Source organism: Salvelinus alpinus, chromosome 4 (assembly GCF_045679555.1).
Source record: "Salvelinus alpinus chromosome 4, SLU_Salpinus.1, whole genome shotgun sequence".
NCBI lineage: Eukaryota > Metazoa > Chordata > Actinopteri > Salmoniformes > Salmonidae > Salvelinus > Salvelinus alpinus.
Genome location: NC_092089.1, coordinates 62,627,255 through 62,699,343, shown reverse-complemented (window position 1 = coordinate 62,699,343; position 72,089 = coordinate 62,627,255). Strand labels below are relative to the sequence as shown.

The following is a 72,089-nucleotide window of genomic DNA, read 5'->3' as shown; positions in this document are numbered from 1 at the left end:
TTCTAGCACACTCGCAGGCATGTTCTGTTTGAGGAGGGGTGGTGGGGGCAGAATGGGGTCAAGGGAGGGAGTGTTGTGGCTTCACAGTGCCCTAACCCACAATGGAGCCACCTCATGGCCCCCACAGGCCTCCACTTCAAGAGTCCTTTGTTAAAAAATGTATTTGTTCTCTTATTCTTTCTGGGGAGCTGTGTGATAGAGTACAAAAAGCCTGACAAAAAGGGAGTAATTTCTTTCTCCCTTAGTCCCTTCTCCCTCTAATTTTCTCTCTCTTTCACTCTTTCTCTCTCTCCTTTGTTCTTTCTCTCTCTCCTTCGCTCTTTCTCGCTCTCATTTGCTCTTTCTCTCTCTCTCCTTCTACCTGTCTCTGCTTCGCTCTTTCTTTTCTTGTCTCTTCCCTTTCCCTCTCACTCCCCTTCTCTCTCCATCTCTATCTCTGTCTCTTTCCCTCTCCGTCTCCCCTTCTCTCTCTCTCTCCTCTCTCCTGTGCGCTGCTGATTTATCTGGCGATGCTAATGATCCGTCCCCTCTATTCTGATGCAAGGTCTGTTCCCTTTCATCCACATACAAATGTGATCTTATTGCCTCTTCACCCTCGGGCCTTTTAAGATGCTTTTTTGAAATATGCAGTTTGATAAGCATATCATTGGCTAAGTCCCCGCAGTGATTAGAGCAGGCTTTAATGTGAGCAGGGAGTGAGGCTGGAGGTTCTGAACTCCTGGCTCCTGGCTCCTCGGCCCTTGGCATATGTTGGGGCCGCTGGGAGCTCACTGTAGTGGTGAAGAGGGCCCACACACACACACACGGCTGCTCCAGAACAGCTCTCTCTCATCCTTTCACATCAGCAGGGAGATATTAAACAGTGGAAGGACACTGGGGGGATGAGCCTCTCAGTCTCTCAGACTCTCTGACTGTGTGAATGAAGACCTTACTGGTATGGTATCCTACATCTCTTTTCCAGGAGGAGGACAGAGACTGTGGGAGTAGGATTTGCTTGAAAGTATTTTTGTTGTGCTTCTTGTGGACATACAAAGTGACCTCATTCTGAGTAGGATGTCCAGGATGCCTTTTCATGTCACTGACCACTAGGGAGCACAGGATACATTTACTGTAGCAGGTGCTTTTAATAATTTCTCATGCACCATTTCATGCACCCAAATCCTGTTGATTCTTAAGGATGTTCACGCAGTATATCTATTTTCTTATTACAGCTAATTGGTTCCCAGACCCTGTTATTTGGGTTTGTTATTACAAACCGAGTGAAATGTGTTTTGCTGGTCATGAAGATGAGGTCATTAAAGATGGTCAGATGTGGCCGTTCATCAATGGCATTGTTTATTATGACAGGTCGGGGCCTTGTGATTTAGGCGTGAAATCTGTTCCACCAAGCTGAGAAAACGTCTGTCTGCCAGCTCTGACGTCACCACTCAATTATCTCCCGACGCTGTCAGACCAGACCTGACCAGACCACTCTCACACCAAGCTAACCCAACAGATGCGGTTTTTAACGTGTACCCACACACACACATACGCACGCAGGATATCACCTGTTACTCTCCCCAGCTGGGCTCGGTTGGGAGTGTGTGTGTTCCTGTGTGTGTGTGTGTGTGTGTGTGTGTGTGTGTGTGTGTGTGTGTGTGCGCGTGCACGTGCGTTTGTGTGTGTGGCTCTACTTTGGCCTCAACACTCGCCATTATTCTGAACACGTTTACTCTTTCAGTAGCGTTAATTGCCCTTCCAAGGACACACACGCTTTTTCATCAAGTACAGTCCAATCGAAAACGACAACAGAAATAACAACTCGCTCAAGTATCACCAAATTAAATGCCACTTCTACTCCACTTCAAGTAGCACACTGCTTTAACAAAGGCACCTAGGTGGCAAGGAAACACAAACAGATCCCCCATGAGACTCCACTGTTGTTTCCCTCTCTTTCCCAGCCTGGCTATCGGATACGCCTATAAGCCTGGCTATGTACACCGCCTTTAAGACTAAAGTCAATAAATACAGTCAAGCCCTTCAGAGAGGCTTCGGCTCCTGTCATGATAAAACTGATGCTATGCTACACTCCACTTCCCACTGCCTAGTACACAGCAGGGTGCTAACTACTGTATTGTATGTTTAAAGTGGTGTACAGGAAATAGAGATGCAATGTTTAGATCTGTCACAATGCCCTATTCTTCACAACAGAAAGCTATACTGCTGAAATACATGATACACAGTTCTATATATGGGATATGATGGATGTTGATCAGTGGGCTTCTCTGAGGAGGAAGGGGAGGACCATTCTACTACGTGAATTTCATAAAAACAAATATAGTTAAACATTAAAAAAGGTATCCTTTTAATATAAAATGATACAAAAAAATATTTACGTCAACAAAATAACTGATTAAAACACACTCATTTGCAATGAAGGTCTACAGTAGTCTCAACAGCACCATCTAGGGTAGCACCATGGTGTAGCCGGAGGACAACTATTTTCTGTCCTCTTCTGGGTACGTTGACTTCAATACAAACCCTAGGAGGCTCATGGTTCTCACCCCCTTCCATAGATTTACACAGTAATTACGACAACCTCCGGAGGAGGTTCTCCAACCTATCAGAGGTCTTGCAGGATGAACTGACATATTGTCTAAAGGATTAGAGAATGAATCTAGTACTGAAAGCATAAGCTACAGCTAGCTAGCAATGTAATTAATAAATTGTGACGAGCCTCACCATCAGTGACTGCCTGGCGGTGACAGTGTGTTCAGGGAGCTAACGACAGATCAGGAGCATACATAACTTTGCTGCAACTCTTCCAAGTCAATGTAAGCTTTTGATTTTATTAACTTATTGCTCCCAGGGCCCGCAGGTGTTACTGCTAAACTGCTTGCTGTACAATGTACTGCGTGATTGTACACATGGATTGGATTGTGGGTTTACGAACACGTTAGTTTTTGTTCTTTTACTATAATATTCATATAGTGACAAATATATAGGCTGTATAGCAGTTAGCGTTTATGGTATGAAGGTTTTGCTAGGAGAGCCCTGGTTTGGACTAATGATTACATCTCAGATCAGCTAGATGGCGGTATTGAATGTGTCCCTGTCTGCAGGGGCGTCATGCACCCCAAAAATCTGAGGGGGCACAAATTAAGTGAGGATGGCTGCGGGTGGTTAACCCCCTGTCCATAAGTTGGATAATTTTGCTATAGCAAAAACATATTTTTCCTGCAATCTAGACCCATAATCATTATGCTTATTTCTATGTAAAAAAATAAGCATACCTCTTGAGCTGAGTGCATCCTCCTGACTGGTAGTTCTTTTTGTTATTATGAAGAAACTAAATATGCTTCTCTGCATCTCTGCTCAAATCTGCATAAAATATTGAAAGGAGTGTTAGCCTTAATCAATACATTTAGTTATTGCTTGCTTTCCAAAATTCTTCCAACCTTGCCAGCAGGCATGCAAGTTATCATAGTTAGACAAGCTAGCTACTCTAACTTGATTGATAGCCTGAAATTGCTACTTGGTAGCTAATTATGAGGTTGGGATATCGGGAACCTATCTGGGCTAGCTAAAGCCAAATTCAATATATTTTTGAATTGTTATTATTATTATTACTAAACAGGACAAATCTGAGGGGGCAAATCTGTGCGCCCTTTGGGCATGATGCCTCTGACTGTCTGTCACCTTGATTCATTCAATTTGTCTCTCGGTCTGTGCACATACTGTACGCTATAAACTTTTATTCGTAGGCTAGCTTGTAGCAACCTCATGATGGGTACTTTGCACGGCAAATTCAAGTATCATGTAGTAGCCTAAACCTGTTGATGTTACATTGAGCTGGGTGAATGGAATATGAATGACAGTCCTCCAATATGCTGTAATATAAATAAAGCCATGCTCATGATTTTTTGTTATTGTCCTCTGTCATCTTGAACGGCACGAACCGCCACTGAGAAGAAAATCCTTCAAGAAGACTGTTGCATTTAGTCACGACGGCTAGCGAGGAGACCAACGGGTACGAGGTTGGTGAGCAAAACTGATCAGTATCTACGTTCATTCTACTTCATCATCATGCTAAGCCTCCCTTGGTTGGATGTATTCCCAGACCTCAAAGTGAGTCACTGTGCCGTTGACGGATCAGCGGTTTCACTGGAAGGTCAAAGGATAATGAGAGTCATAGTGGTTTCACAAGAACCAAGACAATAGTACAGTATACAGTACGTTACCAGTGTTACCACACTAATTCAAAGTCATGGGGTTTGGTGGTTGTGGTCAGATGGTGATTTGTCAGCTTAGCAGAAACTATTGTCCAAAGGGACCGCAGGATTGCTGTTGGTAGGCTTTAACTTATTTCTGTAAAGCTAAATATTTTCATGGAATATTTGTTGATGTTGAGGGTAGAACAATGCTTTATTCACAGAAAGACTCTGGTTGTCAGTCCTATTGCTTAATTATAGTTTTTGTTACCATGATGTGTTTAAAACATACAATATTTTTGCTGAAAGACAGAAGGAGTGCTGAGGGGGAATCTCTTCTGTCCAGATGTCGAATTAGGTGACATCGTCAACTGTCAATCAAAACAGAGAGCAGTTCTCACAGCCGTGGGAAGTAGGGGTGCTGAGGCTGTGGCACCCCCTGAACAATCTTAAAAAAACAAAGAAAATTAAAAGTTACATTTTTTTTTTTTTTTATTTTTTTTTTATTTTTTTTTAATTTTTTAAAAATTTTATCCCCTTTTCTCCCCAATTTTTCGTGGTATCCAATCGCTAGTAATTACTATCTTGTCTCATCGCTACAACTCCCGTACGGGCTCGGGAGAGACGAAGGTCGAAAGTCATGCGTCCTCCGAAGCACAACCCAACCAGCCGCACTGCTTCTTAACACAGCGCGCCTCCAACCCGGAAGCCAGCCGCACCAATGTGTCGGAGGAAACACCGTGCACCCGCCCCCCTCAGTTAGCGCGCACTGCGCCCGGCCCGCCACAGGAGTCGCTGGAGCGCGATGAGACAAGGATATCCCTACCGGCCAAACCCTCCCTAACCCGGACGACGCTAAGCCAATTGTGCGTCGCCCCACGGACCTCCCGGTCGCGGCCGGCTGCGACAGAGCCTGGGCGCGAACCCAGACTCTGGTGGCGCAGCATAGCACTGCGATGCAGTGCCCTAGACCACTGCGCCACCCGGGAGGCCAAGTTACAATTGTTTAATAAAGTTCTGCACTGGGCCTTACTAGTCATGTATTAGTGGAGTGATATAGCTGTCAGTAGCACAAGCAACAACAGCAACAACAACAACACATCTGTGCATACAAAAAACTGCTAGATGTACAGAATATTATCCATGTCCTCGTTCAGCCACAACTATAAGAAACATCGATATAACAGTTTTTCAGATCACGTTTTTTAGTTTTTTATTTCCCCACAAAAGTTGTGCACTGGGCCTTTACTAGTTATGTGTTAGTGGACTGATACAGCCATCTGTAGCGCGAAAAAATTGCAGCACCCCCACCCCCAAAGATCTTCCCGCAGCTATGGCAATTGTCCTACTCCTACCCGGCACACTACAGCCACCTGCTACGAGCTGTAGTGAGAGAACATGCGGTTCACACACACACACACACACACACACACACACACACACACACACACACACACACACACACACACACACACACACACACACACACACACACACACACACACACACACACACACACACACACACACACACACACACACACACACACACACACACACACACACACTCAATCTATTTACTCCCTTCTTTTCCCATATCTGTCCCTTTCTCCCTGCGTAGCGCCGACAGACCTCATCACAATTTAATCTTTTACCATAAAGTCCCCTTCACAGCCAAGGGCCATTCAGAATCCATTGACTCAGTCATTAGGTAATGCCTTCATGCATGTGAAATGAATTCATGATAAATAACATAACGTGCCACATGAAGAAAGCTTCAGTCACGCAACCAAAACAGTGGCAAATGTAATACACTGGGATAACTAATAGCGCTTGTCACAGGGAGAGGGAAGCACTTTGTCCTGCTAGCTACACTGACTGACTTGTAAGCCTTCTGTAGTTGTGTGTGTGTGCGCACACACACCTCTCCGTGCTTGCATTCCCTCGTGCCCTGTGTTAGGTGTTACAGGTATTACAAAAGAAACACACCTACAAGAGGTGATGTAAGAGCACTCTCCATCCTGCCAGCATTACGCTCCTTTTATAATGGCATAGTCACCCCCTCTGGAAAAACACTGTAGCGGTAAAACTAGGCAAACAGGTGTAGGGAGTTGTTAGACGGTGTGTGTATGTGTGTTTGTGTGTGTGTGTGTGTGTCTGTGCCTTTAACAGTGTGTGTGTGTGTGTGTGCATGTGTGTGAACAGTGTGTGTGTGTGTGTGTGTGTGTGTGTGTGTGTGTGTGTGTGTGTGTGTGCGTGCGTGCGTGCGTGCGTGCGTGCGTGCGTGCGTGCGTGCGTGCGTGCGTGCGTGCGTGTGTGTGTGTGTGTGCGTGCGCATCTGACAGTGTGTGTGTCTGTTTCTTTGACAGAACCCTGGAGGTGTTGTCAGTCTCGGGGGTGGCAGCATGGGCACTGCCTGGGGAGTGGGAGAAATTGGGAGTAGGGATACGACAAATGTGTGATCATCTGGCCCAATCTTTTTTTCCCACCCACTCACTACAGCTGTCCTCTCCGGTCCCATGGAACCATTCTAAGTCTATTTATAGTTCCTCTGTGATGAGGTGGAACTGATCGCCACTTACACTCTGAGTGATGTCACCGGGGTGGCGAGCCAGGGGACAAGGAGAACGAGGCGGGCTGGGGTACCTGCTGTGAGCTTCTGCTGCTCGTACGTATGCATGCAGGAAGCCACAGACGGACGGACTCTCACACACGCACGTACGGACGCATTTCCGTTTCTAAATGTCAAACCGTTGACGGTTTGCTACATTTTACGTGAAGTCAAGGCCTAAATCCTAAACCACTACATCCTCAATCGCAGCCCCTCGTCACGAACCTGTGAACGTACTTGCCCCTACCATTCATCCCCTCCCTCCTTCCTGTGCAACAATCTATCTATCCATCAATCTATCTCTATCATAACACACAGTATATGATCAGATCATGCATGCGTTCAATGTTCAATAGCTTCAACCGTTAGACTATAGCTAAATCAGGCAGATTGCTCAAGATTTGCCTTAGAAATTCGACATCTGTCCTTGTCTAGAGAATGTCAGGAAATCCATTCAAATCTGGCCACTGGGGGCAACAGTGAGCGCTATTACCAGCACGTAGGCTTTTGCTAGGGCGTTGTGGACGGGCGTAATCCAAGGACTCCGGATCTGAAAGTCGTGCATTCAATCCCAGTGGTAGACAATCATTTTTGTTTTGTTGTTTGTTTAAACCCTATCCAAAACCTTAACCCTCAACAATCGATTTGGAGCAACTTTGACATTTGGAGAATGTGGATGAACGTCAGAATCTGAAGTCATATTGGTAAACCTGGGATATCTTGTTGAGCTAAATACCCAAATGCCTAAATGCCCCACATCACTAAAATTACCCATTCAACTACCCCCTCTTCCTCCTCTCACCGACCATTTCCAGACTCTAATGTACGTGAAGCAGTCAGTAATGATGTTCGATTACAATGAGAGCACCTCGCTGCTAAACGTCTGTTTTCTTTCACGGGCTGGAAATATCCACACAGAGTTAAGTGTAATTCACATAGGGACGCATACACGCATGCACACACACACGCACACACACACACACACACACACACACACACACACACACACACACACACACACACACACACACACACACACACACACACACACACACACACACACACACACACACACACACTATTTCTACAAATAGGGCCCCTCCATTGTGAGTAATGACCCCAGCTTTGTGCAGTTATTCTATCCTGGCCAGCAGGCTAAAAGCTGCAGTGAGAATGGAGATGAGAATGATGCTATTACCTTTAGCTCTATTCTCCCTCTCTTCCACGTTAGCTTTAAAAGCTGAGGGAGATAGCAGAGCAAGAGCTGTCTAGTTTAAGTGTGTAAGTGATGAAAGTAGCCTCCTACACTCCTTTCTCGTGGAATGTCTAGCCTTTCGCTGTTTGTACTTTTTCTTGTGGCTACTTATCTTCATCTCCTTTTTCTCTCCAAAACAACAACAGCCATCCCTTGTATTCCCCCCTCTCTCTCTCTCTCTCTCCCCCCACCCCCATAACATTATTTCTCACACAAACACATCACCCCACTTCATCTTCATCGGAAAAGTACATAATACTCTTTGTTCTGGCCAGAACAGTCCTTCCTCCATACACTTCCAGGCTGGAAATCCTGTCCTGCAGTCACTCCATCCTGGTCCAGCAGAGCACAGCACCTCCCCTGGGTCTAACCTGGCAGCCAGGGGAATGCCTGCTATGCTGTCCTATGCCAGCTATGCCAGCAATGCTAGTTAAACCCCATTTCCATTGAGACTGGGTACTTCCTTGTTGCCCTACTAAATTATGTTACTTTATGCAGAGGCATGACACCAAGCTGCGTGTGTGAGGGTGGGGATATATATGTGTGTGTGTGTGTGTGTGTGTGTGTGTCTGAGGCTTATCTTCACCCAGACCCATCCTCTCACCCCTTCCATTGCAGAAAGAGAGAGCGGGAGAGCAAGGGAGCAGGTGCACGGCATTAGTAAATGTCCCTAATACACCTAGTCACTGTCTATCTACATTTGAAGTCGGAAGTTTACATACACTTTAGCCATATACATTTAAACTCTGTTTTTCACAATTCCTGACACTTAATCCGAGTAAAAATTCCCTGTCTTAGGTCAGTTAGGATCACCACTTTATTTTAAGAATGTGAAATGTCAGAATAAGAGTAGAGAGTTAATTATTCCTCCTTCCACAAGATTCCCACAATAAGTTGGGTGAATTTTGGCCCATTCCTCCTGACAGAGATGGTGTAACTGAGTCAGGTTTGTAGGCCTCCTTGCTCGCACACGCTTTTTCAGTTTTGCCCACAAATTTTCTATGGGATTGAGGTCAGGGCTTTGTGATGTTCACTCCAATACCTTGAATTTGTTGTCCTTAAGCCATTTTGCCACAACTTTGGAAGTATGCTTGGGATCATTGTTCATTCGGAAGACCCATTTGCGACCAAGCTTTAACTTCCTGACTGATGTCTTGAGATGTTGCTTCAATATATCCACATCATTTTCCTACCTCATGATGCCATCTATTTTGTGAAGTGCACCAGTCCCTCCTGCAGCAAAGCACCCCCACAACATGATGCTGCCACCCCCGTGCTTCACGGTTGGGATGGTGTTCTTCGGCTTGCAAGCATCCCCCTTTTTCCTCCAAACATAACGATGGTCATTATGGCCAAACATTTCTATTTTTGCTTCATCAGACCAGAGGACATTTCTCTAAAAAATGTGATCTTTGTCCCCATGTGCAGTTGCAAACCGTAGTCTGGCTTTTGTATGGCGGTTTTGTGGCAGTGGCTTCTTCCTTGTTGAGTGGCTTTTCAGGTTATGTCGATATAGGACTCGTTTTACTGTGGATATAGATACTTTTGTACCTGTTTCCTCCAGCATCTTCACAAGGTCCTTTGTTGTTGTTCTGGGATTGATTTGCACTTTTCGCACCAAAGTCCATTCATTTCTAGGAGACAGAACGCGTCTCCTTCCTGAGCGGCTGCGTGGTCCATGGTGTTTATACTTGCGTACTATTGTTTGTACAGATGAACATGGTACCTACAGGCGTTTGGAAAATGCTCCCAAGGATGAACCAGAATTGTGGAGGTCTACAATTTTTTTTCTGAGGTCTTGGCTGATTTCTTTTGATTTTCCCATGATGTCAAGCAAAGAGGCACTGAGTTTGAAGGTAGGCCTTGAAATACATCCACAGGTGCACCTCCAATTGATTCAAATGATGTCAATTAGCCTATCAGAAGTTTCTAAAGCCATGACATCATTTTCTGGAATTTTCCAAGCTGTTTAAAGGCACAGTCAACTTAGTGTATGTAAACTTCTGACCCACTGGAATTGTCATACAATGAATTATAAGTGAAATAATCTGTCTGTAAAAATTTTTGGAAAAATTACTTGTGTCATTCACAAAGTAGATGTCCTAACTGACTGTTTGTTAACAAGAAATTTGTGGAGTGGTTGAAAAACGAGTTTTAATGACTCCAACCTAAGTGTATGTAAACTTCCAACTTCAACTGTATCTACAGTGTGTAATGTTACTGTGTGTCTGTTGGTAGGTACGCCTGTCGGTCTGAAAGGGGGATCTGTCTGTCTGTCAAATTTGACACACATACCGTAATATGAGCCTGCTGTGTTGTAGCCTGTTGAACAATGCATCTCTATGCATCATTGTGTTGGAAAAATGTGTGAAATACAAGAAGATAGTAGACACAAATACACAAAACATGTTCAAAGCTGCTTTCTGGCCCAGTCAGATTAGTTTGTAGCAAGAGGAGGGCCGCTACAGTAAAGTACAGGAGCAGGCTGCAGTCAACAGGCTACAGTAGGTTTACAGTAGAGAGAAAGGGAGTGGAGCTGAGAGCTAGAGCTGATTCCTGGCCCAGCCAGCCAGCAGCTGGCTGCTGCCCGCTCCTGCAGTCTCCCAGGAGCCTTGTGGTCATGTGATCTCTGCTCTGGGAGCCAACCAGCAGAGGAAATGTCACTCTCCCAGAGCCAAGAAACCCATACAAGGAGCTTCCTGCCTGACACAGCTCTTCCTGCTGGCTATGTATGGACTTTCCTGCCCTTCCTCTAAGAGGACTGTGTGCTCTCTCTCTCTCTCTCTCTCTCTCTCTCTCTCTCTCTCTCTCTCTCTCTCTCTCTCTCTCTCTCTCTCTCTCTCTCTCTCTCTCTCTCTCTCTCTCTCTCTCTCAGCTCACTCATTTTCTTTCTGTTGGCCGGCCGCCCCAGCTGGCTCTGTGTGATCCTTTTTCTCTATGTGTGTTTTTTTGGCTCTGACAGTGTGTGAGGGCAATTCATTTTATGAATGCTGTCGTGTCCATGAATGACATCATATTAGTGTTCTACGATGTATCAAACAATATTGCAACCGATTAGTAATTCATTACTATGGTATGAATTGGAACAACAACACTGAACTCAAGAGTATGGTTGCTAGAGCATGTGTATTTTCTATTAATATATTACTGTATTTTATATTACAGCTATCTCTGTACGCCGTGCTCCCTTTCAAAACTACATGCTTCAACTCCTATTGATGTCTATCCACGTGAAAACAGGCTGACCCACTGTGTTGCTAGTCTCACAAGGGGTTACTGTGTTGATAGAGTAATTTTCTCCATCCTGCTGTTTCCACAGTCCAAGTCCCTTCAGTCAGAGCAGCTTCCTGTCTCTCTACACTGGGCCTATCACAGCCTATCACAAGTCAAACACCTCCTTATTGTTTTCACACTATCAAGACCTGGGCTGCGCCCCAATACTCTTAAATAGTTTATTCTCCTCATCTCAATGCAATTTTCTTATGGCATAGATCCTAGGATATACAGTAATTGTGTATATTGGCTAAGCTACTGTAACTCAATCTATTTTACAGCACAGTGGGCTACCCTAGAAATATAATTATTAGAACGTGCCTGCTCATTCAAGTCAATGAATGGACTCTATTTCTGTGGGGCTACCTCAGTGTGATATCCTACTGTAACTGTATTACTGTATGTATAGTAGATGGGCTGGTGGGGGTGAGAGCTGGGAACTGAGCTCAGGCCTCAGCAGGGAAGTAATGGGCTGAGCCTGTGAGAGGGGGAATCCCCATCGCTCTTCTCCTGCCTCACTCACAGAGGATCAGGGGACAGCGGGGGAGTGGCCCCAGCCTACAGACTGACTCCCACAAAGAGACTGAACTGAAACACGAGGAGAAGAGGAGGGGAGGGCGGGAGGAGAGAAAGGGGAGGAGATAGGGGGCAGAGGGGAGGAGAAGGAGACACGGGGCAGATAGTGTGAGGAAAGGAGGTAGGTTGAGGAGAGGAAAAGGGGTAAGGAAAGGGAGGAGGAGAAGTGGTTTGGAAGAGTAGAAGCCCCCCTGATCCACAGTATATAAACATTCTGTCCGTGTGTTTGTGAAACTCCTTCTTAATAAAGGACAGGCGAAAGCTTTAGTTTAAATAGAAGTGTAATTCTATAGACCTTTACCTTCTTTCTTCTGGAATGATTGAGACCTTGGTCAAAACTGTTTATATTACATGTTGAGACCTTGGCCAAAACTGTTTATATTACATGTTGAGACCTTGGCCAATACTGTTTATATTACATGTTGAGACCTTGGCCAATACTGTTTATATTACATGTTGAGACCTTGGTCAAAACTGTTTATATTACATGTTGAGACCTTGGCCAATACTGTTTATATTACATGTTGAGACCTTGGCCAATACTGTTTATATTACATGTTGAGACCTTGATCAAAACTGTTTATATTACATGTTGAGACCTTGGCCAATACTCTTTCTTTTACATGTGTTGAACATGCATTTTATGATGTTTTTGAGATAGCCTTAAGTACACAGTAACCATACCTGGTCTCACCTTTGTGTACAGTCAAGATTCTCAGTATGACTTATGACCATCAAGGAAATTCAGAATACAACCAAGGCTAAGAACACTTTATGTGGTTTTGTGGGGGTGGGGGGGGGGGGGGGGGTGGGGGGGGGGTGGGGGGGGTTGTCCCTCCTGCCTTGCAGGGGCAGCAGGGATGTGTCGTACGCCGGTGATGTGGTTGTTGCCTGCAGACACAAACACTCATTCAAACTCGCATACACACACAATTATAACTGAGCGACAATACAAGATATAACTGCTGTCCTCTGTAAATCTATTGACAAACCTATTTCATAAACTTATTTTATTACTGGATATCCTATTGGCCATGAAAACCTAATTTATGAGCCCCAATATTGTTTCATTAGCTGAATGTGGAGATTACCTTTATTTTATCGCTTTGGTGCAATTTCCACAGGTATGTGGTACATTTTCAAAATGCTTAGTACAAAACTCAAAACAGATCATCAAAAAGGAAGTTGTTTCAAAACTCTAAGCACATTTTCAATTGACTAAGTACAACACACACAAGGATTAAGTCACTTTCCCACCAAATGTAATTAGTGTTTCATCAAGAAATACATGTTTCACATTGCAGTACATTTTCATGAAGTAATTGCTTTTCAACGCAATGCTCACATTACTTTGAAATGTTTTCTCATGTGTTAGAACACATTTTACTATCACTTAATCCGACTGCTCTTAATTGACAATTACTTAGCCGTTTGGTCAACCTATAGATTTTAAACTGGTTTGGCTACTAAAGATTTTGAGAATTATCTTTAGTAGCCAGGGGGGGTCACATTGCTTTACAAAAATGTAATTGACCAATACAGTACTGTAATATATGTAATTTACGTAACAAACACTTTTATACTAAGTGACAACAGTGAGTCCATACATTTTCACATGTGACCCCTGGTGTTGCAAGGGCCATGCTCTTACTAACTGAGCCACACAGGTCAACTACAAGCCAGATGGAAGGTGTATGATTGCCATCCCCATGAACGTGCCGTACTCGTTCAGGTCATGGATGAGTCATGCAATGACATCGATCCAGACCAATGTCAGGCTCGGATTCGCTATGCCCAAAGGTTTTTTCCTAGGTGCATGGACAGTGAGGACATTTACTGCGATGTAAATGAAAATATTTGGCCAAATGCTGAAGACAGGCTTGATCCAAATTAGTGCCTGCTAAACGTTTCTTTAATTCATTTACTATAGTTGATTTAATTTGATTACAGTACACCTAAGTATTCATACCCCTTCCCCTTTTTCACATTTTGTTACGTTACAGCCTTTCTCCAAAATATATTGAATATATGTTTTTCTAATCATTCTACACACAATACACACAATGACAAAGCAAAAACAGGTTTTATGATTTTTAAAAAAATGTATAAAACAGAAAGAAAAAACAATAATGTTTTTACAAAAGTATTCAGACCCTTTGCTATGAGACTCGAAACTGAGCTCGGGTGGCTCCTGTTTCCATTGATCATCAATCAAATTTCAATCAAATGTATTTATAAAGCCCTTCTTACATCAGCTGATGTCACAAAGTGCTGTACAGAAACCCAGCCTAAAACCCCAAACAGCAAACAATGCAGGTGTGGAAGCACGGGGCTAGGAAAAACTCCCTAGAAATGCCAGAACCTAGGAAGAAACCTAGAGAAGAACCGTTCTATGAGGGGTGGCCAGTCCTCTTCTGGTTGTGCCGGGTGGAGATTATAACAGAACATGGCCAAGATTTTCAAATACTCAAAGATGACCAGCAGGGTCAAATAATAATAATCACAGTGGTTGTCGAGGGTGCAACAGGTCAGCACCTCAGGAGTAAATGTCATTTGGCTTTCATAGCCGATCATTCAGAGTATCTCTACCACTCCTGCTGTCTCTAGAGAGTTGGAAACAGCAGGTCTGTAACATCCTTGGGATGTTTCTACAACTTGATTGGAGTCAACCTGTGGTAAATTCACATGATTTTGAAAGGCACACACCTGTCTATATAAGGTCCCACAGTTGACAGTGCATGTCAGAGCCAAAACCAAGCCATGAGGTCGAAGGAACTGTCTGTAGAGCTCCGAGACAGGATTGTGTCGAGGCACAGATCTGTGGAAAGGTACCGAAACATTTCTGCAGCATTGAAGGTCCCGAAGAACACAGTGGCATCCATCATTTTTAAATGGAAGACGTTTGAATCCACCAAGACTCTTCCTAGAGCTGGCAGCCCGGCCAAACTGAGCAATTGGGGGAGAAGTTTTGCAGGGACTGGGAGACCAGTCAGGATCGAGGGAGTGATGAACAGAGCAAAGTACATAAAGATCCTTGATGAAAACCTGCTCTGGAGTGCTCAGGACCTCGGACTTGGGCAAAGCTTCACTCTCCAACAGGACAACAACCCTAAGCACAGAGCCAAGACAACGCAGGTGAAGATTCAGGACAGGTCTCTGAATGTCCTTGAGTGGACCAGCCAGAGCCCGAACTTGAACACGATAGAACATCTCTGGAGAGACCTGAAAATAGCTGTGCAGCGACACTCCCCATCCAACCTGACAGAGCTTGTGAGGATTTGCAGAGAAGAATGGGAAACCCCCCCAAAAACAGGTGTGCCAAGCTTGTGGCATCATACCAAAGAAGATTTGAGACTGTAATTGCTGCCAACGGTGGTTCAACAAAGTACTGAGTTAAGGGTCTGGATACTTAGGTAAATGTTTATTTGTAATACATTTGCCAAAATGTATAAAAAACATTTTTTTCTTTGTCATTATGGTGTATTGTGTGTAGATTGATAAGGGGAAAAAACAATTAATTTAATCAATTTCAGAATAAGGCTGTAACGTAACAAAATGTGGAAAAAGCCAAGGTGTTTGAATACTTTCCAAATGCCCTGTATTTTCAAGTAGATTTAAGTAAAAACTGTAACTCAGGAACACTCACTGTCTTATTGGTAAACATCTCTAGATTTGGCCTTGTGTTTTAGGTTATTGTCCTGCTGAAAGTTGAATTCATCTCCCAGTGTCTGGTGGAAAGCAGGTTTTCCTCTAGGATTTTGCCTGTGCTTAGCTCCATTCCTTGAATTTTTCATCCTGAAAAACTCTCCAGTCCTTAACGATAACAAGCATACCCACAACATGATGCAACCACCACTATGCTTGAACAAATATGTAGAGTGGTACTCTGATATGTGTTGTATTGGATTTGCCCCAAACATAACACTTTGTATTCAGTACAAAAAGTGATTTTCTTAGCCACATTTTTTCCAGAATTACTTTAGAACCTTGCAAACAGGATGCATGTTTTGGAATATTTGTATTCTTTGCAGGCTTCCTTTATTTCACTCTGACAATTAGGTTAGTATTGTGGAGTAACTACAATGTTGTTGATCCATCCTCAGTTTTCTCCAATCACAGCCATTAAACTCTTTAACTGTTTAAAAGTCACCATCGACCTCATGGTGAAATCCCTGAGCGGTTTCCTTCCTTGAGTTAGGAAGACGACTGTATCTTTCAAGCGACTGGGTGCATAGATACACCATCCAAAGTTCAACAGGAAACTACCTTTCAATTTCTGTCACGCCATCTGTAACACTTCAGCGGTACCAATTGAATAAAGTCTTCAATCGATGTTCTCATGATATTTCACAGTAAACTTCCATTTTGAATCAACGATTGTGTCGTGAAAGATGTCTCCAAACAAAATGAATGCACAATAAAAGGTTTTGATATAAGACTTGATGCATTACAAGTGTTACCCGTTTGGAGTTTGGTACTAAGAGTTTTGTGAAAACAGCACCAAAGTGACTGAACATGTACAACATCAATGCCGTCACATGTTCAGAAGATGTATTGGTTAGAACCTGTAAGTAAGTAAGTCTACCTACACCTGTTGAATTCGGCGCACGTGACAAACAAACTTTGATTTGATTTGATTTTTGCCTGATGCATGTTTGTCATATACTTCAATCGATTACAGAATCTCAGGAGAACTTGTAGGAAGCCATCACCTAGGCACACACACACACTGTACATTGATACATTAGCATTCACTGATGCACTCACATACACACACACCCCGAAACACGAGTTCTCTCATATGGCTGCCTGTCTTGCAGCAATTACATGATGTGCGGTAATTGCCGGTCTCTGAAGCGGGCTCTTCAGACACACTTCAAAGAGAGAGGAGCGCATCCACGGACGCAATTAACAAGATCAACGAAGCCCAGATGAGCTGGCGGGCCCCAGCGCTCCTCTCCCCATTGTTCTCATTTTCACTCTCATTAGCGAGCACAGGGATGAGGGGGACACCTGCAGAAACACTGGAGCTGGATGGAGGGATGGTGTAGGGACGGATGGAGGGAGAGTATGCGTGTGACATAGTATGGATGCAGCTATTATAACACCACCGCAGCAGAAGGACATACGTGTTAATGATGCTCACCTAACCTGCACAAGGACACAGCCAGCTATCCAAGGATGTCAAGGCATGTAGAGAAGTGATGTAATGTGTGTGTTTGTGCGTGCGTGTGCTTGTGTGTGTGCGACACCGCTCCTTCCTCCTGATTGTGTGGACCAGTGTGCGATGCACCTGGGAGAGGATATCACCACGGCAACTGGAGCGAGGCTTTCAGTGCGCTGGGGAAAGCTGTGCTCCACAAACACACACACACACACACACACACACGCCTGCATGCATGCACGCGGACACGCACACGCACGCACGCACAACACTTAAAGCACACCGAACTTAGTGATACAATATGATACCCGCTACACATGGATATCCTGATAACTTGATGACACACACATGCGCATCTCATTCACATAGGCACAGACACATGCACTCACAGGGACGGACGCCCACGGACGGGTAGCTCAGCCAAGCCATGCATAAAAAAAAATCTGCTGACACCTAGAGGAGAGAGAGAGAGAGAGAGAGAAAGAGAGAGAGAGAGAGAGAGAGAGTGGGGGGGAGAGACAGAGAGACAGAGACAGAGACAGAGACGGACAGACAGACAGATACTGTACACAGACATACATACACACAGACATACAAGGACAGAGATGCGCAGAGACAGAGAGAGACGGGTTCCATCCTGTTCTAAAATTCAACAATAATATCATTCCTAAGCTGAAAAACCAGTGGATAGATAGACTTTTCATTTCTCCTTTTCCCTCGTGAAAACCCTCATTGCCTCTTTCTATGTTAAATGGAGTTGATCCTTATGGTTGAAGACAGGTTAGATCCATGATGATGTATCACCATTCAACCAGCTCCACTAAGTTTCCCTACGTTTCTAAAGCCCAGACAATGAACCCGCTATCGGTGCTCTGCAGGGACACATTAGATCTGCATATTGCATCTCTGCACCATCAATTCAATTTCGGCTCCCAATAAAACAAATGAAGATGTATACAATATAGGGTGTAATGCATTCACCACCACCGCCTTCACCAAAGGGGAAAACATTTAACTTATGTTGTCGTATTTTAAAAAAACTTGGATTTCCTGCAGTCTAGACGCCATTATTTTAGGTTTTATACAGATGTAGTAGGGCTAGTAAAAACGTATTGCTTAGTGATTTTAAGAGTGCCTTTCATTTGTCTCTACTGAAAGTTTAATGCTATGTGGCTCTGTGGTGTGTAGGGGTGTGCTGACTTGTGTGGCACTCAGCCAGAGTACAAATTACGGAGGGGGGGGGCTCAGCTCCCCTGAATGAGACATGAGCTCCAATGAAGGCAACAAAATTTAAACTTTTGAGGGGTCTAAATAATGACAGTTTGAGCATGATGCGCGGCGACAGCAAACCGGAGAAAGCATCCGAGCGAGCGAAACACTGCCCCTCTCTCTCAGTATGTGTAGCCAATGTATTTGATGCTGTCTGGCCAAAGGAGTATGACAGGCTGCTGTTTCGCTCGCTCAAAAACGTTCTCCGGTGAGATAGATTCAGTAGCCATTTGAAAAATTTAAGAAAAATTCTGAAACATTCTTATTTTTTATTTTTTTATTGTAAAATTTTTGGGGAAGCATTGCTTCATTTGGCATCCATGAATACATGCCACTGTGGAGGCCTAATGACAATCGGCGAATTTAAATACACTTATGGTGTCTGTAACACATGTCTTTTTCCATTCATCAAAAATGGATGCTAGAATTAACTTGCAGTTGATGAACTTGTGCAGGTAGCCTACTTTTTGAAGTGATTCGTTTGACAATCAGATGAAAACATCATGACTGGTTGGGTTCATGCCACATTAAAATGTAATACATGTTTACCGTTAAATGACATTAGGCCTATTAAGTCTATATAGAGGCTGTCCCAATGTGATGATAATTCACACTCTGTGTTCAGCATACTTTGAGAACATCACACTGTCAACCACGGTAGGACATTAATCAATCAAGATTCAGAAAAGCCTGTAGACTAGTTTTAGCATGTTGAGGTGCATTCAAAGCCATTCCTGGTAGTGGATATGGAGCTGAAGCCCGAAGATAAGCAACCTGAGAGAGAGACAAGTCAGTCATCGAGCGAGAAGGAGAGTGAGAGGGCAGAAGAAGAAAGGAGATGATTTTGATAGTGAGTACACCAGCGACTCTTTTCTTCCTGAGAGCGAGGTTAACATAGGTGAATAGTCCTTCAACGGGGACCCATAAGCAGCCGGAGGCAATGAGGACAACGAGAGTTCACCCGCCCTGGCCCCCGCCCCCGCCCCCGCCCCCATCCCTTCTGAGATGGCCAGCACGACTGCTCAACCTGTCAAGCAATGTCTAACAGGTAATGCAAAAAGAAAATATGTGAAACCTAGTCATACATACTATAGTATGTCAGCCTCCTTAAAATCAATTCGCAATCCTTTGTATATTATGAAATGTAAATGTGATGTAATGTACTGATGTTAATAACCTCTTTTGATCCCAAAAACCAGCGAATTATAAACAAAAACTCCCCCAAAAATCTAAAGCCTATTAAATATGTAATAAATATATTTTTCGACACACAAAAAAAGCAACAAAAGGAGACATGATGCAAAACAACTGTCTGAATCTCATGAAAGAGAAAACAATTAGAGAGCTATGGTTTTAAAGCCGATCTGGTACAGAAAGATGTGGAGCTGATAAGTTAGATACTGTAATAGGCTAGGGTGGAAATATTGGGTATGTTCTCTAACCCGCAGGACAACATTTTGATCATTTCAGTCAGTCATTTCTCCCCCTCACAAATCTCTCCAATTATTTAAATGTCAAGCTCAAGCGGCGAATGTCCCAAAAAATGCGACTGCATTCCAATGCATGTCTTTGTGATGTATTTATATAACAATCCAGTCTTAAATAAGGGCATAAATGAACCAGTATTCTGAGAATATGTCTCTCTTTATGTTGTGTTCAAAACAGCAAAACAGAAGAGGAGCCAGTGTCTGGCCCTGATCCTGTTCTCTCTCTGTGCCATACCCAGGCCCGACCACAGAGGACTGACTCCCAGCCAAACCCACAGGGGCCAGGGGGGCCTGGGGCATAACAGCAGGTCTTGTGAAATAACACTATCTTAAAAGAGACTTTTGTGATCTATCAAATAAGGCTGGGTCACTAGTACTGTTATAGTACTCTGGGTTTTCACAAGTCACAGTTGAAACACGGTATTAAAAGTGGGTTTGGATGAGTTTCTTCTCCTGTCTAATACATTCTGCCGGTTGAGATTTTGGTTGTCGGGTTTTGGATCAGAACTTTGTGATACAGTGTAATGGTGTATAGAGTTTCTATATACAGTACCAGTCAAAAGTTTGGACACACCTACTCATTCAAGGGTTTTTCTTTATTTTTACTATTTCATTTTTTTTACTAAAGCTGTCGTCAAGGCAAAGGGTGGCTACTTTGAAGAATCTAAAATATATTTGGATTTGTTTAACACTTTTTTGGTTACTACATGATTCCATATGTGTTATTCCACAGTTTTTTTCATAGTTATTCTACAATGTAGAAAATAGTAAAAATTAAGAAAAACCCTTGAATGAATGTGTGTCCAAACTTTTGACTGGCACTGTACATGCAAATAATCTGCTTTTAGCAGTTCTGGTTGATGTTTAAAAAGGAAGTATTTATGATGGTTGTGACACATAAAACATTGCCTGTAGATATGGCACATATATAACACAGTACACTCTTAGAAAAAAGGGTTCCAAAGGGGTTCTCTGGCTGTCACCATAGGAGAACCGTTTTTGATTCCAGGAAGAACCCTTTTTGGTTCCAGTTAGAACTCTATTGGGTTCCATGTAGAACCCTCTGTTGAACGTTTTTTTACATGGAACCCAAAAGGGTTCTACCTAGAACCAAAAAGGGTTCTTCAAAGGGTTCTCCCAAGAGGACAAAGGAAGAACAGTTTTATATTCTAGGTAGCGCCGTTTTTCTAAGAGTGTACAGTGGATCTGGACGGACTCGTCTTCAACACAGCTGAGAGAGAGGGAAAGAACACTGTGAAGGAACAGCGTGAATATGTAGGTTTTCATCACATATCCAATACTGTTATGCATCTCTATTACCATGGCCAGAGGATATAATGATTTAATCATGTCAACATGAGTGCTATTAGATGAAAATACACAGGGAACAGAACAGTGGCTGAAAATGTTCCGTCTCACCACTCCAATCAGCCTGATTGAGTGTGGCTATTGCTGGGAATGCGGAGATGTTTGGGTCACTGAACAAGGCTCTGAAAGGCTCATGAAACAAGGCTGGAAACCCATCAAATCCAGTCAGCATCAATCATACACACACAGAACATACAGGACATACAGTTCACACAAACTGCAATATATTCACATACAGCAATATTGCACAACAACACAAATATACAGAAACACAATCTCACTTGTTAAGTCTCGGTCATCATAAAACTAACAGCCAATGTTTTTAGGCTCAAAGAGAGTCAACCCAGACAAAAACATAGTTTGAGACCTAAAATTATGTGATATGTTGTAAGACGTCTCAGTCTTTACTGGTTCAGACTAGGTTTGCAAAGCTAATTGACCAAAGTTACCGGAATCTTCAGTCATTTTGGAAATGAACAGAAAATCTATGGCAATTTTTGGTAACTTTGGTAATATATGTTTGAATAACTTTAAACATTTTATTCATATATAGCATTCATTTTTTTTTACATCTGTGTCCGTATTGTCCGTGAGTTTCTAGTAGATAGACCATATGGTTCAAGAGAAAATAGCCTAATTAAGGAAAAAAGCATCTATTCAGCAATGGAATTATTTTCAATTTCCTCTGCAACTCATCCAACGATTGACTTTTTTCACAACTGCCTTCAGTTTGACGCCGAAACATTGACAACAAATTACAAATTGACCTAGTAAAATAAATAAAAGTGTGTAAAAACAATGATCATGCTGAAACCCTCATATTAAACACCAATGGTATTCACTAAGTTGATGGTTTATATTCAGGATCATGTTTTACGGCTTTGTCATTCTGTGTTTTATGTTACAATCATGTTATTTAATTATTTCATATATTTGACATGTGATAAGGCTGGAGAGAGGGCCAGAGATAATTACAGAAACGTGATAATCTGAAGTACCCCAAATGGCCAATATATGTCTTGTGATGGATTACATAAAATCCCTGAAAGATACCAACATTTTGGTAGTTTACTGATAACCTTCTACAGTTTCCAGTAATACACCCTCCCTTTGAAACCCTAGTCCAGACAGATGTAGAAAAACAGTCCAACCCACAGGACAGATGTGTGTGAATGTGTGTGCGTTTGTCCATTTGTGTTTGTGTGTGCCTATGTGTGTTTTTGTATGTGTGTGTTAGGGAGTGTACTGGAGCAGAGTTGAGTGGTAACGGGGCCAGCAGACAGACAGACAGCGCGCCCAGGCTTTAACAGGGCCTAGGTAATTATGGTCAACCACACTCTCCACCATCCCTAGTATTTATAGTCCTACGACACAGACTGGGGCCATTGGGTGCATTTCCCCCTCAAATTCCAACACATAGGGAATATTTTTTTTATGTAAACAAATGATATTTTAAATACTGTGTTAGTGTGTTGTACGTGTGTGTGCAAGCTTGTGTACACACTGCTGCGCGTGTGTGTGTGTGTGTGTGTCTTTGTCTGACTATCAAAGCAGTGGACTCAATGTACCAGTCCAGTGACATTCCACTACAACAACATCAGCAGCAGCGGTCTTCATCAGCAGCAGCAGTCTTCGTCACAGCTGCTGTTCTTTTGAGGACACCCATTGATCGTCCCAGAGTGTCACTCACGCTAACTAGGGTCGACAGAACTCATCAAAGAAACATGGCGGTCACAGCAGGTCTAAATCAATGGGCAGGCAGGCAGTCCACAAGCCACAAACCCTTGTAGGTCCATTGCTCCAGACCTGCAACCTGCAGCCTGCAGCCCTGGAGCCCTGGAGCCTATAGGGCTGTGTCACATCACCTCAACCCGCAGTCACTATAAGGACCCACTGGAGTGGAAGGGGAAAAGACAGAGGAGTTCATTTGAAGTGAAAAGAGGGACAGGGATGAAAGATGGAAGTGGACCGGTTTCTGAAGCCTTTTAAAGAGCGTTTCAGTGTCAGGATGTGGCCCATGTCTCTCTGTCTCGCTCCTGTGTGGTAGGGAAGAGGCAGGCAGTTAGGCAACATGTGCGGCACAAACGACGGAAGTATAAAATGTACAGGATATCCTGTCCCAATGAAAATCGACCACAGAGGAAAGACGTGTGTGTGTACGGTGGGAATCAATGTGAGGGGATGTTGGCAAGGAATCGGGGTTCATGAGGGGGGTAATATGATGGAGTGGGACCTCACATGTGAACGAGGGGTGTTTAGGGAAGGGTGGGCGGCTCATATGTGAGCAGGATGTGAAGGATGGGGGACACAGTAGCTTTGGGGACTGAACATGTGAACAAGGTTATAGGACTTGGGTAAGGATAGGTGAGGTGGAGCGGTTGGAGGGCTGGATAGGGGGGACTCTATCTCTCTCTCTCCCGCCATCTGTTGGGTGTTGAGGGGGGGGGGGGGGTATTAGGGTCTTTGATAAATACAGTGGCAGCTGTGATCAAGATGGAAACGTATGTACAGTATACATGTGCCCACCACATGCTGGCCAGCATTGGCCACAGGTGTTTGACATAAATGTCACAGCCAAACGGGATATTATACCTCCTGCTCACAAAGGGTTCTAGTAAATGATCTATGACATAGCCAATTTAACATTTTACAAAGCATTTATGTGCTCTAACAATGCACTAAAAAGGCTGAAATGTTAGATAAATGCGCTGTAGGAAATACAGAGGTCTGTCTTAAAGACGCTCATTCCAACACAGGCAGCAGGAAGAAAATGATAAAGCCTCTGACAATAAGGGTTCTGAGCCTCCTCTGCTGGTGCTGTTTACACTCTGTGAGTCCTGTGGGGTAATTTGGGGAGAGGAAGAGAGACAGAGAGATACACAGAGAAAGCAAAACTAGCAAATGACTGTCAGGAGGCAGCCTGTCTCCTTCAATGTTAGGTGTTGTGCTGACAAACACACACACACACAAAGGTGCAAACGCATTGCATGCACAGACACGTCACCCCATTTACAGTGATTTGGGCAATAAATGTAAAAATGGCTCCTGGCACCACAAAGTTGTATAGATCTGAGAGAGCATGGCAATAGCTGCCCCTTGCCCTCGGATAAGCTAGCTTAACCCTGAAATGACCCCGGATTCGGGGCAGAGGGACACATTTGAATTAGGCATAGTCAAAGTGTAGCCTGTATGAGGATCTCTCACTCCATCCATCACCCAGGCAGGCAGGACAGAGAAGGACTCATCCAGAGGTCAGGGCCACCACAAGGTGTTCCGCTCCCTGCCTGTCTGCCAGGGGGACGTGCCACACTGGTTCCATACTGGTGCTTAGGATTGGCTCTGGTTCAGTTCCTCAGGTCCACACTAAAACACTGAGACACTGAGACAGCCTGGGGTCAATATTTACTGTCAACCAGGCGTGAGTTTGGCTCGACATCCCTTTACTTTATACTTGATGTTATTGGGGAAAGAGGGAGGGAGGTTATGGAATAAAACCAGTTTATTCCCCCAGTGTGTACACACACACACACACACACAGGCACGCAGGCACGCAGGCACGCACGCACGCACGCACGCAGGCACGCAGGCACGCAGGCACGCACGCACGCACGCACGCACGCACGCACACACACACACACACACACACACACACACACACACACACACAGTCTTGTACAGTTATCTTGTGGGGACATACAATTCAGTCCCATTCAAAATCCTATTTTCCCTAACCCCTAACCCTAAACCTAACCCTAATCCTAACCCGTACTCTTACCCTAACCCTAACCTTAACCCTAACCCTAACACTAACCCTAACCCTAACCCTAACCCTAACCCTAACCCTAACCCTAACCCTAACCCTAACCCTAACCCTAACCCTACAACTAACCCTAGCTCCTAACCTTAATATTTAACTTAATTCTAACCCTAACACTAATTCTAACCTTAACCCTAAACCCCCTAGAAATAGCATTTGACCTTGTGGGGACTAACAAAATGTCCCCAGCTGGTCAACTTTTTGTTCGTTTACTATTCTTGTAGGTACTTCTGGTCCCCACAAGAATAGTTAAACACGTCCACACACACACACACACACACACACACACACACACACACACACACACACACACACACACACACACACACACACACACACACACACACACACACACACACACACACACACACACACACACACACACCTACACACACACACACACACACACACACACACACACACACACACACCTCAGGCTCCATCCCGGGACAGTGTCTGGGGAACAGCCTGATGTGAGAGGGGTGTAAGAGGAACTGTGGGGAGTGGGGTTAAGGTGGGGGTGGTGGTCACTGGAAGGGGTAGAGGATAATCATCCAGTCTCCTTCTGTTTGTTTTCCTGGACACGGCAGGATCGTCTCGGCTGCCCGTTCGTCTTTTGGATCGGCACTCAAGCCTGACCCGGTCTGCTCTAACACCCACTCCTGCTCCTACCTCACCACCCATGTACACACACACACACACACACACACACACACACACACACACACACACACACACACACACACACACACACACACACACACACACACACACACACACACACACACACACACACACACACACACACACACACACACACACACACACACACACACACACACACACACACACACACACACACACACACACACACACACACACACATCTCTATACACGCTCCTGCTTGCACATCACAGCCTGGGCTGAGCAGCACTCGCATCACCGTCTACTGGTCTCAGTCAACACCACAGTGATGCGCTTCAGCTACTGTATCACCACTAACTGACTTCAGGCAGGAGGAATACCAGCCCCGTGTACCAGGGTCTGCGTCCCAAATGGCAACCTATTCCCAACGTAGGCCACTACTTTTGTCCAGGGTCCATAGGGCACGGGCTAAAAGTAGTGCACTATGTAGAGAATAGGGTGCCATTTGGGACGCATACCCGGTCTGTATCAATACCACAGAAAAACAGAATAACACCTCAGAGAAGACCACAAAGTAATGTCAGTCATGTGGAACCCGTGCTATGTCTGTGGCTATACCATCACAGGGCTAGCCTGACTATGGCTCTACCATAGTATTTTTTAAACAGACATATCCTCTGATCTGACGGAATGGCTGATTGTTGACACTAAACTTCTCCGGAACTCTTGTCATAAACATACTAAAATAGGATGGTCGTAGTCGTTTTCCCCTAAAGTCTCTCTCTTGTCCTCTTCCCTCACCTCTCCTTCTCTCCTGTCCTATCCTCTCATCTTTATCTCAGGCCTGGTTTGGAGATCAAGCATCTTGACCATTCTTCACTCTCACATCAATGCTACTCTGTAAGTAAGGGAAGCAAGCAGGACAAGAAGACTTTGTCCTGATTCATTTTGGATACTGCTTCAAATCAGGGCTTGTGAATGCAGAGAAAGCCGCCCCCCAGAAAACATAAATAAGGCCCGAAAGACCCAGCACGCTGCCACGATTATTCCTCAGGCTGTTTGCTGTGTTTCCAACCATCTCTCTCTCTCTCTCTCTCTCTCTCTCTCTCTCTCTCTCTCTCTCTCTCTCTCTCTCTCTCTCTCTCTCTCTCTCTCTCTCTCTCTCTCTCTCTCTCTCTCTCTCTCTCTCTCTCTCTCTCTCTCTCTCTCTCTCTCTCTCTCTCTCTCTCTCTCTCTCTCTCTCTGTCTCTCTCTCTCCCTCTCTCTCTCTCTTTATCTCTCTCTCTCTCTCATTCTCTCTCTCTCAGCAGAGACAAGTGCCACTGCACGCCTCATCACGTCCCATCAGCCCATTCCCCGACAGAGGAGAGGAAACGACAAACAGCCTTCATCAACCATCCTCCCCTGTGCCATCCCTCTACCCCCCCCGTGCCATCCTATTACCCCCACTCCTCAGTGTCATCCTTCTACCCCCCCCCCCCTCCTCTGTGTCATCCTTCTATCCCCCCTTCCCTGTGTCATCCTTCCATCCCCCCTCTGACATTAAGGCTCTGTGTTTTACTTGTTTTATCATTCGTTCTTTCTTTCCCATCATTATTCCCCTGCTTTTATCCCTCCTCTCCTCCTCTAATTAGCCCCTCGTTCCTTTCATTTCTCCCTGCTCCTTTCCTCCACCTGTGAGAGCGACGCGAAGAAGTAGAGAAAAAGAGGAAGGAAAGATGAAGAAGGATGGAATAGGGAGGGAAAAAATGAAAGATGAAAACGGCAACGGCGCGAGTGGCGGAGCGTTCTGGAATGCTGCGTCTGAGGGGAGGATGAAGGCGCATGTCACGTCTCATCTCTTCTCTCGACACACACACACACACACACACCCCCCCCCCCGACCGCAGCGCAGAGACACACAGTCCCCTGCACCCCGCCACGGCACTGCCGAGCTCCATCTTTGAAGAGAAGAAAGTGCAGGGGAAATAAAAGAGAAAAGAGAAGAACAAGCAAGAAGAAGCCACCGTGTTGGATGTTTCATTTTGACCCATATTTGTCCCTGCGCATAATTCAAACAGACAGTGATGAGCCCACCACAGCTGACATTAGGCAGAAACGCCTGTGTGTGTGTGTATGTCTGAATCCTGTTAAGTGACGATGCCTAAGAGCATGCATACACTTTCAACACAGCATGCAGGTGGCATGAACTGAATATAACGTATAAATATATGAAATATTTGAACTGGCAAAAGAGTAGCGATATAGTATGTGAACATAAGGTTCAAAGATATGTTCTTCTTTCCCCTCTACATTCTTAGGTTCCAAGTGGAACCATTTTTGGTTCCAGGAAGAACCCTTTTGGGTTCCATGTATAACCCTCTGTGGAAAGGGTTGTATGTGGAACACAAAATGATTTTTACCAGTAACCAAAAGGGTTCTACCTGGAAGAAAAAAGGGTTCTTCAAGGGGACAACTGAAGAACCCATTTGGGTTCTAGAAGGCACCATTTTTTTTCTAAGAGTGTATCTCTCTACCCTTATCTCCTCTTTCCTTCCCTCTCCTTCATTCCATTATACTCGTCTCTATCTCTATGTCTGTCTTTCACTTCCTTTCGCTCTGTCTGCCCCCTCACTCCCCCCCATTTCCAGCCTGGCCATGGTCTGCTTTAGGTCAGCACCCAGACTTGGCCGGCTGTCGTTGCGCCATCATTCCAGGGATGTTTTTGTGCGTCGGGAGGGGGAGGTTGGCTCCGAGCCCAAGTGTGTGGTCAGGATATGTTTACTTCTGTCTGTCTGTCTGGGCCTGGAGCCCTGGAGGCTGCAAGGTGGAGCCTGAGGCCTGGAACGCTTTGGAACTGCATCCTGGACTGGCCCCAGCCCACGGGGGCAGAATCTTTAGCCTGGCATGGGACCATGCACGCAGCACAGAGGGGGACAGAGGGAGACAGGGATGGGGAGGAGGGGAATTTAGGAGAGAGAGAGAGCAGGACAAGGGCAGGACCTGCAGACCTCTTAGTCAAGACCTGCCATAGGCATCCGCAACTCTCTCTAACTTTTGATTTGTTTAAGCCCAACACAACCTATCCACTCATCTCGCCCGCTATGCAGTAGTTACCACTCTCACAAGATGCACTGTGTCAGACTTTTTTGTGTTTTCAGTAAAACAAGGCCATCTTGCCACTTCAGAAACTGTTGTCTCCTCTAGTCTGATTGAATGTCTATACGTTGGAATTTAATCTTGTCGTGTGCGAGATATGTTCAACACCAGATAATCCACCCACCAAGAGGAAGAGAGTTGAATAGCGCTCGGCGCAGAACATGACAAACAAAGTGATCTGCCTTTTGTTTCCCGTACACCATGAATATACATGAGGGCCTGGGAGAGGAGAGGGCCCTTCTCAACGGAACATGTTGAACAATGGAATTACTCTGACACATCCACCGCAAGGCTGGGATTAAAGATATGATGGAGAAAAAGGAGAGGAAGAGAGGGAAGAGAGGGGAAGAGGGGAAGAGACAAGTGAAAAAGAACAGCATCTCTGCTTATCTATGGAGAAGCCAAGGCTTCAGGGAGAGAAAGGGGGGAGAGGGGAGGGGAGGGGAGGGGAGGGGAGGGAGGGAGGGAGGGAGGGAGGGAGGGAGGGAGGGAGGGAAGGAGAAAGCTGGTCGTCAATCTGATATATTTAATTTATTTTGCTGTTAGTGAATCATCAAGGGGATGATCCAACAGTGGATCAAAAGAACGAGCAAAGAAATGAAGAAAATAGAGATTAACACTGCAGAACAAAGGAGATTCTCTCTTTCTCACTCTCTCTCTCCCTTTCTCTCGTTCACTTTCTCTCTCTCTCTCTCTCTCTCTCTCTTTTTCGCTCTCTCTCCCGCTCTGTCCCTCTGCCCCCTCTCTCTCTCTCTCTCTCTCTCTCTCTCTCTCTCTCTCTCTCTCTCTCTCTCTCTCTCTCTCTCTCTCTCTCTCTCTCTCTCTCTCTCTCTCTCTCTCTCTCTCTCGCTCTCTCTCTCTCTCTCTTCATCTCTCCATCCCTATTTCTCTCTCTCTGTACCTCTGCCCCTCTCTCTCTTTTTTCTCTTACCCCCACTCCCTCGCTGTCCCTCTCAGAGAAGAAAGGTCTATGTCAATATGAAAAACATTTGGGTCTCTGAGTCCAGGGGCCAAACACGTCAAACTATTGCATAAGCCAACACAGACGAAGCTTCAGGTGGACATGGGCAGAAGAGCCTTTCTTTCCTCGTCTGGAGTCCTTGAGAATATTGTGACCGAACAAGGACAGTACTATAAAAGTTAACTAGTGTGTTCTGTTTTTACTGTCATAGAGAAAGGCAGTGGAGGGGAAACATCAAGTCCTTTATGTGAAGTGTGTAAAGTGTGCTGCGTCTCACTGCTTGGGAAGAGCATGGCCGACTGCCTTTCCAAACTCTTTCCACCCCTCCCTCCGTCTGCCTAGCTTAGTCGATTCTTTCTATTTGCTTATTCTCCACCGCTTCTTAGCTGCACCTCCAGGGTCCTTGGGCGGAATGGTAAGCCTGGTGACTTCAATAACTTCAGTTTCCCTGCCACTGCTGTGAAACTCCATTCGGATGATGAAACTGCAGTGTGACTGTGTCTGCGGTTCACTGTGGGAAACTTGTCTATCTGTGGCTCTCTCCCAGGCTGAGCTGGAGAGAGAGGCCGTTGCTGCGTTACCACGGTGATGAAACCGTCTGCAAAAGTGCCTTTTAGCCCCGTACATCTCCTCATAGGGATGTATTGTGACTGTCATCGCCACTGTGTGAGACTGACACATACCCTTCTCTGTATGTGTGTGTGTGTGTGTGTCATGCACACACTCCTCACTTCTCCAAACATTATGAACACCTTACTAATATTGAGTTGCACTCCCTCCTTTTGCCTTCAGAACAGACTATATTCGTCGGGCCATGGACTCTACAAGGTGTCAAAAGCTGGCTGGATGTCCTTTGGGTGGTGGACCAATGTCTCATATTTCTCAAGGCTTAAAAATCGTTCTTATGGTATAGTAGCAGATGTATTCCACCTATGTGTGTGACAGGTGTCAAAGTTCATTTAGTGGCACTATTATCGTAATGACAGACAGGTGTCAAAATAGATTTTGTATGTTCCCTTACATTGGAATTCGTTTTTAGTCATCTGAATTTGCAGGAAACAGAGCACACAGCCAAGCGAGAGAGGGTTTAGCAGTTTAGCACCCAAGACCAGGCAGACTTCCACAGATCCATCCTTGTCTGAGGTGATGCAAGACTTGAGACAAATGTTTTGTTTGTTCAACAATGAACGGCTATCTTTCAGCTTGCTGCCTGCCAACACACGCACATGCGCACACAAACGCATACACTCACACACAAGCATGCAGGGTCATGCAGGCGCATACACACACACACACGCACGCACGCACGCACGCACGCACGCACGCACACACACACACACACACACACACACATTTGCTTATTATCCTTGTGGGGACCAAACAATTGATTACTAGGGGTATGCTGAGTACTCGGACAAAACAAGTATTATAAACGATATGGCAAATTTTCCGAATACGATTATGACACAAGTATTTTTTGTCATTATCCGGTGATGGAAAAAATATATATTTTCAGCTGCCAGTACTCATCTCTCACTCAAACAGGGAAGTGCTGTGTGCTCCCTACAACTATTGGCTAGTTCTTCAGTCTGTAAAGAAACGGGTGGGGTATCGGTTGAGCCTGCTGCAACGATTGGATTAGAACAAGCATCTCTCTGTCTGCTGTCATTTCCCCAGACAGGCGCACACGTGGCTGTTTCACTCAGTCACTCATCTCAGGGCACAAGTCTCCCCTTCTCCAAAAATCATGCATAAATCAGAATCCGTAGCTAGTCATTGTTGTTCAATCTAGTTATTTCCTGTCGACTTTGCTAATGATGTTTTTGTCTGTCTACTTGGTGTTGTTTTGTAGACCTACTTTGTCTGTTCATGTATACTGAGCAAAATATAAACACAACATTTAAAGTGTTGGTCCCATGTTTCCTGAGATGAAATAAGAGTCAAAGTTTTTCCACACATTTGTTTACATTTACATCCTTATTAGTGAGCATTTCTCCTTTGTCAAGATAATCCATCCCCCGGCATATCAAGAAGCTTATTAAACGGCTTGATCATTACACAGGTGTACCTTGTGCTGGGACAATAAAAGGCCACTCTAAAATGTGCAGTTTTGTCACACAACACAATGTGGGGGAAAACTCTAATTTACTGGGCCTGGCTCCCCAGTTGCTCCACCCATGGCTACGCCCCTGCCCAGTCATGTGAAATCTGTAGATTAGGGCCTAATGAATTAATTTCAATTGTCTGATGTCCTTATATGAACTATAACTCAGTAAATTTGTTGAAATTGTTGCATGTTGTGTTTATATTGTTGTTCAGTATAATAATTCCATTCCTTATTTCTGTCGTTACGTCGTGATCCAAGCCCATGCTTGTTGCCGCTATTATTTCTTATGGCCCAGGCATGTTTACTGAGGGACAGAGCATTAAAAAATACAATTATGAATGTAGATAGTTTATTCTGATCGTACAAATGTTGTGGTATAAGTGTAGGGAGAGAATAGTTTTGCTGCTTTCAAAACAATATATGGGGCAAGCAAATTAGCCTACCTTCATCTAAATCTGTGTCTGGAATAGATGCAGGCCACATTAGCCTACCTTCATCTAAATCTGTGTCTGGAATAGATGCAGGCCGCATTAGCCTACCTTCATCTAAATCTGTGTCTGGAATAAATGCAGGCCACATTAGCCTACCTTAGGTTAGGCTTAGGTTTAGGGTTAGGTTTACGGTTAGCGGTTTGGGGTTAAGTTAGGGAAAATATGATTTTTAATGGTAATCAATAGGGGTGTGCCAATCTCATCATACTCATATTTATAATCGTATCCGTTTTATCACACTTGATAGGCTACTCGTATTCGGTTTTACTTGTGATCGGAAAACCCGGAAGTGCGCTATACATGCCGGTAAAGCCTATATATCAAGTGTGCATTACTGCGCTATCACTCAGATTGCATCATTATGCTCCTTCACACACATTTTTCAATGTAAATGACCCCGACAGATAAAAATGCACATTAGGGCTATTTACTTACTTCGTCGTATTCAGATATCAATGAAATAGGCAAATATATACACTAATGCATGGCTGGCTACTACTGCCTGCATTTCTTCCAGACACAGATTTAGATGAAGGTAGGCTAATGTGGCCTGTATTTATTCCAGACACAGATTTAGATGAAGGTAGGCTAATGTGGCCTGCATTTATTCCAGACACAGATTTAGGTGAAGGTAGGCTAATGTGGCCTGCATTTCTTCCAGACACAGATTTAGATGAAGGTAGGCTAATGTGGCCTGTATTTATTCCAGACACAGATTTAGATGAAGGTAGGCTAATGTGGCCTGCATTTATTCCAGACACAGATTTAGGTGAAGGTAGGCTAATGTGGCCTGCATTTATTCCAGACACAGATTTAGGTGAAGGTAGGCTAATGTGGCCTGTATTTATTCCAGACACAGATTTAGATGAAGGTAGGCTAATGTGGCCTGCATTTATTCCAGACACAGATTTAGGTGAAGGTAGGCTAATGTGGCCTGCATTTATTCCAGACACAGATTTAGGTGAAGGTAGGCTAATGTGGCCTGCATTTATTCCAGACACAGATTTAGATGAAGGTAGGCTAATGTGGCCTGTATTTATTCCAGACACAGATTTAGATGAAGGTAGGCTAATGTGGCCTGCATTTATTCCAGACACAGATTTAGGTGAAGGTAGGCTAATGTGGCCTGCATTTATTCCAGACACAGATTTAGGTGAAGGTAGGCTAATGTGGCCTGCATTTATTCCAGACACAGATTTAGATGAAGGTAGGCTAATGTGGCCTGTATTTATTCCAGACACAGATTTAGATGAAGGTAGGCTAATGCGGCCTGCATTTATTCCAGACACAGATTTAGATGAAGGTAGGCTAATGCGGCCTGCATTTATTCCAGACACAGATTTAGATGAAGGTATGCTAATGTGGCCTGTATTTATTCCAGACACAGATTTAGATGATGCCTAACCTAACCATAACCCCAAACCCCTAACCGTAAACCTAATCCTAATCCTAATCCTAAACCTAAGCCTAACCTATCCTTAACTCCAAACCCCTAACCGTAACCCTAAACCTAACCTAACCGTAACCCCAAACCCCAAACCCCTAACCGTAAACCTAACCCTAAACTTAAGCCTAACCTAACCTAACCTTAACCCCAAACCCTAACCGTAAACCTTACCCTAAGCCTAAGCATAACACAAACCGTAATTCTAACCCTAACCCTAACTCTAAACCTAACTCCTAAGCCTAAAATAGCATTTTTCCTTGTGTGGACCAGCGAAATATCCCCACTTGTATGATTTTTCCTTGTTTTAATATCCTTGTGAGGACTTCTGGTCGGCACAAGGGTAGTAAAACCAAACACACAGACACACAGACACACACACACACACACACACACACACACACACACACACACACACACACACACACACACACACACACACACACACACACACACACACACACACACACACACACACACACACACACACACACACACACACACACACACACACACACACACACACACACACACACACACACACTGCACAGAGCATCATTTGCGGATCATTTTCTCCCTCCCAAAAAAGGTGGCAAGAATATTACAAAAAGAACTCATAATGCAGCACCGCGGGCCTGAGCCTGCATGAGGAGGAGATTGAGAACAGAAGAAGCTGTGTACCAGCATTACCATCTGAGAGAGAGAGAGAGAGAGAGAGAGAGAGAGAGAGAGAGAGAGAGAGAGAGAGAGAGAGAGAGAGAGAGAGAGAGAGAGAGAGAGAGAGAGAGAGAGAGAGAGAGAGAGAGAGAGAGAGATAAGCAGGGAGGCCCGAAGGATCAAAAGAAATAGAGGAAGAGGGGAGAATGAAGAGAGGAAAATGATGGAAGATAATGGGAATAAAACAATAAAGGATGGAAGAGAGAGAGGTGCATGGGCCTCGTTAATAACACCGACTAATCCTGTAATGAGATTACCACCCCCCCTCCCCCAACCTCTCTCTGTCCCTCTCTTTCTCTCTCCATCTCTCTATCAAGAAAGCCATACCAGGCAGTTCAGCTGATCGCTTATCCAATCTCCACTTCCTCTCATCTCAAAGCTTTATCCTCCCTGTCAGCCTATACAGGTCTTCCATCCAGACAACCCTTTTCCCAATGCTCCCAACACTGCCTGGAGGGCAGGTGAGGAGAAACCCTAAGCAGTGGATGTGATGGTGGGGGAAACACATCCAACCAGATTTACACCAGATGTAATGCTATTTGAATTAGAAGAGGCATGTGATATGAATGGTTTGAGATATGGTTTATAAAAATGCATGTAAGGATTATGTCTGCACAAAGGGAAGTAAGTAGCATGTCGGTGTCTCTATTTTTGTCTTCAGTGATTGCCAAAATGATTTTTTCTTTACTATTTGACAAACGACATCAATAAAAACTCGCAACTGTTTCTATGGAAACTTGAGCCTTGAAAAGGTTCAGATTTTCACTGACTATCAGCCAAGTAAAACTATAAAGCTACGAGTTCATACACGCACGCTTGTTCGCTCACTCGCTTGCATGTGTAAGCACGCACACACACACACACACACACACACACACACACACACACACACACACACACACACACACACACACACACACACACACACACACACACACACACACACACACACACACACACACACACACACACACACACACACACACACACACACACACACACACACACACACTTCAGGTCGGTATCTCTTTCCCGGATGGTTTATCCACACCACACTGCAGTCTAGATTTACAAGATTTTACCCACCCCCCCACCACGATTCTCACTTAGCCCACTGTAGAAAAGCAGAAGTGTTTTGGGGCTTTTGAAGTGTGAAGTTACCCTAAAGCATGGCCTTCTTTTGAACTGTAACTCGCTGAATTTTCATTAACGCTTGTGTGTGTGTGTGTGTGTGTGTGTGTGTATGTGTGTGTGTGTATGTGTGTGTGTGTGTGTGTATGTGTGTGTGTATGTATGTGCGTGTGAATGTGTGTGTATGTGTGTGTGTATGTGTGTGTGTGTGTGTGTGTGTATGTGTGTGTTTGCTCTCAAAAAAGCACTATCCAATCAAACGTGGAATGCAAGTCCACTGTGTGCTGATAGACTAGTTTGGTAACAGAACTACAAACGACAGAGTGTCTTCTGTCAATAGTGAAACATTAGTCTGTACGTTTCTCCCCAGTCACGACCGCACACATAAACAGACACACTGAACACCCAAACCATTTTGCGGTTAAAAGGGGATGAGTTCATATGTTCCTGTGTGAATGCTGCATTCCAAGTTTAATTGAATAGAGCTTTTTTCAGAGCAAACACACACACACACACACACACACACACACACACACACACACACACACACACACACACACACACACACACACACACACACACACACACACACACACACACACACACACACACACACACACACACATATACTGTACACATACACAAACACACACATACACACACATACACGCACACAAACACACGCACGCACGCACGCACGCACGCACGCACGCACGCACGCACGCACGCACGCACGCACGCACGCACACACACACACACACACACACACACACACACACACACACACACACACACACACACACACACACACTCTTCTAGATGGCGGTCCGTAGGGGGAGAAGATAGAGGAGAACCACCAGGTTTAGTCTAACTTGGCAATGTCTCCATGGTAACTGTTATGTCTGACCTTCAATCATGTGCAAAGCGTTCCATCTGGCTAAGATTGGTTAATCACAACAACACACAATGCACTTCTGCGATATAGACAACTAAGTAAAGCCCCTAATGATCAATCCATCAAAGAGCAAGCAAAGCAATTATTATTTCGTTTTTATCCATGTAGTCTATCATTTCCCTTTTTTCTCTTCTCAAACAGCGTCTAAAAGGTTCATTCCCAATCCATTGAGTGCATTATTCTGAAAAAGATAATTATTCACCGCTCTATCCCACATGTCTATCTTATTCCTATCCTGAGTGTATCCATATATTTCTGCTGTTCATTGGCACAAGTTGTACTGCTACTACAATTTGAAAAGTTAGTATGCCCCTCCTTTGTGTTTAGGGGTCTACCTTATGTGAAGGGTTGAATCTATTAAGGTTTCTTTCATCACGGAAAAGCCAGCCCCTTCTCCCCCAAAAACCACTAGTGTTACCCCCTATCCCCCACCCTCCCTACAGCCACCTCCCCTCTTTCTTGTTCTGCCCACACCCCCCTCATCTTTCGCTTTCCTTCCGTTTCTTGCTCTCATCTGCTCCTTCCTCAGGACTTCATAGGGAGCTCCAGAAGGGGCCACATCTGGCTCTCCTCAGGCCCAGGGACATTCACCCAAGCTGGGACAGTCAGGCCTGTAGACCAGCCCCCCATGGAGCCCAGGCTTTGGTGTGTGTGGTACAGTACATAGCTTCCCCTTCCTGAACCATAGAGCCTTGATGTGGCCAAAGCCATTGTGTTGATGTATTGCCATACTAACTCCATCCCCACCACTATGCACATTATCCCCTCCACCCACCTGCATGCAGAAGCTGAGGCCTTGAACTACCAACTGCAACTGTATTCTGTTAGGTAGGGGAGGGAGGTTGACGGGGATTGGATGGGGTGTGAGACAGTGTTGCTGATGGAGAAAGAGTAGCTCATGCTTGAATTGTTGTTGAAATAAAGGGTGTTTGTATTTATCTCATCCTTCTGTTTCCTCATCTCTACTTTGGTTGGGTGCCAGGCAGTGGTCTAGGAGGGCCATGGGGGCCAGGCAAGGATAAGTGGGGCCAAGACTCCATCAGCTGGTGGCTCCATGACCGATCAAAGCTCTCTAGAATCAATCTGAATGTGCGTTCAACTGCATCAAAGACACCCCGCCACTCCTCCTTCCCTCCATTCCTCGACCCGTCTTCCCCCCCATCCCTCTGTTTGTTTATCTACCCTTCATCTGAGTAATCAGTGGGGTTGGGATGGAGGGATGGAAGGAAGGAAGTATGGCCCCAGGACAGAGGGATCAATGTTGTATGTTTTTATAGGACAGGACAGAGAATGAGAGAGAAAGAGAGAGAGAGAGACAAATAGAGAGAAAGAAAGAGAGAGAACACTACAGAGAGACAGACCGAGGCAGAGATAGAAGGAAGTCCTCAGGCAGAGAGGAGGGATGTGGCACCAGTGTGTTTAGGCCATAGTCACAGCGTGGCATGGAGAGTGGAGGGGTATTATCCTACTGCTATGGGTAACAAACAAACGCCTGGCACCAGTCGTACAACATGTGCTTCTTTGAATGCCATGGTTCATGCTCTAGCTGGAAAACAGGGGTAAGAAGAGGTGAAGAATTTCAGACAGGGATTTTCCCCCATGGCCTGGAGCGGCATGGTCCAGCAGCTTATAACTTGTTGATTATTTTCATATTCAGAAACTGATCTACAAGGAGGGCTTGAGTAAAGAAAGTATTTGGATGATGCTTGAGAAGCTTTATCTGATTATCTGTCACTGAGGACATTCATCCGTCCGTCCATCAGTTCATCTTTCCATCCATCCCTCCATCCTAACTCCACTGTGTGGGCCCTGCATATGGGGGGGGGGGGGGGGGGCGCAAAGGGAGTGGGGGGAGGCCTGGGTGGGTATCCCCCCTCCGCTCCCCCGTTTGTGGGGAACTCCCTCAGTAACAGCTGCTGCCTGGGCCTGGCTCCACAGAGGTAACACATCTCCACATTCAGCACATTAATTAGACCAATTGCGAGATTTATAGGACAGATGGGTGGAAATCCAGCGGGCTACAGCGCCTCAGAGCCGGCCCCTGGAGAAATGCATGCAGGCTCTGAGAGATAGAGGGCTGAGTGAGCACTGGAATGTAATCGAAGTCCCCTCTTATACAACCGTGTGTCTCTGCCCCCCTGGTGGGGACAGGCTGGATGTTGTATTGAAGTATTGCTGTAAATGTGCTGTAGTGTTTCCCGAAATTGTTGATAGCGACTGGACCCATGAAATTGTGTATAGCAACTAGACCCATGAATTTGTTGACAGCAACTAGACCCATGAAATTGTTGATAGCGACTGGACCTATGAAATTGTTTATAGCAACTAGACCCATGAAATTGTTGATAGCAACTGGACCCATGAAATTGTTGATAGCGACTGGACCCATGAAATTGTTGATAGCAACTGGACCCATGAAATCGTTGATAGCGACTGGACCCATGAAATTGTTGACAGCGACTTGACCCATGAAATTGTTGATAGCGACTGGACCCATGAAATTGTTTATAGCAACTAGATCCATGGAATTGTTGATAGCAACTGGACCCATGAAATCGTTGATATTGACTGGACCCATGAAATTGTTTATAGTGACTGTATCCGAGCATGAGCCCATAAAAAAAAGAGTCAGGCGAGCTATAAGCAAGCATTTATTAACATGTGCGCACAAACGTCACATCGTGTACATTGCAGTTGATCTCATTGTAAGATAAGAACACTTTCAATATCAATTCAGTGGGAGGCCCCTGTCGATTAGTAACACTTCCTATCACTACGGCATAGTTGAAATCATATATATCATCTTACTCTTTATGTTAACCCCACGGTGACCACTGCATAATCTTGATTGGAATTCGAACATCCCAGAGGTCTCTATAGTGCTGGCTCGGAGTCCCCGAAGGACATAAAGTCGTTGTTCTTCCATAATCTGAATGAGGGAGAGATGAGAAAATGTAGTACCGAGGAGGGACGTGTAGAACTATACGTAGATCAAATGACAAAGTGGGATATTGATATTTATTACTTTAGGTACCGCTTACATTTTCCAGTTGCCTTTTTTCAATGTGGTACCTAAAAGAGAGGAGGGATAGATTAGGAGAGAATCAAAAATATCTGAAAAGGGATCCATATGATAATCTATAATTCTGTAGGCTTACTCACGCCTAAATTGCCATATGATCGCCATGACAACAAGCAGCCCCAGCACCAGCACTGGCACTAGGATGGCAACAAGATGACCGCTCTGTTCCTCGGTACCCAGCTGTAATAAAAGCACAAGTTATTAGTTTGGTACTAATAATACTGTCAACAATGCACATTTTAAGTATCCAAATACACAATACAGAAATGTGAACACACTTTTTTACTCAATGCTGGGTCAGTAGTAGAGTTACTTAGTGGACTAGTAGTTGAGAAGTCGTCTACTCTCTGACCTATATGGTACAGGAAACAGGACAACGAGATGAGAAGCTGGTCAGTCTGTTGTTAGGGGAAGTGAATATGTGCTTACTATTTTGAGGAATTGAAGAGTTGTGCTTTGGGTTGTATAATTATGCACCGTGAAAAGTAACACAATAGCCTACCTTGAGTGGGACTGTCAGTGATAAGCAGCCATGTCTCAGCTGAAGATGTTGTTGTCGCAATGGTTGAGGTTGAATGTTCTTGAAAGACATTACAGGTAAACATGATCAATAGCACCTAGTGGAAAGTGGCCTATATTCAACTGCAGTTTCATTTTCTCATAGTTAAAATCTCTCCCAATAAATTGTTGGAGTCGGGTTATCACCTGTCTGAAGTTCTGTTGTTGCTTGAGTTGTTCCTTACTCTAACAACTGTGGGGCAAGTCGTAATTCCACTTCACGTCACAAAAGCTAACCATTGAAAACCTCTCCTCACCATTAGTCAGAGTGGAGCAGACGAGCTCCTGTGAAGACGGCCCCAGGCCTGCACTGTTGATGGTGTGCAGCGTCACACTGTACTTTGTCGCCTCCTGCAGGTTGTTCATGGTGAAGCTCTCTGATCGGTCCATCAGATGCACCACCCTGACAGGAAGCCGTTCCCGGGGACTGTACTCACTGTAGCGGAGCTGGTAGCCCAGGATCATCCCGTTCTGGAGGGACAACTCAGGGGCCAGCACGGGGAAGAGGACAAGACAATTGAATCACAAAAAATATCAATAAATTGTGGCATGTAAATGTTGGGCTGGAAAAAATTGGTAAAAAGAGCAAGGTACCCTCCATGTTACTCTGATGTTGTGGGAAGAAAGGGCTTCAAGCTTCACATCCTGTGGGGGACCATCAGGGGCTAGAGGGAGGACATCTTTTTTCAGATACTTTACAAATTATGACATTTACTTAGCTCGAAGTGACATAGAGGTGACAGAGATAGTGAGAGGCGGATTGATATAATTACTGTCGGTCAATCGCGTTTGAGATTTAGCCTTGTTTGATCAGGGGATATACCTGCTTCCTTAGTGGTGACGGTGAGCTCATTGCTGGGTTTACTCAAGCCCATGTTGTTCTTGGTGAACATGCGAATGTTGTAGGTGTAAAAGGGTCGCAGGTCATTGACAGCGGTCTCTCTCTCCCAAGGCAGAATATTGCTGCCTCGTACTCCATCTACCCAGGAGTCTGTTTCAGCAAAAATGACGAAGAAGTAATACAGAGTGAGTAAACATTCAAATTGTACTATTGGTAGCACCCATTCATTCAAGCTATTAGGAAGTCTTGTTGTTTCTGTTATTTTACCTGATTGGCTCTTGCATTCCAGGTGGAAAGCTGTGATGGGGGTGTTTCCATCAGAGCCAGTGCTCCACAATACAGAGATGGACCTGGCTGATATTTCTCGGATTGCCACTGTGGGAGGGTCTGGAGGTACTGGAGACAACACAGTTATCCGAGTTATTAGAGAGATCTTTAAAAAGGGCCATTAAAAACAGGATTAATTCCCTTTATTAGATCTTTCTAGATGGTGCCTTGTAAAGTGATACAGGATGTAATATAATAGAGTGGGCGATTTGATTTTACCTGATGAACCCATTGTTGTCTGCATTGTTGTGGTTTGCTCTGACAAGTAGACGAGACAGCAGTTATTGGAAGTGTTCCTGATACAGTCGTTAAATAATCCCGCCACACATAAACTGGTTGGGCATTGGACATTGTTTCCTAGTTACTTCTACTTAAGGTAATGTATCAACATAATCCATTTGCATCAACATGGCATCATCATGGCATCCAGGCTGTATCACAACCAGCCTTGATTGGGAGTCCCATAGGGCGGCGCACAATTGGCCTAGAGTTGTCCGGGTTTGGCCGGTGTAGGCCGTCATTGTAAATAAGAATTTGTACTTAACTGACTTGCCAAGTTAAATAAAGGTTCAATGTAAAAAAAAATGTTTTATTTGCGTAACGATTTTAACAGAGATCAACATTGCATTCAACCAGTGGTGTAAAGTACTTAAGTAAAAATACTTGAAAGTACTGCTTAAGTCTGTGTTGGAGCATGCCGCTGGCTATCCGTAAAAAAAAAAAATATGCACCACCAATGTTTTTTTCAATTTTCGCATATAATGACATACCCAAATCTAACTGCCTGTAGCTCAGGCCCTGAAGCAAGAATATGCATTTTCTTGGTACCATTTAAAGGAAACACTTTGAAGTTTGTGGAAATGTGAAAGGAATGTAGGAGAATATAACACATTAGATCTGGTAAAAGATAATACAAAGAAAAAACAACCGTTTTTTTGTATTTTTTTGCACCATCATCTTTGAAATGCAAGATATTATTCCAGCCCAGGTGCAATTTAGATATTGGCCACCAGATGGAAGCAGTGTATGCGCAAAGTTTTAGTCTGATCCAATAAACCATTGCATTTCTGTTCAAACTGTTGTATCAATACTGCCCAAATTGTGCACTCTCCTCATACAATAGCATTGTATTCTTTCACTGTAATAGCTACTGTAAATTGGATTAACAAGAATTTAAGCTTTCTGCCAATGTCAGATATGTCTATGTCCTGGGAAATGTTCTTGCTATTTACAACCTCATGCTAATCGCATTAGCCTACGTTAGCTCAAACGTCCCGCAGGGGACCCACTAACCCTGAAGAAGTTTTAAGGTATCTTTACTTTCACTCAAGTATGAAAATTGGGTACTTTTTCCACCTCTGCATTTAACACAAACTAATAGCGATTGTAAACGTAGTACCTTTTGTGTAGGCAACTGTTGTGCTCTCTCTAGGGGTCCACGGTTCAGGGGTTGTTTCAGGAGCTGAAATAGATTCAAATGGACTGATTGAATTTGACGTAGAGAAGAGTGGGGTACGTTGAGCATTTTTTTTTTTACATTCAGCATCACTCCGTCAAGGGAAATATATATAGAAAAATTAACAAAGATATCATGAAACCTCTAACACAAGAAATTAATTTGGTGAAGACGTGTTTTTTTGGACCTATCTTTTTCCATGTGGTTTCTTCAATCACATACTCCATGAAATGATGACCTCTTCCTAAATATTTGGTCACATGATACATTTTGTATATGGTTTCCAAGAAATATAGATGATGGTCAAGATAGTCTTATTGACATTGCATAGATAGCCTTCCCTGCTCTACAGAAAGTTTTCAGTAAACCTTTTAACTAATCTCAATTTGATCTAATTAACCATTGCATTTCTGTTCAAAATGTTGTATCAATACTGCCCAAATTGTGCACTCTCCTCAAGCAATAGCATGGCATTCTTTCACTGTAATAGCTACTGTAAATTGGACAGTGCAGTTAGATTAACAGGAATTTAAGCTTTCAGCCCATATCAAATATGTCTATGTCCTGGGAAATGTTCTTGTTATTGACAACCTCATGCTGATCGCAGTAGCCTACGTTAGCTCAACCATCCCACAGGGGACCCACCAACCCTGAAGAAGTTTTAAACTTGTTTTTTAGGCTTCGAACTTTTCTAATGAATAGCAAATAACCAAATAATTAATTAAGGTATCTTGACTTTTATTCAAGTATGAAAATTGGGTACTTTTTCCACCTCTGCATTTAACCCAAACTAATAGCGATTGTAAACGTAGTACCTTTAGGGTAGCCAACTGTTGTGCGCTCTCTAGGGATCCACGGTTCAGGGGTGGTTTCAGGAGCTGAAATAGATTCAAATGGACTGATTGAATTTGACGTAGAGAAGAGGTAGAGAAGAGGTACGTTGAGCATTTTTTTTTACATTCAGCATCACTCCGTCAAGGGAAATATATATAAAACAAATTAACAATGATATCATAAAATTAGGTGAAGATGTGTTTTTTTGGACTTATTTTTTTTCCCATCGGGTTTCTTCAATCACATACTCCATGAAATGATGACCTCTGCCTAAATATTTGATACATTTTGTGTATGGTTTCCAAGAAACAAGGGTAGCTCAGCTTACCCCCCACTAGATAAGTATAGATGATGGTCAAGATAGTCTTGTTGACATTGCATAGATAGCCTTCCCTGCTCTACAGAAAGTTTTCAGCAAACCTTTTAACTAATCTTAATTTGATCTAATGAAATGACTGTCTAAATGACTAAATGGCTTAAATGCACAATTTTTTCGCTCACCGGGCTTGATGACGAGTGCCAGATGGTGTTTCTGGTCATTGAACCATCCAGGTATATCCACACGGCAGCCGTATAACCCAGAATCCTTCACCTGTGCTTGGGTGATGGTCAGAGAGACATCCCCTGCCCTCAGATCACCCTGGAGATTGTACCGGACCGAAGCCCTGTGGGTCACTTTGACTCCCTCCGTCCTGAGGACCTCATTGTCACAGCCGCTTTTGGGGATGTGACCACGACCCCAGCAGACAGAGAGCGTACCATAATGCCGGGCGTCATACTTACATGTTAGGGTCACAACGTCACCGACATAGCCTTGGATGGGTACTGTAGAACCACCGCCTACAATGGAGAAAGAGATTATATCAAAGGAGTCTTACCAAAAACGTGCTTTTTTTTGTGTGGTTTTATTGGACTGTTTATCAGACTACTAAGATGATGATCTCACCAAAGAAAAGGTAGAGCACTAGCCAGCAACAGGAGCTGTATGAGTCCATGAGCGTGTCTGCACCTTCAACAGGCTCTGCTCAACAATTGAAATGCACAACACATGACTGCACTGTTGTCTCACAATTAAACCCCTACTGCACTGTCACACACACACGCACACACACCACACGCCACACACACACATAAATCAGGTGACACAGTGTACTTAATCTGCACACATCATCAGTTGTGTTGGTTGCAGCAGGGTCGCGTTCCGGGCCTGTTTCCTTTTCAGTGGTTTTGGTTCCTCGTGAAACACGGTTGACACCACAAAATTGTTTACTCCAATGTTTAGGAGCAAAGACGCTGCATCGACAGATGTCATTTCAACATTTGGACAGTGGATGTTACTCAAGGACATGCTGCAAGCAAGTTTAGGGTAGGGTTAGGGTTGGGGTATAGTGAAGGTGTAGATCTAAAGGGGTGTTACTGGGGGGAGCCTAGATGCCTAGAAGGCACCCCATCCAGACAAATCAATGTACCAAGGTGCTACCCACTGCTTGAGCAAGCTACTTAGCCCCTAACCCGCTTTAGGGTCCCTGCTCTGCAGCAAACCATGTGCTACAAATGGATATGTATTTTCCATTATATTCTACTGAAGCCCTTGGAGAAATACCGTTTTTTACAATCACTTTGGCACCAATTTCAGAACTTTGTGGTAATTTTTCAAAACTCTAGACACAAAACGGTCATCACTTGTAACATAGGCTTGTAATGTTCATATATTTAAAGAAACCTTGCACTTGCAGAATCATTGGTTCAAATAACTAATTTATCAAGAAATACCATAGGAACATTAATTTAGATCACCCACACACAAGATACCGATAGTGTCAATGTGTAGTTGTTTGTACAATCATTAAATATTGTAGTACAAAATATGTGATACATGTTACATTATGGTACTACACGTAAATACATCACTGTAAAAGGACTAGTAGAGAGAATACTACAGACACAGTGGAATCATTGAACAAAATCTGAAATGTATTGATGAAAGAGACCTACAACGTAGGTTTCTTTGAATTAAAGCAAAAATAATTACCTACGAAAAATAAAAAAAACTACTGTAAAATGTCAACTGCAGTGTTCCTCACCTGACTTACTGTAAAAAGCAAAAAAAAGGATTGATTACTGTATTTCTATATTTCCATCAACCCTGTCTTGTGGATTTGGCCACAGGTTCTCATCCACATCACAATGGATGTTTTCATTAGCCAAACATCTTGGGAAGAATCTTCGGGCATGGCGAATCCAGACCTGACACTGGTCTGCCGTGATGTCATTGCATGCGACATCCATGGCCAGGAGAAGGGTGGCTTGTTCGTGAGGGCGCCTATCATATACCGTCCACCTCCATGGGGAGAAAAATTCCTCAGTCGGGTTAAGGAAAGGAGAGTATGGGGATAAGTACAGGGTGGTAAATTGTGGATGGGCCTGAAACCATGCTTGCACTATTTGAGCATGTTGGAACCTGACATTATCCCACACAATGCCATAGGTCACGCCATCAGCTCTACAGACCTGATTTAGCTCATCGAGGAAGGTTACAAGGAGAGCTGCATTATATGATCCAATACGAGGTCTGTGTCCCACCACACCATCTTCCGAAATAGCTGCACACATGGTGATGTTGGCCCCAAGTTGTCCAGGTACTTGGATGGCCAATGAAATTCCGACCTCTCCTCCTTGTCTTGCCCAGGTTGAAGCCTGCCTCATCCAAAAAGAGGAATTTGTGATGGTTTTCGTCAGCATTCAGCTCCATTACCCTTTAAAAATACATTTTGGAAAGAGAATTACAATGATGTAGAATTTTGGGGGAATTTTTCACCACAGGCATCTGAACATACCTGAACATACTCAGTCCTCAGTTGCTTTATTCTGTTTGCATTTCTTTCAAAAGGCACATGGTTTAGCTGTTTTAGAGACACCTGGTGCCTTTTCAGCATGCGTGCAATAGTCGGCAAACTTATGGCTTCCACATTGTTGAACATGTCGTCATTGTCCAAGATGTGCTGCCAAATTTCTGTAAGGTGAATATCATTTCTGGCCCGAACCAAATTGACCACATCCCACTCTTGTTGGTCAGTCAGAATTTTGACTCTGCCTCCCCTATTTGGCCTAGTCTCAATTCTGCAGGGAAAATTACAGTTAGAGCACATTTAGTCACATCACCTACTCTGTGGTACACATTGGCATGCAGTATACAGTCATTTGACAATTGAGAGTAGCCCAATGTTTAGTGCATGCTGAAGACTTCAATGACCGCGCATGCAACGACCGTTTCTCATTGCGGAAAGTTCTGATGATTGAGGCCACGGTTGATCTTCTGAGGTTTGGTTGAATCATAGTAGCTGCCTCAGTCATTGTCATGCCGTGATTTACGACATGGTCTACAACTATTGCTCGGATTCCTTTGACCACCACATCTTCCTCCTCCCACTGGTTGACCTCTATTGTGACCTGGATCACCTGCCGGCTCCATGTTATCGCTATGTTGCTGTAGGTGGATACCACTCATTTCACTATATATCAATCATCAGTAACGAGTTGGCAGTATTGGAAAATCAATTACAAGGGCCTGCATACATACGCTGGGTAATATACCCTCACTTTATAAGGTACACCTGTGTGTTAAACGCAAATAGCCTGCTCCTTCGAACAGCAAATCATGTGGCTGCCTGCAACTCAATATATAGAGTATATAGAGTAGAGAGCTTTAGTTGTTGTTCGACCAAACATTAGAACGGGCAAGATGCGTAATCTAAGCAACCGTGGTATGATTGTTGGTGCCACACATGGTGGTTCCAGCATCTCAGAAACAGCTGCCCTCTTGGGATTTTTACGCACTACAGTATCTACAGTTTACAGAGAATGGTGCGATAAACAAAACACATTCAGTGAGCGGGAGTTCTGTGGGAAAAAACATCTTGTTAATGAGAGAGGTCTGAGGAGAATGTCCAGACTCATTCAAGCTAACAGAAAGGCCACAAATGCTCAAATAACAGCCGTTTAAAACAGTGGTGTGCAGAAGTGCATGTCTTAACGTACAACACGTGAATAATTCAGGCTGTTGTGGAGGCAAAAGGTGGTCCTACCCAGTACTAGACAGGTGTACCTAATAAAATGGCCGGTGAGTGTACAGTAATGTCAAATCTGAAAACATGGTCTGGAAAAGTGGTACATGGGACCATAGAAACAGTGTCTGATAAAGAATGATGATGAAATATTACATCCATAGATAATGTAGTACAATTGGTTCATATTCCACGGTCAATGGATCTCTTTATCCTGAAACTTTCATGATCTAAACATGGAAAATTGTTTGTCAGTCTGAAATTAGTGCCGACGTGAATGCAATTTTTTTTAACCAAAGATCCAAATACTTCAAATATCAGAAGTGAAAGTCTTTACGTACAAAATTCCCTCTCCTTCTTCTCTCGGTTTAACTTTGGTTTCTTCTTTCATGTGTTGTGTAGGAAACTTGACCACATAGCAACACCATACAGTTAATCAGGTGCAGCTCTATGACGTGGTCAAGTTCTCCTAGAATATCTCTGAGAGAAAAAACGGCTTGAATCAAAGTTCTTTCAACATCTCTTGTCAACGTATTGTGACATGGAATCTATGAGGAAAATACATCAGATTTGCAAAAAGTCATCAACATAAATTGTTGTCACGAAGGTAAAATTTCAACCACAGGATTATGCCATCATCGTGGTAACCAAATTTAACATAGGTGAACCTTTAAAACAACATCAGATCTTTGATGTTATATTCCTCAACGTTATATTCAATATTCGAAGAAAAAAAACTATAGGCTGGGCAGCACCTCCTACTGAAGAATGTATCTATCGACAGCTACCCTTCATATATCTACAGCTACCCTTCGGTCTCCCATCCAGGGTTTTAACTAAGCCCACTGATTATTACCAATGTGCTATCATGAGAATGACTGTTGAGTGTCAATTCAAAGGGTAGGTTTAACAGAGCATATGAAATGTGACCATACTTGATCAGTTATACATCATCGATGATACTATTTAGGCCCATATAGCATTTGAAAAGTCATCAACAGCTATTGTTTCAATTCAGCCCAGGATTCTACTAAAAATACACAATACGTGTAGGCCGAGGAAAAAATATTTTCTGAGAAGTATATTCTGCTTGGATTAAAGAATAGGACTAAATCAAATCAAACTTTATTAGCAGTGCATTTAGTCTTATTCTTTAACTTAGATTTTTTGGTTCAGATGGAGAATCCAATTTATTAATTATTATTTTGTAGAGAAACTGGAATTAAAGCCAGAATACGTCAGTGGCACGGATGTTGATATTTGGTTGTGTTGTCAACCAAACACAATTTAATATCACTTTTGAAATACATGAAATAGCTTATTAACTTGTCGACTAGCGAATAATTTATATGTTGGATTCACATCTCCAACTCAACTAAAAATAGAGAGTGAAAGAACGGGATTAAGCCAGTCTCTCAGATGGAACTACCCAAGCAGTAGACACATCTCCTTGAAATATTGATATTTAGTTGCGTTGTCAAACAAACACAAGTCAATATTACTTTTGTAATACAGTAAATACACTGTAAAAACAATCCTGTTGTTTTTACAATAACTTACTGGCAGCCAGTTACCTGTTAATTACTGTAAAAAAATATATGTTACCGTAAACCCCCCCCCCCCCCAAATTGGTTTAAGATTACAAACTAATGTAACATTCAACCTTAAAATGAGTAACACATCCATGGCCACATTTTGAGGTTACGGTAACAATGTCTTCTTAAGTGTCATATAAAGCGCGCACTTTCAAGAGTGCATGCATAGGTTATCGCAGGTCTGTGGCGATATTCACAATTGCCCGAACAATATGAGCAGAATCTTGAACGACATTGATCACTTGCACTATGTACTTTTAATGTAATCTCAACTGCAATCCAGGTCACTTGGTTCTGCTATTAGATAAAGAACAGTGATAAAACATGAATCTGTTGTTTAAATAAACAAAATATCTGAAATTGTATTCCCATTTGAACTTTGATGAGCTTTTAAATGGTTGAAAGTGCAGTGATAAGACATTTGGGTGACAACTAAACCAAATATCTGACATTGTTTTTCCATTGGAACTTGGTTGTGCTCATAGAAGGTTGAAAGCATAGTGAGAACACATTGGAATTTCAACTAACTTTTGGCTGTCTTTTTGAGTGGGTCAATATAGGCTGTAATCTCATTGATCGATGCCTCAACTGTCCACGTTTGAATGACGTGGTGTGCCCAATGGTTTTTCTCTTCATACAGTAGTTTGGTCTAGTTTCTGCTGCCACCTTTATTACCACTTATAACCACTAGATGGCGGTATATCCAAAGCACCATAGAAGGAGCGAGATGAGGGGAAAACAGAAGATCTCTTAACAAAACCTTTGTTCGTGCTAGAAGTACCATTGCAGTACCTTGTTGGCAAACATGATGGCAAACAAGAACATCTTATGAGGGGGAGGGAGACCATAAAAGAGCCTAACTGACTCTGTGATGACTCAGAATAGTTAAATCCGTCACATTTGTAAACAGGCCAGCACCTACGCCACACGGCTCTGTATCGGCTTTTCTTCAATTCCGTATAAAAAATGACTTGTGTGCCAATTTTCATGCTTCTTTAGTAAAGGGACTAGAATGGTGTTGTTAACTGGGTAATATAGTCCACAGTTGGCCTGTTCAGTGCAGTGTGAGGTTGCAGTAAACCCACTGATGGAATGTCTTCATTTCCCGTGGTAATCTCACTGATAAAAGAGAAGACTTAATGTTTTTTCTGTCTTCACGGGTCATGGGTCATGGGTCATAGACGAGGATAGAGAGCCCGCGGGGTCAGTTCCTTCTGCAACTGTTCATCCATGCTCTATATCCATATCACGAGGTTTAAGGTGTTGTATGTCGATTTCAGTGGATTATGTGGTTTCATCATGTAGGTAGGGGAGAGTGGGGTAAATTGAGCCAAAAGCGTTAGTTTAGTGAACCATACACAAAATGAATCATGTGACCAAATATTTAAGAAGAGATCATCATTTCATGGAATCTATATGAAGGAAGAAACCACATGGGAAAAGTGGTAAGGTCCAAAAAACAGATTTTTTTTAATAAAGATTGTATCTAAACCAGTGTACTGTAGATAGTTTTAAGATTGTTTTGTACATCAGTTGGGGTCTCTATAAGCTACAATATGAGGTCCAAAACCTAGCATGAAAGTGGATCCTTGTAGCTGTTTGGGCTAATATAGTCAAAATGTTTGCCTTGGGGTAAGTTGAGCCAATGGCCACCATACCCACTGATTACATTGTGTCAGCTTTATGCATAATATGCCAAATATTTTTGCAATGTGTCATGTATACATTATGTACTCAATATAGTGCATTTTTATTGTTACAGAGCACACATCATCATGCCGAGTGAAAACATACGTAAAACGAGGTCTACCCCTTGAGCTTCTCGAGAGAGCAGCCAGTTGAGTGAGAAAAGGCTATAAGTCCATTTGAGCAGCATCAAGGGATGAAAAATAGACATAATGACATTGAAGAGGTACAACTCTTAGATAGGCTATGACAGAGTAGCAGAGGCACATAAGGTCTTATCTGATGACATGGGCGTGCTAAACTTATCAAGAAAGTGCGGACCAGTTTAATGGGCTCAGTGCCTCAAAAGCAGAGAAAACGGAGCAACTAGTGCTAGGGAGAGATACAGTATGTAACCCTAGGAAATGGGACGTCACTACATTATCATAGTCCTGCACGACAGAAGCCGTCAAAAGATATCCTACCAAGCAATTCATTGACAACGAGCCTGGTGTTTTCCCCAATGCCCGTATCGGCTGCAGTAATAGCTTACCTTATATTGCTCATGCAACTAATACATAACGTATGAGCAACAAACGAGAACTACAAAATAACAATGTGTCCGTAATGTACCCATCCTTTGACTGTGGTTCAACGTGGAGCAGTAGTGAAGCAGGATTCATTCCATAATAGCAGTTTGACATGTAACAGTCACACTTCCTATTTTCTTCGATATCTTGGGGTTGAATGATTAACCAGTGGAAGCAATTAAAACCAGTGTTCTGAACTAATATTTAAACCAAACGTTTTAGGGTCCATACACAGATTGGCTACATAGCTCAAATCCATAGGCACACAGGTCTTTTTATCTTCCATTACACTATAGAGTACCACAGTATGAGTCATAATACCCATAACACCAAGCAGTCAAACACGGAAAGGATTCCAATCGTATTTCCACCGTTCATTATTCCCATAGGGTATTTAAGAAAATCTAAATAAGGGTTTTGTGTAGGCTTACCCTGGTGTGACATTTTGATATCTGTGTAAATCTCTCTAGGACAAGGTGACTTTTAATCAATATATCCGCCCTGTATTTACTCCCCCAAAAATGAAATGCTAATTAGCTGCTATTGTGGCTATTGTAAAGAACTACAAATGCCATGATGATCTGGATGAGATCGCCGAATCGAGGCAGAGGTACGAATCTCTGGATCTAATGTTAGCTAAATGTTGTGAAGATAATGGGTATAATGCCAACCCAGAGATGGCGCTAGTGGGGCACCTATCTAGGATATATAAACAGGTGCATTACGAGTGTCTAATTAGGATGTCGCGTTATACCTGAGTAAAGGATTATGCTTGAACTTTACCAAACTTTCCGACGTGAGTTATTCACATACACATTAAAAACAAAGGTATTAATGAAGAAATTGTCTACATTTCATTAAATGGACAGTTCTGTGAACTGTCTTGTGCAAGTTTTAAATTGACACCTAAGCTAATACCTGTTAGCAAAGGTGTCAGCTATAGATGACGTGCAGGACCTTGCACGGATTTGTGGTTTTGCATGATGTTTACTTTGATAATAATTCAATTTTTTTAATCGCCGATTAAACAGAGCAGAATATATTTATAAAAGTCATCTTGTCCGAGAGAGATTTACATGGTTATCAAAACGTCACTAAAATCCCCTATGGGAAAAATGTATGGTGGGAAAATGATTGGAACCATTTCCCTGTTTGACAGCTAGGTTGTATGGGTATTATGACACTTCCACTGTGGAGCTCAATAAGTAAGAAAATAGTTACATTACTTCAGCTGCATTTAATGGCAAATGCCTTCAATCTCTAATGTTAAGGTTACTGTAATAAAGAACAACGACAAGTGATTGACTGAAATATTTTTCAATCACCATCATGGCAAGCTTACAAAATTGTACATTCAATTTGCAGTAAATGCTTAAGCTACAGTAGATTCTTTATATTCCTGGGTTTTTCAAGATGACAGCCTGGTTTGCTGTTTTGCTCAGGACTCCCTAAAACATGAAATAATAAGAATTACAATTCATACAAATGTCAGAATGATCATAAGCTAGCTAAAGATCTCTAGCTGGCTAATGTTAAGCAATAAGGCACCTCAGGGGTTTGTGGTATAAAGCCATTTGGCTTTGGCTTATGGGTTGTATCCAGGCACTCTGCTTCACATTGTGCCTAAGGCACCTCTGGGGTTTGTGGTACATTGCCAATATACCACGGCTAAGGGCTGTATCCAGGCACTCAGCGTTGCATCGTGCTTAAGAACAGCACTTAGCCGTGGTATATTGGCCATATAGCACACCCCTCAGGCTTTATTGCTTAATTATAAACTGGGTGGTTTTGGCCCTGAATTCTGATTGGCTAACATCCATGGTATATCAGACCGTATACCATGGGTATGACAAAACATTTAGTTTCACTGCTCTAATTACGTTGGTAACCAGTTTAGAATAGCAATAAGGCTCCTCGGGGGTTTGTGATATATGGCCAATATACCACAGCTAAGGGCTATGTCCAGGCACTCCACATTGCGTTGTGTATAAGAACAGCCCTTAGCCGTGGTATATTGGCCATATACCACACCCCCTTGGGCCTTATTGTTTAATAACACCTTTTTGTAGAATAACCACCCTTCCATGCATTCGACGCGTGAGCACGGGGGCAGTATAGTCTTTGGGCTTCTAAGCGCAGCCTAATAACATTGTAAAAGATCAAATATGCTATTCTGTTACTTTGCAATACATTTTCTTAGTTTCATAATGTTTGCCTATGTAAAATAATAATGGATTTCATGTGATGGTGTATATTAAATTCATTTGTTAGACTGTTAAAAAAGACTCACCAATGGCGTCATTTGGTATCTGTTGACACACGGCTATTCCAGTTATTGAAATATGTTTTGTTTGACTTGCTCTACTGTGCCCCCATGATGACATACATACAGTAGTTGATCATTGATCCAATCCAAAACAGAACAATACAAAAGAACCTTCTATTCTACATTTCTAGCCTATCTATTGCACACCCTGAGGCCATTTAACACTCAACACTGCCGTAACTCTGCCGTTATAAATATAATGAGTATGTAGAACAGTATTGAGCTGTTAACTTTGCTCTGCTAAGTTGTGAAAGCCTCCCGGACATCTTTTTGGTATCTTCCCTGACTTTGACTACCAAAAGCAGGAGGCGGCTACTTCTGCCGTGTATATGGGGCAACAGTACTCCTCCTGAAGAACAAGACAAGCCTTTCAATGCACTCTCATTCCCGTCACATCTTCCTGAGTGACCCATAGAGTTCTGTCTTTTAATGGTAGCCTATGGGGGGGGGGGATGGGGGGGAAAAGGGGCGGATCCTTAAGAGGTTTGGTAGCCTATAGTATAATCTATATCTTCTATAGTAACTTTAAGGTAGAGCGGAATTACCCATTTGAGCTCTTTTTGCTGCCATTAAGGTAACTGTAGCCAGCAGCATTCCACCCCGCATCCCACTGTTGGCTTACCTCTGAAGCTAACCAGGGTTGGTCCTGCTCAGTCCCTGGATGGGAGCCCAGATGCTACAGGAAGGGGTGTAGGAGGGCCAGCAATAGGCAGTCTTTCCTCTGGTCTAAAAAAAATATCCCAATGAAGTGATTGGGGTCATGTGTAGGGTGCCATCTTTTGGATGGGACGTTAAACGGTGTCGTGACTCTCTGTGGTCACTAAAGATCCCATGGTACTTATCGTAAGAGTAGGGGTGTTAACCCCAGTGTCCTGGTTAAATTCCCAATCTGGCCCTCATATCATCATGGCCACCTAATCAGCCCCAGATTCCAATTGGTTCATTCATTCCATTCCTCTCCAATGTAACTATTCCCCAGGTTGTTGCTGTAAACGAGAATGTGTTCTCAGTCAACTTACCTGGTAAAAAGAAGGAGGTCAATGCTTGCGTACGTAGAGCAGTAGAACGTTCTCATGGAAAGATTGACTGGGTGTGCCTCAACTCTTTGCGGGCTCTTTCTAAGGTAAAGGTACCGCTGGTTATCTGCCCTGTGCTCTTCCACTCCTGCTGAAAGGCCTCACTCCTCTCTCCACTTCCCCCTTCCACACGTCAACACTGTCCACTAGAGAGGATAATCAAAGACAACCCACATCCACTCCCACTACACTCTGAAGTAGAAACCCAGATTGAACCCTTTTTTGGTTCCATGTACTGTAGAACTATTTTTGGTTCCCTGTAGAACCCACTACATGGAACTCAAAATGGCTCTACCTGGAACCAAAAAGGGTTCTTCAAAGGTTATCCTATGGGGACAGCCAAATAACCCTTTTAGGTTCTAGATAGCACCTTTTTTTCAAAGAGTGTATCTGTGCATGTGTGTTTGTGTGTGCGTGTGTGTTTGTATTAGAGTGCGTGTCTGTGCATATGTGTGTGTGTGTGTTTGTGTACACTCAGTCCTATGTGGATTTACAGTGTCTACTCCCAGTGTGGACAGGACAGGGTCCCCCAGAGACATGGTCGGAATTTCCCTCCCCCTCCTAATAATAACTCATCATCAGGGATCAGGGGGACTAGGAGCACACGGGTTTGGGAGCGTAAACGCCTCAGAGGACTGGTCCAGTATTCACAAAGCGTCTCAGAGTAGGAGTGATGATCTAGGATCAGATTAGCCTTTAAAAAAAAAAATATTCACAATGAATGAGACCATATGGACAGACACTAAACAATAGACATTAAAGGTACAGTGCATTCTGAATTTATTCAGACCTCTTGACTTTTTCCACATTTTGTTACGGTACAGCCTTATTCTAAAATTGATTCAATTGTATTTTTTCGTCATCAATCTACACACAATACCCCATAATGATGAAGAAAATACAGTTTTTTTAAACTTTTTTGAAAATGTATATAGTATATATATTTAAAAAAATGCAGGTCTCTCCAGAGATATTTGATCGTGTTCAAGTCCGGGTTCTAGCTGGGCCACTCAAGGAGATTCAGAGACTTGTCCCGAAGCCACTCCTGCGTTGTCTTGGCTGGGTGCTTAGGGTCGTTGTCCTGTTGGAAGGTGAATCTTCACTCCAGTCTGAGGTCCTGAGTGCTCGATCCTGACTAGTCTCCCAGTCCCTGCTGCTGATAAACATCCCTCAGCATGATGCTGCCAACACCATGCTTCACCATAACGATAGTGCCAGGTTTCCTCCAGACAGGAAGTTTGGCATTCAGGCCAAAGAGTTCTATCATCAAAGAGTTCTATCATGGTCTGAGAGTGTTTTAGGTGCCTTTTGGCAAACTCCAAGCGGGCTTTCATGTGCCTTTTACTGAGGAGTGGCTTCCGTCTGGCCACTCTACTAAAAAAGCCTGATTGGTGGAGTGCTGCAGAGATGGTTGTCCTTCTGGAAGGTTCTTCCATCTCCACAGACGAACTCTGGAGCTCTGTCAGAGTGACCATCGGGTTCTTGGTTACCTCCTATTACTCAGTTTGGTCGTGCGGCCAGCTCTAAGAAGAGTCTTGGTGGTTCCAAACATCTTCCATTTAAAAATTATGGAGGCCACTGTGTTCTTGAGGACCTTCAATGCTACAGAATTGTTTGACACCCTTCCCCAGACCTGTGCTTTGACACAATCCTGTCTCGGAACTCTACGGACAATTCTTTCAACCTCATGGCTTGGTTTTTGCTCTGACATGCACTGTCAATTGTGGGACTTTATATAGACAGGTGTGCCTTTCCAAATCATGTTCAATCAATTGAATTTACCACAGAGCATGCACGGACCAGCTGGCTGGTGTGTTTACGGACATATTCAATCAATCCCTATCCCAGTCTGCTGTGCCCACATGCTTCAAGATGGCCACCACTGTTCCTGTTCCCAAGAAAGCTAAGGTAACTGAACTAAATGACTATCGCCCCATAGCACTGACTACAGCTCAGCTGTTGACTACAGCTCAGCATTTAACTCCATAGTACCCTCCAAACCCGTCATTAAGCTCAAGACCCTCGGTCTCGACCCCGCCATGTGCAACTGGTTCCTGGACTTTCTGACGGCCAGGTGGTGAGGGTAGGAAAAAACATCTCCAACCCGCTGATCTTCAACACTGGGGCCCCACAAGGGTGCGTTCTCAGCCCTCTCCTGTACTCCCTGTTCACCCATGACCGCGTGGCCAACTCAATCATCAAGTTTACAGACGACACTACGTAGGCTTGATTATCAACAACGCTGAGACGGTAAGTGAGGGCCCTCAGAGTGTGGTGTCAGGAAAATAACCTCTCACTCAATGTCAACAAAACAAAGGAGATCAAATCAAATTCAAATAAAATCAAAAAAAATTATAAAGCCCTTCTTACATCAGCTGATATCTCAAAGTGCTGTACAGAAACCCAGCCTAAAACCCCAAACAGCAAGAAAAGCTGTGGACTTCATCCTCCCATCCACATCGGCGGGACAGTAGTGGAGAAGGTGGAAAGTTTTAAGTTCCTCAGCGTACACATCATGGACAAACTGAAATGGTCCAACCACACAGACACAGAAAGCACAACAGCGCAACTTCAACCTCAGGAAACTGAAGAAATTTGGCTTGTCACCTAAAACACTCACAAACTTTAACAGATGCACAATCGAGAGCAGGCTGTATCACCGCCTGGTACGGCAACTGCTCCGCCCACAACCGCAAGGCTCTCCAGAGGGTAGTGCGGTCTGCACAACGCATCACCGGGGGCAATCTACCTGCCCTCCAGGACACCTACAGCACCCGATGTCACAGGAAGGCCAAAAAGATCATCAAGGACAACAACCACCCGAGCCACTGTCTGTTCGCCCCGCTATCATCCAGAAGGCGAGGTCAGTACAGGTGCATCAAAGCTGGGACCGAGAGACTGAAAAACAGCTTCTATCTCAAGGCCATCAGACTGTTAAACAGCCATCACTAACATAGAGTGGCTGCTGCTAACATTCAGACTCAAATCTTTGGCCACTTTATTAAATGGACTTAATAAAGGTATCACTAGTCACTTTAAATAATGCCACTTTAATAATGTCTACACATCCTACATTACTCATCTCATATGTATACACTCTATTCTATACCGTCTACTGCATCTTGCCTATGCCGCACGGCCATAACTCATCCATATATTTATATGTACATATTCTTATTCATCCCTTTACATTTGGGTGTATAAGGTAGTCATTGTGAATTTGTTAGATTACTTGTTAGATATTACTGCACTGTTGGAACTAGAAACACAAGCATTTCGCTTGACACGCATTAACATCTGCCAACCATGTGTATGTGACCAATACAATTTAATTTGATTTGATTTGAGGTAGACTCTAATCAAGTTGTAGAAACATCTCAAGGATGATCAATGGGAAAAGGATGCACCTGAGCTAAATTTAGAGTCTCATAGCAAAGGTTCTGAATACTTATGTAAATAAAGTATTTATGTTTTTTATTTTGAAAACATTTGCAAAAATGTCTAAAGACCTGTTTTTGCTTCGTCATTATGGGGTATTGTGCATAGATTGATGAGATTTTAGTTTTTTAAATCAATTTTAGAATAAGGCTGTAACGTAACAACATTTTGAAAAAGTCAAGGGGTCTGAATACTTTTCGAATGCACTGTGCATATCTATGGGATACAGAATATCCCTGATCACTATTGATGATGAATAAACACTACAGCCATACTTGACTAAGGGAAAAACAGGTGTGGCGCTGGCTGGTCCACAGTTTCAATAGCTTATCCATATTATAACCAATTAACCCATAAGAGTCTAAGCCCTGGCTAAGCCGGGGGAGAAACAAAGAAACAATAAAACTGGCCTTCTTTAGACTAGTTGAGTATCTGGAGAATCAGCATTTGTGGGTTTGATTACAGGCTCAAAATGACCAGAAACAAAGAACTTTCTTCTGAAACCCGTCAGTCTATTCTTGTTCTGAGAAATGATGGCTATTCCATGCGAGAAATTGCCAAGAAACTGAAGATCTCGTACAACGCTGTGTACTACTTCCTTCACAGAACAGCGCTAACTGGCTCTAACCAGAATAGAAAGAGGAGTGGGAGGCCCCGGTGCACAACTGAGCAAGAGGACAAGTACATTAGAGTGTCTAGTTTGAGAAACAGACTTCTCACAATTCCTCAACTGGCAGCTTCATTAAATAGTACCCGCAAAACACCAGTCTCAACGTCAACAGTGAAGAGGCGACTCCAGAGTTGCAAATAAAAAGCCATATCTCAGACTGGCCAATAAAAATTAAATATTAAGATGGGCAAAAGAACACAGACGCTGGACAGAGGAACTCTGCCTAGAAGGCCAGCATCCCGGAGTCGCCTCTTCACTGTTGATGTTGAGACTGGTGTTTTGCGGGTACTATTTCATGTGAGTCGCAGAGTAGGTGAACGGATGATCTCCGCATGTGTGGTTCCCACCGTGAAGCATGGAGAAGGAGGTGTGATGGTGTGGGGGTGCTTTGCTGGTGACACTGTCTGTGATTTATTTAGAATTCAAGGCACACTTAACCAGCATGGCTACCACAGCATTGTGGAGCGATACGCCATCCCATCTATTTACTACATGATTCTTTATGTTTTATTTCATTGTTGTGATGTCTTTACTATTTTTCTACAGTGTAAATCCTTGAATGGGTAGGTGTGTCCTAACTTTTGACTGGTGCTGTATATAAATATATATAAAACATGTTTCCTAGAATGCATTAGATCAAACACTACAGAGAAAAATATAGTTTGAAATCTTTGAGTTACAATCAAACTAACATTTGAAATGGTATGTGTATTCTTTGTATTAATAAGTGGCAAAATCGTTTTGATAAAATATTTGTCAAATGAATTAGACTTTTAAGGTTCACGTCTCAGTGAATATTTTTTTTAAATTCCTTTAAATACAATTATATTTCCTTCAATTCAAATTGAATTCAAATTCTGCCTCCCGTGGAGTGTGGCCAACTGGTATTCAATTCAAATTCATTGTTTGAATTGAATGAAATTCAGAAGTTCCAAGTTGACCCCAACCCTGTAAACCAGGGACATGAAAACATGGACAGGGTCGATGCTGAGAAAACCCCCATGAGAGGACACTAACAGCAGTGACTTGAAGAGTGAATCCGTGCAAAATGTTGGCTGGTAAATGTTTAGCAGAAGTCACCTTTAGGCACAGATCTAGGATCCGATCATCCTCCCTACTATAAATCCAAACTTTGACCATGGGGGCGTAATGATATACTGGCCATACGCATCATTCGCTGAGCTAAGCAGGGATCAGGGAACAGAAGACGTGATGCCTGCTGGAAAGGGTGGTGAAAGACGGGCTTGAAGATTACCATTTTGAACAGTATCAAACACTAATGGAATCAGGAAGAAGTAAATGCATTACTTGAATTATTCACATATCAACTGTAGGCGTACAAGCCATGGACATGTACTGTAGGGTATGTACTATAGACATGTACTGTAGGGTATGTACTATAAAATCAAATCAAATCAAATCAAATTTATTAGTCACATACACATGGTTAGCAGATGTTAATGCGAGTGTAGCGAAATGCTTGTGCTTCTAGTTCCGACAATGCAGTAATAACAACAAGTAATCTAACCTAACAATTCCGCAACTACTACCTTATACACGCAAGTGTAAAGGGATAAAGAATATGTACATAAAGATATATGAATGAGTGATGGTACAGACGGCATAGGCAAGGTGCAGTAGATGGTATAGAGTACGGTATATACCTATGAGATGAGTACTGTAGGGTATGTAAACATAAAGTGGCATAGTTTAAAGTGGCTAGTGGTCCATGTATTACATAAGATGGCAAGATGCAGTAGATGATATAGAGTACAGTATATACATATACATAAGAGATGTGTAATGTAGGGTATGTAAACATTATATTAGGTGGCATTGTTTAAAGTGGCTGGTGGTACATTTTTACATAATTTCCATCAATTCCCATTTTTAAGGTGGCTGGAGCTGAGTCAGTTTGTTGGCAGCGGCCGCTAAATGTTAGTGGTGGCTGTTTAACAGTCTGATGGCCTTGAGATAGAAGCTGTTTTTCAGTCTCTCGGTCCCTGCTTGGATGCACCTGTACTGACCTCGCCTTCTGGATGATAGCGGGGTGAACAGGTAGTGGCTTGGGTGGTTGTTGTCCTTGATGATCTTTATGGCCTTCCTGTGACATCGGGTGGTGTAGGTGTCCTGGAGGGCAGGTAGTTTGCCCCGGGTGATGCGTTCTGCCGACCTCACTACCCTCTGGAGAGCCTTACGGTTGTGTGCGGAGCAGTTGCCGTACCAGGCGGTGATACAGCCCGACAGGATGCTCTCGATTGTGCATTTGTAGAAGTTTGTGAGTGCTTTTGGTGACAAGCCGAATTTCTTCAGCCTCCTGAGGTTGAAGAGGCGCTGCTGCGCCTTCTTCACAACGCTGTCTGTGTGGGTGGACCAATTCAGTTTGTCCGTGATGTGTACACCGAGGAACTTAAAACTTTCCACCTTCTCCACTACTGACCCGTCGATGTGGATAGGGGGGAGCTCCCTCTGCTGTTTCCTGAAGTCCACAATCATCTCCTTTGTTTTGTTGACGTTGAGTGTGAGGTTATTTTCCTGACACCACACTCCGAGGGCCCTCACCTCCTCCCTGTAGGCCGTCTCGTCGTTGTTGGTAATCAAGCCTACCACTGTAGTGTCGTCCGCAAACTTGATGATTGAGTTGGAGGCGTGCATGGCCACGCAGTCGTGGGTGAACAGGGAGTACAGGAGAGGGCTCAGAACGCACCCTTGTGGGGCCCCAGTGTTGAGGATCAGCGGGGTGGAGATGTTGTTACCTACCCTCACCACCTGGGGGCGGCCCGTCAGGAAGTCCAGGACCCAGTTGCACAGGGCGGGGTCGAGGCCCAGGGTCTCGAGCTTGATGACGAGTTTGGAGGGTACTATGGTGTTGAATGCTGAGCTGTAGTCGATGAACAGCATTCTCACATAGGTATTCCTCTTGTCCAGATGGGTTAGGGCAGTGTGCAGTGTGGTTGCGATTGCGTCGTCTGTGGACCTATTGGGTCGGTAAGCAAATTGGAGTGGGTCTAGGGTGTCCGGTAGGGTGGAGGTGATATGGTCCTTGACTAGTCTCTCAAAGCACTTCATGATGACGGAAGTGAGTGCTACGGGGCGGTAGTCGTTTAGCTCAGTTACCTTAGCTTTCTTGGGAACAGGAACAATGGTGGCCCTCTTGAAGCATGTGGGAACAGCAGACTGGGCTAAGGATTGATTGAATATGTCCGTAAACACACCAGCCAGCTGGTCTGCGCATGCTCTGAGGACGCGGCTGGGAATGCCGTCTACTATAGACATGTACTGTAGGGTATGTACTATAGACATGTACTTTAGGGTATGTTGGAGGCTTCTGTCCTTTGGCCTCTGGCTTGTCCCCCTGCAGTTTTTATCTGGATGTTTTTTCCTGTTTCTGCAGCTCCAGAAAGATCCTGATTCAGTCACAATACTGTGAATCAAATCAAGGCCATGAGCCCTCTCACTGCTTAACGGAGCATGAGTCAAGGTTCATGAGAAAAAGTTATGGAAAGTGTGTGTGTGTGTGTGTGTGTCCGTGTGCATGTGTGTGCGTACGTGTGCCATGCGCCTTTATTTATGAATATGCATCCTGTCCATGGTATACGTGTAGTCGTACATTCCTCCCAACAACCCACAGGAAAAGGAGTCTTCCCTGACCAGAACTGTTTGTGCAGTCACCACTAAGCCAAGGTCCTCTCCTCTGTTTGTGAGACGAGGGTGGATCCCAATAACGGTTCTTCTTACAAAAACGTCTGTAACGGTTTGCGCTACAAACTATCACCCGACTATGAAAAGCTGAGACTCTCACGAACACACACGTGTATTTTGTACATCTGTTTTGCTATAATGACGCTCACAAGCCACTTAAGAGTCGTCTACATAGAAGATCATAGGAAATCCCAGGACATAGTGTCTTTAAGCTCACAAAGTTGCTGTCTCAAACTCCGCACAGTTGTCACTGACTGGTTGGATATTCATTCATTTTTACTTGGTGGATACTTTTGTTCGTTGACCTTTGCCAGTACAACTCACGAATGCAACCGTTTACGTCAAATTGTTTTGTGTTCTACTCATAGCCCTGGTTGTCCTGAAAAAAAGAATTGTAAAACACTTCAATGTGAGGCTAAATATGATGGCAGAGCAAACAGATTAATGAAAGCACCGAAGTTCTTATTTTTTACTGGGGGATTTCCTGGTTTCAACAGAGTTTTTAAACCCTGTTGAACCCTCTCCAATCCACTCCTACCCCCTACGCCCTGTATGTGAGTTCTGATCAGTCCATGAAAAGAGGAAGCACACAGCAACCAAGCCAAGGAGGACAGGCCAGTGAGAGATCTGGTACAAACTGAACCATAGAGAGGGAGAGAGACAGACCAACAGCCAGGGAATATACACACAGACTAAACAGGGATGTGTGAGACTCCTAGAGTGTTGGAGATTGAGAGAGAGACAGAGGGATAAAGATGGAGAGAGAGGGAGAGAAATGGAGAATGACCAGGAGAGATAGAGAGAAGATGGATGGTCACTTTGAACTCAGCCGAGTGCTACTACTCTACAGCAGGTTCAGAGGAGAGCACAGAGGCAGCAAGGCCATTGTAATTCAGAGCAACAGGCCTCTGTTAAAGCCATACAGGAATTCAGTGCGGGACCGGATTTAGTGTGATTCCCCACAGGTCACATGCAGAGCAAGGGAGGCTACTGATTACAACATGGGAGGGAGGGTTCTGATGAAAGTGGTGGGGAGGTGATTTACCGTGACACCACCTAGCAGGTCAAATTACAGGGTATTTTGTGGAGGTACTTCATGTATTTCTGGTTTGAATGTTTTAAAAGTGAAGGTGAACCATCCAATTTTATGAATTCTATACATTGCTATTATTCCGTCATTGCAAAGTTACGGTATTTCACATATCACCTGTCTGAATTAGTGTTTGTCAACTGGTGTTTCTAGTGTCTCTTCAGTTTGAACCAACAATTGACGGTCCGATTGTTAGAAATGAAAGTTCAACAACGGCAGTCTACCAGAGGATCAGACACAATTTTCCACACAGTTGTCCCATTCAAGGCACTGCATCTGGCAGCTAACGAAACGTACATCTTCTGTCTCCACTCCGTGACACGTGCTTATTGGAATCAGCTGGAGGATAGAACACAATGGCGGCAAGGAAATAGACTGTCTGCGAAGTTGGACAACCATGGAAATTGTGGGATTTTCTGATATATTACAAACATACTGTCAATCAATAACTACGACTCCTGCTCCTGTGGGAAGAGAGAGCGCTCTTTTGTTGCAGTCTGTGAGACATGAGATGAAATATACATTTGCAACGATAGAGGACAGTGATGGTGGGAGTGTTTTTGTTTATTTAACCTTTATTAAAGTAGGCAAGTCCGTTAAGATCAAATTCTTATTTAAAATGATGGCCTACCCCCCTCTAGCCCAGACCATGCTGGGCAAAAAGTGCGCCGCCTTATGGGACACCCGATCACGTCCAGTTGTGACACAGCTTGGGAACGAACCAGGGTCTGTAGTGATGCCTCTAGCACTGCAATGCAGTGCCTTAGACCTCTGCACCACTCGGGAGGCCACTGCACCACTCGGTAGGCCACTGCACCACTCGGGAGGCCTAGTGTGTGGTTAAACTCCTAATGTGTGCGTTAAGATAATAGTCTATAGAAGTTGACGTGCCAAACTATTGATAGAAAATGTATCTGAATTGTTTTGCTGATATTTATTAGGGCACAATAACAAAGGGCAGTAGTAAATCAGCTGTTTGTCAAAACTTCAACAGCTGTAATACAAATGTATCTCACTTAATATAAGGCTTAGAAAAGGCTTTAAAAGACTACTTCTTATTTTTCCAAATCACGTAATATTTTTATTCTGCCAAGAACACTGCTCTAAGATAGCCTCCAATATAGGAGCAGATTACATAGTTTCTCCTTCCCTTCCCTTTCTCTCGGTTTCTATTTTTCACTCTCTCTCTTCTTCCCACTATCTCATCTCTCTGAATTCCATTGTGTCTGCTTTCCCAGTGGAAAATCTGCCCACATCTCATGGATCTCTCCCTTTCTCTCTCTCTCTCTTTCTGAACACGCTGATGGCTTTCTTGCACAATCCATCAGCTCCTCCAGCCAAGAGGGGTGACCAATCAACACAATTACTCCAGAGTTGCGCAATCCGCTCAGTCTCTGTTACATTGTTGATGAAAGAAAACAACTTTTTTTCCCCATCTCACTGCGAGCACCCTGGAAACACAGTACCATTACGCAGCCCCACTTGGTCCCATGCAGGTCTGGCGGGTTGGCCATTGAGTTCTCACAGACCCCTGCAGCATTTCAATTAGGCTCAAGAGTGGCTGGTATGTACTTTTAATCGTTTCCTGTCTCTTAGGGCCACCAAGCTCCTGTTGGTAGCAACTATACCCATCCTCTCGTGGAGCTTTTGGTAAAGAAAATAAAGTATATAAGTCTAATAATCCATTGGATACTTTTTTACTTGAGTAAATACAACCAAACAAAGAGAGTATCTGAAGGGCTACAATCGAGTTTTCAGGGAAATAGCTGTTAATAAACACAGGAAATGTAAAAACTATTATGAAAAAAAAGGAGAGGAACACATTTCTGACTGCCCCCGCCCACAAAAACATTGCAGTTTATTTCATAAGCGCGGAATCCCCGAAGATATAAACAACTTCTGCTCAAAATGTATTACATATGTCAAAACTGCACTTTTGACATTTATATTTTATATTTTACTTTTTTTTTTATTCTTCTACTCCCGAGCAATAAGCACAGTTGAAATGGAAGACAGGACTGGCGGAAGTGAGGGAACAGTATCGTATAGTCTTATTTTTATTACTATTTAAACCAGTGGTGGAAAAAATACACAATTGTCATACTTGAGTAAAAGTAAAGATAGCTTAATAGAAAATGACTCAAGTAAAAGTGAAAGTCACCCAGTAAAATACAACTTGAGTAAAAGTCTAAAAGTTTGGTTTTAAATATACTTAAGTGTCAAAAGAAAATGTAACTGCTCGAATATACTTAAGTATCAAAAGTAAAAGTATAAATCATTTCACAAATGAAATGGAACCATTTTACTTTTTTGTCTTTTTTTTAAGGGCATGCTCCAACACTCATTTACAAATGAAGCATTTGTGTTTAGTGACCCCACCAGATCAGAGGCAGTAGGGATGACCAGGGATGTTCTCTTGAGAAGTGCATGAATTGGACCATTTTCCTGTCCTGCTAAGCATTCGAAATGTAAGAAGTACCTTTCTGCGTCAGGGAAAATGTATGGAGTAAAAAGTTAAATTTGTCAAAAATATACTAGTAAAGTACAGGTACCCACATTTTTTTAGGTTACAGATTTATTCTAAAATTGATTTCATACATTTTTTCCTCATCAATCTACACACAATACCCCATAATGACAAAGCAAAAACAGGTTTTTAGAAATTTTTAGACCCTTTACTCAGTACTTTGTTGAAGCACCTTTGGCAGTGATTACAGGCTTGAGTCTTCATAGGTATAACACTACAAGCTTGGCATACCTGTATTTGGGGAGTTTCTCCCATTCTTCGCTGCAGATCCTCTCAAGCTCTGTCAGGTTGGATGGTGCCGTGACTTTACTTTCATTAATCTGATGACTGTTATTTTTCTCATCAAATAAGTATGTTTAATTGTTACCATTAACTCATTAGGAATAGGGGCACCACGAGAGCGGTTCTTGAAAGAGTTACCAGTTCCCAAATTAAATTCTAAAGGTCTTTACCTATTACATCCATAAACAGTCAACTTATTAATCGTAACCTCGTATCATATCATCATTCTGAAAAACCGTAACCTCCTGAGTTACAAATCTTGAACTCCCTGAAGTCTGAGATTTCCCAGAAGTCTGAGATTTCCCATTTCCAAGTTTCTAGTTGTTTGAACGTGGCAGAAGTCATGCTGAATAGCTGGCTAGTGAATGCTTTGCAACTCTTTCAGTTAGCCACTGATTCCTTCCAAACCACTCATTGTTGAATTAGCGATTTCCAACTTGTTGTGTAATGTTTATGTCCAATGGGCGATAAGCACCGGTACATTTGACCTATCATTTCTCTTTATATTACAATGATTGAAAAGGATTTGCCAGTAGATTGTCTACGTGATTCATGATGAAGACTGCTTGTCTAGCTAAGATTTTGAAAGTATGATGTTGACATGATCATTCAAAGCTACTGTAGATATAATGTGATTTGACGTCATTTTATTTGTGGCCAATGACCTTGAGCCTTCTTGGATGCGCATTTCTAATATAACTCTATGGAGCTTGAATTTTCGAGCACTCCCCATAGTTTTTGCGGTGACGTAGTGTCCCCACGAGTGACAGAAAACTGAGCCAATCACGGCGGAACTAGAGAACATTACCAACTCCTATTCTCCACTGGCTGCCCCACCACCACCACAGAAAGCACTGAGCTAGGCTGAAACACCTGGATTTTGGAGCTGCCTTACTCGAGAAAGCAAAAAAAGAGACCATGCGTGTATGCGGCTTTATTAACATATATTTTTTTTTACATTGTTTACAAACTGATATAATGTATATATACACATACATATATATACATATATATATATATACATATATATATATATACACATATATAATGTGTATATATACTGTATGTATATGTATATATATATATTTAGCTAAACAGGCTCTGCCCCACCTGCCCTGAATGACGGAACACATGGGCCTACACATTTACACCAGCGTTAAGATTTCCCTTCACTGAAACTAAGGGGCCTAGCCCAAACCATGAAAAATAGCGCCAGACCATTATTCCTCCTCCACCAAACCCAGATTCGACCATCGGGATGCCAGCGTAACACGTTTCTACTGCTCCAGAGTCCAATGGCTGCAAGCTTTACACCACTCTAGTCGATGCTTGGCATTGCTCATGGTGATCTTAGGCTTGTGTGCGGCTGCTTGGCCATGGAAACCCATTTCATGAAGCTCCCGACGAACAGTTATTGTGCTGACGTTGCCTCCAGAGGCGCTTACGTACTCGGCGGTCACATTCTGTGAGCTTGTGTGGCCTACAACTTCGCGGCTGTGCCGTTGTTGCTCCTAGACATTTCCACTTCACAATAACAGCACTTACAGTTGACCAGGGAAGCTCTAGCAGGGCAGAAATTTGAAGAACTGACTTGTTGGAAAGGTGTCATCCTATGACGGTGCCACGTTGAAAGTCACTGAGCTCTTCAGTTAGGCCATTCTACTGCCCACTGTTTGTCTATGGAGATTGCATGGCCGTGTGTTCAATTTGTTCAATATACACCTGTCAGCAATGGGTTTGGGCTGAAATAGATAAATCCCCTAATTTGAAGGGTTGTCCACATATTTTTACATATATATAGAGTATGCATTGTATTGTCTTAAAAAAAATCTAATAAATATTCACGTAGGATCTCACTTGGTGAAGGCCGCAGGACTGAAAATGAATGAATGCAACAACCTATGTCACTAGCAAACACAGTCATGGTTGGTACTGGTAACTCTAAAATTCACAAAAAGGCAATATACAAATAAGTCTTAAAACCCGACAGCAGAGCTATTCAATTCTGATCCTGGAGGGACAAAACATTTCTGGTTTTGGAGTTTTGTATGGTTCGTCAAAGAACCATCCCATTTATGGTTCTTCAGAGACCCTAAAATGGTTCCCCTATGGCATCGCTCTCAATAACATTATTTGGTTCCAACTTGCACCTTTATTTTTAAAAGTGTACTTTAGCTGATTTATGATTGTTCAGAGACCCTAAAATGGTTCCCCTATGGCATTGCTCTGAAGAACATTATTTGGTTCCAACTGGCACCTTTATTTTTAAGAGTGTACTTTCACTGCAGGCCTTAGGCCACTATGACTTTAAGACATTGGGGTCAATTAATGTATTGATTTATTTTTTCAACATGTTTTTCATGTTTCACATGTTTATTTCCTGCCATAGAAATATTGTACTCAGTGTACAGGAAGGTTGTGGCTCAAGTACTTGTTTATGTGTCAGTACACACAGTACTCTACCATAAGCACACAGGAGGAAGGGAGGAAACCCGTGTGGAAATGAATGCATATTTCATACTATAGGTCAACCAGCTGTAATGCATGCAAAAGTTTTAGTAGCTGTCCTCTTGTTCGGGTCAACAGCTGTGTTTTCCTATGAAGTAGCACTCTTGACACTGGTGGTTGACGGACCATAAAAACAGTACAAACCAGTAGTTCTGAGATTTACATTACCTATTATTCATTACTCCCTGAGTAATGAAACAACTGTTGAGAAACAGTCAGGCTGTTTGGTAGAAACCCCCTGTTATAAAAGCAGGGGCTGGTGGGCAAGAACAACAGTCTGTTGTAAGCAGGGGCTGGTGGGCAAGAACAACAGTCTGTTGTAAGCAGGGGCTGGTGGGCAAGAACAACAGTCTGTTGTTCTTGTCCACCAGCCCCTGCTTTTACAACAGGGTGTTTATACCAAACAACCTGACTGTTTCTCAAAGAATGGGATGGTCCTTTGACTGATGATTTATAGAGTCAGAGAGAGGAGAGCCCAGCACTGGGAATTGTTCCTTCTTCTTCTGCCTTAAAATGTTAAAAGTCTGATAGAAAACAACATAAATGCAGGTCTGGACCATCTCCACTAATGACAGTAAATGACAGTGATTAAAACCCAGAGATGACTGAAGTAGATTGGCCCGACACATTGGAACATCACTGTGAATGTGTATGTGTGTGTGTGTGTGCTTGTGCGTGTGTGCATGTGTTTATATGTCACCCATTGTCACCCTAAAAAGGCATATTAACATAAAATGATGGTGTGGCATGGTGTCCCAGTGAGCAAGTTGTCTAAAATGGGATGGGGAAAATGAAAGGATAGAATAGGAACTGAGTGAAAGGACAGATAGTTTCTGTTTAATTTCTATAAAAAACAAGTTAGTGGATTGGGACTACCCCCAAGCTATAAAACTGCTGAGGGTTATTTGCATAGACACCCCCCCACTTTGTTTTTATGCTGCTGCTACTCACAGTTTTTTGTCTATTCATTGTCACTTCACCCCAACCTACATGTACAAACTACCTCGACTAACATAAAGACTAATATTCCACAATTAGCTGTGAAATTATCAACTAATTTGTTTTTTTACTGATTAACAAATTCACTCCATCATAACTTAGTCTAATCACATCATACCTCATTTAATGTGACATTTATTGACTTTCCTTAATTCTTCTTTTCTTTTTGGATACTGTAATATCTGACATTTGAAACACAAAGTACAATGGGAGAAGTTCATTGGGTTTATGGATTTGAGACATGTTCAGTGCGTTTTAGGAGGGGTGTGTGGGTGCTTAGGAATTAGAAAAAAGGTTGTAACGTCTACTCATTAAATATCAGTGGCTCCCGGGGGATATCTCTCTTATTTTTCCAATTTCGTCCTTGTCTTCTTGAGTTCAAGTGTACACACATTCCTCAATAATGACACCAGTGCTATATGTTGCTCTCTCACAACATTGAAGTCAGCAAAGTAATGAAAGAGTTTCGTGGCACAATTATGCTAAGGGGGCGTAATTAAGAGTTCACTACTAAGTGAGCTCCTAAAAAATGGATGTACCAATCCCGGATTTCCCCTTTTTTTTATTCTGCCAAACGCTTAGTTCCTCCATTTGTTGTCATACAGTATGTTGTCATTTACACTATATATACAGAAGTATGTGGACACCCTTTAAAAGGTGTGGATTCGGCTATTTCAGCCACATGTACAAAATCAAGCACACAGCCATGCACTCCATAGACAAACATTGGCAGTATAATGGCCTTACTGAAGAGCTCAGTGACTTTGAACTTGGCACCTTCATAGGATGCCACCTTTCCAAGTAGGTTCGACAAATGTCTGCCCTGCTAGAGCTGCCCCGGTCAACTGTAAGTGCTGTTATTGTGAAGTGGAAGCGTCTCGGAGCAACAACGGCTCAGTCGCGAAGTGGTAGGCCACACAAGCTTACAGAACGGGACCGGTGAGTGTGTAAGCGCATAGCGCGTAAAAATCATCTGTCCTCGGTTGCAACACTCACTACCGAGTTCCAAAGCTGCCTTTGGAAGCAATGTCAGCACAAGAGCTGTTCATTGGGAGCTTCATGAAATGGGTTTTCATGGCCAAGCATAAGCCTAAGCTCACCATATGCAATGCCAAGCATCAGCTGGAGTGGTGTAAAGCTTGCCGCCATTCGATTCTGGAGCAGCGGAAACACGTTCTCTGGAGTGATCATGAAAGATGGCGCCGGAGCGGATGGCTGCCGTTTTATGGGCTCTTAACCAACCCTGCTATTTTGGTAGTTTCTGGCATTGTGTGTAACTTATTTTGTACATAATGCTACCGTCTATTATGATCGAAAAGAGCATCAGACCAGCAATTACTCACCTTGAACTGGTCAAAAAAAAAATCTTAAACGAGTCGGACGAGAGGGATTTACTCCAAACTTCCGAACAAGCCCTCATCCCCGTCATTCGCAGGAGAAGGCGGTATTGCGGAAGGAGATCGGGGTGCCTTGTGAAGATCCAGCGACGAGTAGCTAATCTGCCATTGCCATCGGAACTGTTGGCCAACGTACAATCTCTGATAATAAAGTGAACTAACTACAATCATGTATATCCTACCAACGGGATATTAAAAACTGTAATATCTTATGTTTCACCGAGTCGTGGCTGAACGACGACATGAATAACATACAGCTGGCGGGTTATACATTGTATCGGCAGGATAGAACAGCAGCCTCTGGTAAGACACAGGGTGGCGATCTATGTATATTTGTAAACAACAGCTGGTGTACAATATCTAAGGAAGTCTCGAGGTTTTGCTCGTCTGAGGTAGAGTATCTCATGATAAGCTGTAGACCACACTATCTACCTAGAGAGTTTTCATCTATATTTTTCGTAGCT

At 43.4% G+C, this 72,089-nt stretch overlaps 1 protein-coding gene across 3 annotated transcripts; it reads right to left on the bottom strand.

The window, feature by feature from the left end:
- Positions 1–39,236: 39,236 nt before the first annotated feature.
- Positions 39,237–44,793, bottom strand: LOC139574087 (T-cell immunoglobulin and mucin domain-containing protein 4-like). 3 transcript variants are annotated; one of them, XM_071398254.1, is made up of 14 exons: positions 44,643–44,793; positions 44,198–44,536; positions 43,678–43,740; positions 42,806–42,868; positions 41,626–41,664; positions 41,347–41,475; positions 41,062–41,229; positions 40,833–40,903; positions 40,496–40,709; positions 40,183–40,260; positions 39,959–40,032; positions 39,761–39,860; positions 39,640–39,670; positions 39,237–39,527 (listed from the first exon to the last, which is right to left on the bottom strand). In XM_071398254.1, exons 1-14 carry the CDS (start codon positions 44,689–44,691, stop codon positions 39,473–39,475), a joined length of 1,473 nt encoding a protein of 490 aa, XP_071254355.1. In that variant the 5' UTR covers positions 44,692–44,793; the 3' UTR covers positions 39,237–39,472. The 3 variants fall into 3 exon arrangements, with proteins under 3 accessions (XP_071254355.1, XP_071254354.1, XP_071254356.1); XM_071398253.1 differs by having other exon boundaries at positions 40,496–40,731; positions 40,834–40,903; XM_071398255.1 differs by lacking the exon at positions 43,678–43,740 and having other exon boundaries at positions 40,496–40,731; positions 40,834–40,903.
- Between the last annotated feature and the right edge of the window lie 27,296 nt (positions 44,794–72,089).

What these genes read in the sequence shown, in the direction of transcription:
- LOC139574087 (XM_071398253.1), bottom strand. Translation starts at nt 44,691, where the DNA reads ATGGACTCATACAGCTCCTGTTGCTGGCTAGTGCTCTACCTTTTCTTT. An exon ending in AACAGTTGCCTACACAAAAG is followed by an intron (nt 41,665 to 42,805) that starts GTACTACGTTTA and finishes TCTACTTGTCAG; the next exon opens with AGCAAACCACAACAATGCAG. An exon ending in CGTCACCACTAAGGAAGCAG is followed by an intron (nt 40,904 to 41,061) that starts GTATATCCCCTG and finishes TCCTCCCTCTAG; the next exon opens with CCCCTGATGGTCCCCCACAG.